Here is a 72,089-nt window from a genome sequence, read left to right as displayed (position 1 = left end):
GTGTCACAAAATGGACAGTATTTCTGGAATAAGAGAGCACTGCTGAATGATTAAATATTAACAATTTATTCACCTCTATGCAACTATGGTAGAGGCTCACTGAACTTTCAAAACTACGAGCATGAAAAACTTTGTCTTTGGTAAAAATCTATGTAACTTAGTGTCTTGACTGTGCAGTGACATTGAGACAGTTCTCTTCCGTGATGAAGCACAGTTAGTGTGAGCAGATCACTCTGCTTTATAGTTTAATAGCTGGAGGCAGGGACAAGACAGAGGACGCATGGCTGCCACCCTCTAACACACAGATGGCAAGACTAATAGTTAGAGCACAGGCCTGAAGCACAAAAGCATGCACAAAAAACACTTTTGTGTTGTGTATGCTACAGAGTTACACTATACAGACACACCTAAACCATCTTGAACTGCCTTCCTGAAAATGTTTTTCAAATGCACATTAATGTAATCACCAAGAAATATATTTAGCTTTATAATAGTATAATTAGAAAACAGGTTTTTAAGAAGGGTTTGTCTAATGTGTGGATGATTTTTTAAATACTTTATTACAAATTTCAAAAACAACTATAATATTTCAGGTCGAGAAGGTTGAGAAAACAATCACCTCCCCTATTCAGAAGTGGTTCAGATTTCTGAATTGCCTCAGCAGTATCAGCTTGTAAAAGAATGGTGTACTTTATTGTGTACTACATTACTGAACACATAACTATATTCATTACTAACCTCTTTAACCAAATACCGCATGAATATGCTTAGTAGAATATTATGTCATTTAGCAACATTTGGAGACTTTGAGTGGCATTTAGCTACATTCCATTAAAATTAGTTTGGAACTACGTCCTCAACTTCACGCATTGACCAAACATGATTCAGATATACATTTAAGGTCCAGACTACTTTGGATGTTTTTTTCACCATTGACATTAAGAGAATGTCTTTATAATGTTCAAAATTATACTTTACATGATGTTAAATTAGTGCAGACTTGCCTGGTGCAAACATCTGAAGATGCCACAACTTTGGAATTTACAATAGTAGAAAATAATAAGAATATAGTAAAGAAAAACAATTAGAATCATGATGTTATCTGCCCTAAGAAGAGCATTTATTCAAGATTCATCTGTCAGTTGTCTGTGCATGACAAAGACAAAGTGAAATCCCCAGTCCTGATAACATGGAAACTCCCAGTGCATTTCTCTCTCCTTTTCTCTTACACCCACACATACACATACACAGACACACACACAGTGTATGAAATTGCCACCTTTTGATTACTCATTAACGACAAACACATACACAAACATGAAATTAATGGAGTGTAGGGTACAAATTTCCCTTATATACAAATGACAGTAGAGACATTTGATAGCACACACACGTGCCTTTTCCTTTGCCTCTGGTATGGAAAAGTAAATTCTGACCCGTGGCTTGCTAATAGCTCTCTTTATGACATCAACAGAGGAACAAACGTTCTCGGCAGGAAGTTAATTACTCGTTACAGTCAGGGTCTAATAAAACGACAGACCGATATGGCGTGACACCTGAAGCCATTATCCCCCACCCACACACACCACTAGCTACACATACACACACACACTAGGTAAATGAGCACACACATATGCGCTGCATGACCACGCAAATGAAAACGGTGTGTGTTTAGTCACTGTCCAGGAGGTCTCTGTCACCTCTGTAATAACAATATCGCTGAGGTGTCAACTGACTTAATTAAAAATATACACACACTTACATGTTCATGTGCACAGATACACTCACCCGTTGCCAGCAAAGTTAATTAGATTCAGCTACATCAAGACAGAAACATATTTTGGACTGGTGGACGTAATTCTCTTATCTCTCTCTAATTTGGCTGTCTCTTTGCTATGCCCCAAACAATTGAGGCATCTTAGCCTTTGCTCTTTTTTTCTTAGCAAATATAGGATAGTTAAGTAAAACTTTTTTCTTTTCTTTTTTAGATCAAACAAGCAACCGCATTGGGATGATTTAGGTGCCAAACATAAGGTCATGTGTTTGGCTACGAGTCGATGGTGTTGGATCATGTCTGCGTGTCGCTCCGCTCACTTTAACACTCCTGACTGTGAGCGTCATGTCTCGTGTTGTACTGAGCACAAAATGTTGACGAGTCATTTTCATGATGCTTAAAAGCAGCCTCATTAACACTGGAGCGAATCAGACAAACACTAAGTTACTTCATGTACTGATCAGGTCCTGATATCTAGTGATGAGTGTTTATTAGTTCCAGTGAGAGCAGAGTGGAGGACAGAGAAACTCCACGAACCAACTGCAGCTTTGGCTCTGATCATGACACAGCGTATCATTGATCAGCTGTAATCAGAAAAACTCTGTATTTCACTATTCTTCTACAAAGTCCCTGAACGGCTGCTAAACGTGAACAACTCTGATCTCACTGCGTGTGTTGCTCTGAGCAAGTGAGTGGGGGCGAACATGGGAACTCTTAGCTCAGCTATGGCCTGTTTTTCATTTTTATTGATACCTAAAACTAACCTATGTTTATGATTTTGAAACATGGACCTTAGCTAGTTGTTTGAACAATGACTTGTTTGTGTCAGGATTGTGTTGTTGTTTGGTTGTGTCTCCTCCCCCCTTTCTGTATGCGCCCTGGGTAGGGTGTTGTGGTAGGGGGCGTAGCTGGCTCCGGCTGATGCGGACGAGGCACACCTGCACTCAATCTAACCCAATCATCGCCTCCATATATACCTGGTCTTCTCAACACTTCGGCGCCAGATTATTCCGTCTTCGATGGTATTTAGTATTTAGCTTAGTCTCGCCATGTTCTTGCCTCCCTGATTTCCGCTAACCTTTGTGTCCTCTTCAACCCAGAACTCTGTTGTGCTTCACCACCTGGATCTGCGACTCGCCGTGTACTCTGTCTGCTACGTGCTTGCTGCCTGCTACCTGCTACCTGCTGGAAACCTGCACGCTACCTACTTGCTACCTGCCTGCAACCTGCCTGCTACCTGCCAGCTGCCTGCCGCTCCTGTCTGCCAATAAACACCGTTACCTCCATACTATCCAATCTCCGTGTCTGCTTTGGGGTCCAACCTCAACAGAATTATCTGGCCAAAACATGGACCCCGCAGACGCGGAGAAACTCAGACAGGCTTCCCCTCTCAGGAGAATCGAGTGGGACAGCACGAGAAAGCGTTGCTGGAAGTAATGGAGGCCCTCACTGCACTTACCTCCAAGGTGTCGCTGATCGGGACTCAGATGGAACGGATGTCGACACATCTCACCTCGCTGCCGGCTCCCTCACCTGCTCCGGTTCCGGATCCGGCTCCAGCATCTCCATCAGTGGTTTCATCGGGCTCGGTTTCCACTCAGCTCCGGGAGCCCGTCCTCCCCACCCCCGCTAGGTTCACCGGTCAGTCGGGTTCCGGTAGGGAGTTTATTTTTCAGTGTAGTCTGGTCTTTGATCAACAGCCTTCCACTTATTCTACTGACAAGTCGCGGATAGCATTCGTCATGAGCCTCCTCTCTGAGAAAGCCGCGGCTTGGGCTGTGGCTCTCTCACTTAACAACTCTCCGGTTTGCTTTTCGTTTTCCTCATTTTCGGAGGAATTCTTAAAAGTGTTTGATCATCCGTTGCGCAGCAAGGAGGCCAGTAGCCGGCTCCTGTCGCTTCGTCAGGGGGAAAACTCCGTGGCCAAACACTCAATTGATTTCCGCATCCTGGCTATCGAGTGCGGGTGGGACGAGAGAGCGCTTCAGGGGGTGTTTCTCCGGAGTTTGAGGGACGAGCTGAGGGACGAGTTAGCAGCTAGGGATGAAACCTCCTCCTTAGATGAGTTAATCTCGTTATCCATTCGATTGGATTGTCGGCTGCGCGAGCACCTCCATACTATCCACTCTCCGTGTCTGCTTTGGGGTCCAACCTGTACTAAACCTTAACAGTTTGTTAGGAACAACGGTTAATATTTCGAAAATACATTGTCTATCTTAAACATGAATACACCTCTACATCAATCAATACACTGTCTTTTTTCATGAATGTTGTTAATATTGTAATTTTTTGATGTTTTCTGATACACATTAAATATATTGCACTTCTGCCTTTCCTGGAAGAGGGATCCCTCACCAGCAGCTCTCTCTTTTTTTTCTCTTTAAAAAGGGTTTTCTGTTTCCTATGAAGGCCCATTTCCACCACTGTGATGAAGAAAATACAAATCCTGTATCTCATTATTATGACTAACTATCTCATAATTAGGGCCCGAGCACCGAATGCTGAGAGGCCCTATTGAAATTGTAAGGAATCTTCTTATTATTATTCTAAGCGTAGTGAATGGGCTTTTTGAGGGCTTCAACATGCTCAAAAATCTTTTAAAGTTTGCAGTAAATTAGAAAGTGGTGAAAATTTACGTATTCTGGAGTATTTGGAAATGGGCGTGGCAAAATGTCTCAACAGCGCCACCTGGAACGCAGCCCCCCTCGTTTCCCCACGACCGTTCTTCATAAAATCGGAACACAGGTGTACCCTGACTATTCATACAAAAAAGCCTCAAGGAGCATTATAAAAAACGCAACAGGAAGCCCGCCATTTTTGATTTAGTGGCCATTTTGGCCATATTCCACATTTTTACTTTGACGCACTTGTCGTGGGGCTTTCATCAGATCAACTTAAAATTTACATGATCGTCATCAAAACAAGATGGAGATCTAAAGTTACTCGAATTTTAACTTTTCGTCATACTGTGTGACCGTGGCGTGGCGTCAAAGTTTGATTAAACGCAATCAGAACACAAGGTTCTGTATCTCAGACATAATTGGTCCAATCAAGTCCAAACTAGACATGTAAGACAAGAGTTGCGAGCTGATGACATCTACACAGAAATCTAGACTTAAAATCACAGCCCCCCCTGGTGGCAATAGGAAATGTCTTGTTTTTGGAATGTCGTACACTTGGAAGTATTCCTCCTCATCCACTTTGCGCAACCATGTCAAACTGTGTCAAATGGGTTTCAAGACATTGATGATGTAGGCATAAGATTAGTGGGACCTTTCGTCAAATGCCATATTAAAGGCGTGGCATCCATGACACACGAAATCACTGTAACTTCCGTGTTCTATCTATCTCCCTCAAACTACATTTGTGTAGCAACAGCCCCCCCCCCTGCAGACATTCAGATGGTTTTAAGGAATGGGCGTGGCAAAATAACTGACTAGCGTCCCTTAAAGGGCAGCCCTGGCACTACGATTGGCCGACATCTACAAAAATCGATAGGCACATGTGTCTTTCATAACAAACAAAAAAGTCTATGAATAAATATGCTAGAACAAACAAGAAGCCTGTCATTTTGGCTTTGGTGGCCGTTTTGACCATTTTCTACAACTAAATCTAAAGAAGATGGAGATATAAACTGACTTGGGATATTTGATTTCATTACATAGTGACCGTGGCCTGGCGTCAAAGTCTGATTACACGCCATCAAAACACAAGCTTCTGTATCTCAGGCATATTTGGTCCAATCAAGCCCAAACTAGAAATATAAGACTAGAGTCGCGACCTGATTAAATCTGCAAAGAAATCACTTAAAATCACAGCCTCACCTGCTGGCTGCAGGAAGTCAAGCGTTTATCCTTGCCGCAGTGCGCAAAATGCATGCAATGCGGAGACGTGCGCTTGGTCATCAACCGCGACAGGCTTGAAATTGCCTGTGCTTGGGCCCGTTAGTGCTACAACATAGCCCTAGTTATGACTTAGTATCAAATTATTTTTTTTTTTATTATTATTTCTCATTATTATGACTTAGTTTCTCATAATTATGACTAAGTATCTCTGACAGCAACAGAGCAGGGATGCCATTGTTGAGAGACTGCGGTCAAGCCAGCCGCCTCCTGTGTTTGTATTGTCAAAACAGCTGTTTCACACATGCGCATTTACAGTAATCGTTATGAAATGGTTCTGAAGTTTAGAGGAGTCGTTGCTCTTTAACCGAAATCCAGTTGCGAGACCATGAGCCGGAGGGAGGGCGAGTTAAAAGCGGCTGCCTCTTTAAAAAGGGCGCGATACAGCACCCCGCAGCGGCAGGGAGGGCGCTTGCATCTGGCTACATTTATCCCGCCCTTTTGCATCGTCGGCCCGACGATGGACAGAAAGTTCTGATTAACTCCAAGGCCTAAAAATGGCCAACTGGGAATTAGATATCGGGCCTAGAGGTCTATTGTTTTCGCATGGTCCTGGTGATCAGCAGGGCAAGGAAGACGATGAACATTCAAATGGTGACCTGCCATGGACGAGCAGATCTGCGCAGGGCCAGCTGACTGTGATTTAGCTGTTCGATTGGAGACCATGACGGAGCTGGCGGTGAGGAACCTCCACAAGCAAGAGGTGTTGCCAGAATGGGCCTGGTCTCCAGTGGGATCATGACCGATAGGGCTTTCAAGATGCCTGGTACCTGGAACCACCGCAGACTGTAGAAAAAGGGTTTCAGGAACAAACACCCATAAGTCTCTGGCACTAGAGGAATCATCATCTTGTACCGCCAAAGACGGCGGAGAGGGCATCTTAGGTGGGGGGTTAACAGCCTCTTGCTGGACCACACCCTTTACCATGTCCCGATGTCCAGACACGGGGGCTGATGATCGCCGACGAGGGGTAGGGCCTCACCCTATCAGATAAACAATTTTAGTGATTGCATATAACAAATCGGAAATTGAGGAACTGATGGGACAATACGCACCACGGTATCAGGCCAAGGCAGCATCTCCGCAACCCGGAGGGAGGGATCTCCCCAGCTGCAGCCGAGTCTGTAGCCTAGCTGTAGAGTCACATAATGTGTCAGCTGGGGTAAGGAAACCACGAGGACGGCAGACAACATTACTTACCACGCTGGCGCGCTACTGCACCCGACGGTCCCCGGTGGAGCGATTCCGTGCCGGCAGTCAATCTCACTGCGAGGGATATTTGTTTCGAGCTGTTTTGCCACCCGCCGAGCTATGTTGCTCTTTTACCAAAATCCAGTTGCGAGATGATGAGCCGGAGGGAGGGCTGGTCAAAGGCGGCTGCCTCCTTAAATAGAGTGCGGTAGAGCGCCCCGCAGCGGCAGGGAGGGCGCACGCATCTGGCTACACTATCAAAAGATAACACTCAGGTTCCTGACGTTAGCGAATGCAAGGGTCTGTCTGCGGTAGTGTGTGATTCTGTGTGTGTGTTTGTGTGATCGTCTCTGTCCCTCTTCACACAAACTGATAATCACATGTATTTAGTTATTAATCGATGATGAATGATCAGGACTCTGGATTGTTCCATTGCTTTAACCCTGATGTCCTGACTGTGCGCGCGTCACGTTATGTCTCGTGTTGTGTGAAGCAGGGGAATGCGTGCACACGGCATGTGTCTCATGAACTCAAACAAACACAAAGTAAAAGTCAGCCCTGTACGTGTCCTAATAACTTGTGATCAGCGCTGGTGTTTATTGTTAAAGTGTAAAGTTAGAGCAGGTCAGAGGGGAAGGGAGGCGGAAAGAGACTCCGACACATACAGGACGACCAGACCTTTAATGAGTGTCTTTCTGATCCGGGAGCAGCGCTGGTTATAATGATGCAGTGGCAGCACATCGCTAAGACAATTAACGTAGCAGAAAACATGAATCGATTGTTATGTCTCTGCATCGATGCATAGTCGCCCATGTCTGCGAGACAGTCTGCTGTCCTGACCACAGCATCTGAACCACGGCTTCCCCGCTCTGCTGCGCCCCGCCCACAGTCAGAATCTCATAATTATGAGAGAGTATCTCATAATCATAATGAGATATTAAGTCATAATAATGAGATAGTATCTCATAATTGAGTAAATCTAGCTTGTGAATAATTAATTGCTCTACAGTAAACAGCATAGATAGCTGCTGCAATGCTAGGTTAGCAAGTACAACTGTACCAGTTGTGATTAGTAAGAACAGTTTAGACTATTCAGACTAACCGGGTCTGGTGAATCTGTTTTACTGCTGCAGATCAGAGATACACAGACACTTGTCTCCATGGTAACTGTTCACAAAGATGGCGATTACTGTACCTTCAAAATGCACTGAGGACAAAAATTTAGAAGGTAGAGCTGCCACCCCGATGACACAAGGCCTCAACCCGCAGAGGCCCGGGTTTGATTCCAACTCGCATCCATGTATGCATTTCCACCCCCACTCTCTCTCTATCCCCCTTTAACAAGCTAACTCTGTCCTATCCAAAACAAAAAGGCAACAGAAAGCCCCACAAAAATACCACAAAAAAAGAAAGATTCAACAATTATTCCGATTATTGAAGGGAGAGACAGAGAGAAACATCTGAAAGCAGTTGCAGAGGATCAAAGAATGCACCAATCAGATGGACTGAAACAAATCCGCAATACTGTAAGTTGCTTGGTAACCTGAATAATTCACGTGTGAGAGTGAGAGAGAAAGATGAACTTGCTAATTAACCACTTACGCTTCAATGATATGTTTTTGTTTATATCTCCAAATCGAGAATATATTTTCCCAAGGCACTCAGGCTGAGATCTGACATGGTAGAGAACAGACTCTCTATTACTCTTCTTTGAACAGGAAGAAACCTCCAACCAGAACCAGACTTGTCTTGACCGGTCAGTTTGAGAAGAGATAAATTAAGGGGAGAGGAGAAAGCGGGGAAGAGAGAATGAGCTACCGGATGTGATCTTAACCTTTTAAAGTGTGTTTGTCTGATAAAGTCACTTTTTTAATCCTTCATCACTTTCATCTCTAAAACAAACACAGATGGTATCCACTGGGAAGGATGTGGACAGGATCAATAGTAAAGTCAAATCAGACAGGTGGCCCCTTTCTTTCTGCTTGTTGATTTCCAGGAGTATGGGGAGTCTGCGGATGAAAAAAGCCAAACTGAACAATCAGGCCTTTCGACTGCAGAGATCGAGATGAGTAGAAGGGGCGGGATGAAATTTGCATCAGGACAAAGTTGAGGTGGATGACAAAGATAGGACTTTCATACAAAAGCAGGGTTGACTCCTGAGTGAAACTAATGTTCAATGTTGTTTCTTTCATGAATGACCCACAAGTTTAAGCAAATGTAGGTTTGACTAGACTTTGACTAAACCCTTATTTCTTATTATTTCCTATATCCTGGAGCAGGTTGAAACATTAAATAAACCTATTTGAGATCTTGGACCTTTCGCTTCCGGCCATATCCAGTTTTCAAGGCAAAGGCAATCATTTACAGTAAAAGTCAATTGTTATCTGGTTCATAGGCTGTGAAATAAAGGTTTTAGTAAAGGCTCTGCATCAGGTCAATCTTATCCTCTGGCTAGCAGTGATATTGGCTTCAACTGAAATCTCTTCTTTGGTGGGGTGGCTTGAGGCTCACAAGGAAATACATGATTTGTGTTTGACTCTTGTTTTTATCCAAGTAACTGCTTTGCTCTGCTGTTATTGCCTTTCTCACTCAGGTAGTCAGCCGCTGACTGACTTTTCTTTTGAGGGGGGGCAAAAGGAGGCAAAATACCTTTTAAGTAATGCATTTCTGCCAAATTGGAATCTGCAAATCACAATGTATTAAAAATAATGACGTCATATAAAACACACATCTTATCCAATCCAAATGTTGCAAAAGAACAAAAAGGGAGATATACGTACTGTATATGTTGGTTTTGAATATGTTTAGGCAACACTTTTTAGAACCTGATCTAAATCTACTCCTAAACCTGACACAATTAGCTTTTTTGCCTAAACCTCACCAAGGCATTGACCCTTCTATAAGCTTAATCGTGGTATATTATTGTATCCACTAAGGTCCCATACACCTGCCATTATGCATGCAGTGTCTGAAATGGTCTGTACCTCGGCCGGCCCTCCCTTCTCTTTGTACATTAAACAGACAATGTCTCCAATAGTAAACTGCTTTGGGTTGTGTGCCAGGTGCTGCTCATTAACTAGAGGAATTCTCTGCAGAACAGGACTCAATATAGGCCTCCATTTTACCAACTTCAGCTTGGATGAGCCCAAAAGTATTGGGAAAAGAAGCTGGAGATTATCCTCTTCTACCACAAAAGGCCCTTATTGTCATGCATTTGGTTAATTAAGACCATGGCCTTTGATTTGCTCTCCTCCAGACTTTGAACGCTTTCCTTCAGCTTTGCCAGGAAAAGACTAAAGGCTTCAATCAATCAAATTTTATTTGTATAGCCCATATTTACAAATCACAATTTGTCTCATAGGGCTTCAGTGCAGATCCTTCATCATTCAAAATTTTCCCATATTTGTTGAAATGGTTTCCAGCTGCTCAGGGTTTGTTGTTGGATGTGAGAATGTCATCAACGTTGCTATGTTGATGGATTCTGTCACTCGTCATTGAGGTGGGTGGGTTCTTATTTAGTTCCTGCTCTTGATCTTTGTCTTTGCCCTTGTCAGTAAAGCTCGCTTTCTCTGTCAGTGGCTGCTAGTTCAAGTTCTCTAGTTTGGTCCATTCTGCCACTCTGAGGTTTCATGCACTTTCTGAGGGCTGGTGATAGCATCTGCAACATTTAACGGACCAGGAATCCAAGCGTACTGCACCCATGTGATACTTTGAATCTCTCCCATCCTATTGCTCCAAGTGATAGCTGTTCAATGCATACTGCTGGTCTGTCGCCAATATTAAGCCTTTTCATGTGCATATTACTGTTACGGCCACAAACAGAAGATGTCAATTCTGGCTCAACTTTGTAGCCCCAACATAAAATGAGGATGCCAACCAAGTTCTGAGTTCAAACACAATATAACGTTTATTTACAAAATGGAAAAAATAAACTATTGTGTTTTACCAAACTATGGGAGTCTGGAGGTCTGGCCAAAATTATAAAAAGGATGGTGAAGTCTGGGCCAGCCCACAGGGACCGTAGGACCTAGAACTTCCTCCCCTAAAGTAATAAACATTAAGATAAAACTAAACTAGAAATAAAGCCCGAAAACTAGACTATCAGACCACCAGCCTCAAACAGAAAGAAACAAAAGAAACAGAAACCACATAATCGAACAAGATGCTGCTTGGAGAGAGTGAGGCTCCCCTGCACCCTCCCTTAAATACAGGGGCAGGGCCACAATGATCAGATTCACAACACCTGTGAGGAGAGGAGAGATAAAGGAGAGCAGAGCAAATAGTAAAGGGGAGAAAAGAGCAGGAAGGATCTGAACTTTTGGCTGCTGTATCACACAAGTCTTACTGGTGTAGTTAGAGAGTGTAGATTAGGGGCCATACGATGACTCACATACCACAACCTCCAATCCAGTTCAGGATGGTGTCATAGTAAGAGTTAAGTGGAATAGGCAGCTTTCTATTAATGTTCTTTGGCTAGCTGTTTCTCTATTCAAGAACTTTTAAGATGAATTATGATAAATAATTTACAGTATATCCTCAGCATTAATAATAATAATTTTTACTGTTTCTTTTATGTGATCATCAATTACTTTGTTGAATGTCACCTTTGTCTGACGCTATCCGCAGGTTGAAAGACCTGAATGATGGCAGACAATAGGGCTGAAAAATGGAGGAGTAATGATGAAAGAAAGCACAGTTGCCTAAATGGAATTCACCCAGTTTCTGCAACACCTTACAATTTAAAATAACAATCCACGACAGAAGTAATTCAGACATTAGACAGACAGACAGGCAGGCATGCTTGCCAGTCCTTTCAAAACACATTTTATTTCTTTAAATCCCATGGTGCTGCCTAAGGTGGAGGACAATCAAATCTAATTTTTGAAGATTTGTCCTCTCCTACAACTGTGCTGTAATAAGACTCAAGATTTATTCCAACTCTGGAAAAAAAACATTACTGACTAAGAGACAAGGTATTTGTTTAATTGTAGTGCAGAGAGGGACTATCGTGATTTCAAATCTTAATGAGATCTTATATCTGGTCTCAGAAAGATTACTTCACTGTTAAAGTTCAACTATACCTTCAAATCATTGTGAAACTATGTTTGTGTGTGTTAGCTGTAATGCACCTGCTTGTAATGAATTCAGAAAGCTACAAATAGTTATTTGTCCAAAAAAAACAAAGTAGAAACCTCAGATAGAGCCACATGTGAGGGATCCGTCTCCCAGGACGAACAGAAGTGCAATAGATACCACGTGTAATGGAGAACATCAGAAAGATAAGGGTGTTTGCAGCATTGATTAGAATAAACAGTTTGTAGCAAAATGGAAGGTAAATTTATTGATGTATTATTTTCAGTAATGGTCGAGTATCTAGACATATTGTATATCAAGCAGTCTTGTTGTTATCATAGTCTACTATGTAATCATAGTTGATGTTTTGTTTGTCTTGTCTTCCCAAATGCATACTCCTGTTGTGTCATGGTTTCATTTAGCACCAGATGCCTGCTCATATAACTGTATTTGTAGTCAAAACATCCATCTCATATTAGTTTTTGAGTACGATAAGGTATGGTAAGACATTAATGTCTTCTTCATAATAAGGGGTTTCCTACAAGAGTTGGAAACGCAGAGCAAGTAGGTATCTGAGATTCAACAATCGAAATGTATAGATCTGATCAAGGGGTTGATCGCTTTAATGTAGAGAACAGCACTTAAGGGACAGCCCTGCTTCACCCGTCTTTCCACTTCAAAACTTTTTGTAAGTACCTCGTTAACATTTATACATATTAATTGGTTGATTGATTTGGTATACAGATATCTTATCATATCGCTGAAACTGTCAGGAAAACCACACGCTTAATAATCTCTCGAAATATAGTCAAATGCTCTTTATTTGATCCAATCTAATAAAAGCCTTTTTCTCCTTTAGGTTTGTGTATTATTTCTCTTAAGATGTAAATGTTGTCCCACAAAGTATGAACTTTAATAGCGCATGTTTGTTCTTTATCTATCATTTCATCCAATGTATAATTTTATATATTCATAATTATCGTAGCAAAAATGTTATAATCAGTATTCATTATAGTCAGATGTCTGTAATTATCAATATCAGACATTTCTCCTATTTTAACCAATAAACACTTTGTAGACCATTGTTATACATGGACGTTAGCAGGTTTATGACATCAACTAGATAAAAATTATAAAACTCAGTTGGCAGGTGAGCTGTATGAGGGGACGTTCTCTTAGAAGGAGTTCACAGTTACTTGCTTCATAAATCCCTAATAGCTTCTCTTTTCATATAGTCTCACAATACACAACAATGTTTCCAGCTTTGTTTATAATAGATTTAATAAAGTTGCTTTGAAGTTGTGTACATCCAGTTTTTATAGGGTATATGAGTTTCCTCTTTTATCCATTTTTGATTGTTTGAAAATATTATTAAATAAGTTGTGATTAAAGTTATCTATTTCATTCTTAACATTTTCTTTTATCATTTCTTCAGTGTCCGTAGATCTATCTATCATTTGTCTTAGATTAAAAAGTAAGAACAAAATTGAATCATGGCATTTTGTTTAATTTAAAGGAATTGTCTTTAATTCTGTCTGCAATTTCAGTCTTTACTCCAACCGGCAACATAATTAGCATGAGAGATTTTTACTTTCTGTGAAAATGGGCCGTAGAAATTAAAGTTGTAGAGATCAACTGAAATATTTATGTCAGCTGAAACCTGAATATAATGAATAAAAAAAGTAAAGAAGAAGATTCATAAGTAGATAGAACATCCTTCATGCTTTGTTTGCTGACAACATATTTGGTAATTTAAGGACCTACTTGAGCATTATAAATGTTGGACCGAGCAAGGCTATCAGACAAGATAATATCTTGCCATGAGAAGAGTCTCCATGGTAATAGGAGGTGTATAGTGACCAGCTTCTTTGCTTATTTACCATAAATGTTTGACCGAGCAATGCTAGTTTTTACCCTAGTAGCATTTATGGTTAATAAGCAAAGAGGCTAGTCACTAAATGGGCCTACTATTACCAGATGATAGTTTCTCATGAAAAATTACATATATTAACTTTTACGTGAGGATCCCAAACCATCCCAAAATTAGATCTAAGAAGACCATAGTGAACCAAGTAGGAAAGAGTCAAAATCACAAGTGTCTGGTTGGAAGATGGAACTACATAAGAAACAGTGATCAGAATATAGACTTCTCACAAATAAAAACTCAAGACAGGCAACTGATGAACAAGAGGCAATTACCGTAAACTGAACAAGTCTCAACAAGACTCAAAACATCACACATTTCAATTTCAATAATTGCACCAGGGGCAACGAGCCCGAAGATAATGAGCCACATGGGTAATTTTGCCTGAACATGTGACATCCTGTTGTCTTTTGATTCAGGCTTAATTTAAATGAAAATTTTGGAACAAAACCACGGTAGCATGCTATTAAAAAATGTTTCTTTCTATGATATTTTTCATAGCTTGTGCCTGGAACGAGCACCATGGTCTTTGTGTATTGTACATTTGTTTCAATTATGAATGTCGAGGATTGCAGACATACATGTACAAACAATACGGAGGCATGTTGTGGATTTTTGTTGTTGTTTTATTACATCTGAAGAAGAGGTCGCCTTGGCTGAAACACTGTTTACCCCTGAAAATGTTTTGTGGACTCAAACACTTCACCCACCCCTCCAACAGCATAGTGGTGAGTAGATAATGACAGAATTTTCATTTTTCGGTGAACTATCACTTTAAACCTCATGAGGATATATGGTTTAAAGGTTTTCAGTTTGTTCACTGTTTACGAACTACAACCTAATCACCAGTCATATTTGTGTGTGGTATAGCAAACAGGAACTGTTAATAGCAACTTTGACAAGTAATTTTCCGGAATGAAAACAAATAGCTTAAAAGGGATTCATGTTTTGCCCAGTGAAGCATGTGTGAAAGGCAAACTGTCAGGACCCAATTCTGTGGAGTTCCTCTACAGGTCATGTCTGAAAATGGCTTTATTGAGCTTTCAGGTGCTGGTAACTGGATTGTGTTACTGTCGAACTGAGTCAGGCCAATTGAACCACTGCTTTCAGTCCTTATACTTATAAGTTTATCAGCTGCTGGCTGTAGCTTCATATTTACCAAACAGACATAAAGGTCATCATCTGACTTGAACAGAAAGTAGCATCTTTTTGAAATACAGAGAGTATGAAAAACTCAACAATGCCTTAAACTTAATCTGCCTGTAGCCACCTCCATCTCCACAAGCCTCCTCCAGTTCCTCCACTAACTGAGCCCTCAACAATCCCTCTGAGGCTGACTGAAAGCTTTCACATGTAGAACGCAATATATTTCCATTCAAGTGTCTATAAGTGCTGTAAATAGAGCAGTCAACCTGCTGTCCCTGCACGTCACAGGTAATTTTAAGACTCTCTCCCTCACTTGATGGCAATTGAAGGTGCATTCACAGCACAGAGGGAAGACAAACAGTGTTGCCCTATTTTTATGAGGAAGTTCGGCTGATAATAGTCATGCTTTGCTGCAAATTATTTTTTTCACCTTTTCACCTTAATATCAAGAGTTACTGCTGAATGGTCAATTCAGAGTCTCCTAGTTTTTCTTTTGCAAGCCCGTTTTCAGGCTTACAACTTGTTTTTTCTTCTCATCTCTTTGTATTAATTTTGTCATTATACTGTTGGATGGCTTGCTGCTGCCATCTAGTGTTACAAATATACTACTACACTAGTACAACTTCAAGGCAGGTTGCTCTAGTCTAGGTCAACACATTTGATTTGATCCATAAATCAACACACAACAAACTTTTTCAAAATATTAGGTTGAGCACAAACAAACTGTAATGTATGATATGTTAGCATACCTATCGTAAACAGTAAAAGTTCATATTTTTTTTCTGGCCTGTCCAAAAACAAGACAACATCAAAGACTGCTGTGTTACAGACATACATGTTAGTCATAACATGCATTATTATTATAGATAGAAATGAATGAATACATAATACATTATGTTTTGGGAATTAAAGCCGAGAAAACAATAGACACACTTGAAAATTCAAAAACAAGGAATCATGGAATTTCTTTCTTTACTTTTGAATGAGTTTTAAACAATACACTGCTCAACGCACAGACCCCCAAACCCAGCCATACAGCTTATCTAACCACAGAAAGAATAAATAAGTTACTCAAACATAAACAGACGTTTTAGTAAAATTAATACAAAACAAAAACTATGTTTCCGGTCCGCTTCATGCATGTGGGTTACCAGTCATCAGAACCCATATCACCATCAATGCCACCTATGCTACATAGGGCTAAACCAGGGGTGGGCAAACTTTTTGACGCGCGGGCCACAATGGGTTCTAAAATTTTACAGAGGGGCCGGGCCAGGAACAGAGTGTTTTTGTGAACTAATATAAATAACATGGAAAAATCATTACATGAAAGGATTTGGCCTTTACCAAGTAGCAAAGCACTTATTTGCAAGGCCATTTAACAAAAACTCGCCTTCAGAGAAAGGCTTGCTAGCCTTTGCTATTTCGAATGCCCCCCAAAAAACATGCCTTGGTAGATGACGCTTTAATCGCAGTTTGTCTGTGAAAAAAAATGTTGCTGAGTCTGTAGATTAGTCGCCAACCTCTGAGCTGCAGCCACCCGTTCTTGCGTTGACTGCTCGCTAGCGTAGTTAGCATGCTTCGTAGCAAAGTGACGGCTGATGTTGTACTCCATGAAAACTGTGATAGTTTCTCGGCATATCAGGCATACAGCCTTGGACATCATTGAAAAAGTATTTTGTTGTCGACTCCGTGTTAAACACTCGGCACTCATTGTCCACATTTTTCGTTTCCTTGATCCTCTCATTTTACAGAAGGGCTCACAAGGTAAAGGGAAAAAGTGAAGGGAGATCATGTGCCCTTTCGAGCCCTATACACCACACTCCCGGGCATATTTAATTTAGCTGACGCTTTTATCCAAAGCGACTTACAATAAGTGTAGTCAACCCCGAGGGTTCAAACCCAGAACAACAAGAATCAAGAAAGTATGATTTCTTCAAAAATAAAGCAAAACTACAAAGTGCTATAAGTACGTGCCATTTAAGTGCTACTAAATTGTTAGTTTTTTTTTTTTTAATTATTATTTGGACAAGTTCTGCGGGCCACGTTAAAAAGCCCAACGGGCCGTACTTTGCCCATGTCTGGGCTAAACTAAGAGTGGAGCTGAGGTGGGCTTAGGGACGACTGACAACTGAGCCACGCCCACAGAGCTCAACGTTACGTGGTTAGCTCATGCTAAGGAGCTAGGCTACATGCTATCCGCTGCTGCTAACTGGCAGGCGCTGCGGTCTATATGTTTCGGGATGGTCGCGGTCTTCACAACGAACTTAACAAGAGGTAAGTTACCCTGAAACTTTACAACAACAAAACCTTTTGATCTATCTATTATCATAATCATACTACCAATGCTTACATGCCTCAAGTGGTTTTTAATATGTAATTGTTTTAATTTACTGCTTACTTCATTTAATGAACAGATTGAAGCAAGTTAACTACCTAAGTCTGAGTTTTCACATCACTTTAGTAGAGTCGTGTGTTAAGTGTTCACTTGATTGTAATTAAGGCCTGAGCACCGACGGTTATTATTATTCTCTGCCAAATGAATGGCTTTTTGAGGGCTTTAACATGCTCAACTCATCACCAAAGTTTGCAGGAAATTCAAAAGTCGGAGAAATTTACGTATTCTGGAGTAATTTGAAATGAGCATGGCGAAATGGCTCAACAGTGCCACCTATACACAGCACCTGAGTTCGCTTTGACCAATCTTCACAAAAAAGAAATACACAAGTGTATGTTCATGTTCATCATGTTCAGACACACAAAAAAGTCTCAAGGAGCATTATGAAAAACGCAACAGGAATTTTGCATTAAGTGGCCATTTTGGCCATAGTCCACATTTTTACTTTGGCGTACTTGTCCCAGGGCTTTCATCTGATCAACTTCAAATTGATGACTGTCATCACAACAAGATGGAGATCAAAACTGACTCAAAGATCGATTTTTTGTCATACCATGTGACTGTGGCATGGCGTAAAATTTTGATTACACGCCATCAAAACACGAGGTTGGACATACATGGTCCAATCGAGTCAAAACTAGACATTGCGTGATGACATCTACACAGAAATCATTACTTAAAATCACAGTGCCTTACACTTGGAAGTATACCTCCTCATTCACTGACCACAGCCATGTCAACCTGTGTAAAAAGGGTCTCAAGACATTGATAATGTAGGCATAAGATAACTGTGACTTTTCGTCAAAGGCCATAATAGTGGCGTGGCGTTCATCAACTCGCCGTGACACACAAAATTGCCTTAACTTCAGTGTTCATGGTTAAATCTCACTCAAACTACATTTGTGTGCCAGCCCCGCGAAATACCGGGGATCCGCTATGGTCTGCTCTACCCGGCGTGCCTCCGGATCACTCACAACGGTGCGGCGAGGAGGTTTGATTCAGCAGAAGAGGCCAGCGCATTCATCAGGTCGCTCAACATGTAAGAGAATCGAGAAGTGATACACACCGTTAAGGAAGCAGTGACAGTTAATATTGACATTTATTACTTTTTTCAGTTAATCTGTTATTTTCATAAACACACAGTATGTGGTTTTCAGTTTAACTTGGTCTTGATCGGTTGTACCTTTCTGTCAAATGTTGCTAGGCTTGCAGGAGCTCAACCCGAAGCTTGTTAGTTATGCAAAAAGCCGTAAGTGTTTGTTTTAGGGATCTGACTCCTTGTGGAGTTAGCACTGAGTTCTCCATCGTTTGGGGATGGGGTCGTTGTAAGTGCAATTGGGGGGTGGGGGGTTGGTTCAGTGTGTTGTTGTTTTTTTGTTTTTGTTTTCTTCTTCTTCCTTCCTTGGGGATCCGCATTCAGTCTATTCAATCTATTTCTATCTCTAGGGATTTGACATATGGCCACCAATACTAATACTTCTGTTGTCCCACTTACTGGGTCCTCTGTGAGATTCTTGAGCTGGAATATTAAAGGCATGGGGAGTCCAATTAAGAGATCAAGGATACTTGCTCATTTGAAACGTCTAAAGGCGGACTTAAGGCCGATTTATAGTTGTTTTTTACGCACGCACGCACGCAGCTTCTACGGACTCGTTTTGGTTTATAGTTCCCCTACAGTGGCGCGTGTTGCAACGCAATTCACCGCCAGACCACTAGGCGGAGTAATGTTTGTTGTTGAAGTCGGCTCTTCTTCGTGTGTGGCACACGTTTATTGACATCGCCACAGCGGCTCCTCAGAGCCTTTTTCTGGCGGACAAATCCGCCGGTTAGTGACGGGTTATACTAGTGGACATGGTTTCGGATCTTTTCTGCCAAGTGCTCTTCTATTTGGTCCATATTCGTTCTTCTAAATCTTCCGTGGCTTCCGCAGTTTCCGGGATTGAAACCGGAAATGGGACTCCGGACGGGATGTAGTAAGCAGACCAATCACAAGCCTTGCGGGCTGCGTGAGGCTCGCGTCGCTTTGTCGTATAGTCAGAAAAATTGCAAGCCGCAACACGCCCCCGCAAGTACGCGAGGGGCGTGTCGCGTCGCTCGCGTGCGTGTGTCCGTAAAAACCCTAGTATAAATCGGCCTTTAGTGTTTCTGCAGGAAACCCACATGCGCACTAAAGATCAGGTCAGACTTAAATGTCCCTGGGTTTCTGAGGTGTTTCACTCTAATTTCAACTCTAAAGGCCGGCGCATGCTTCTGCGTCGTCAGGGGCCCGCAGGCACGCAGCTGTAACGCAGGACTCGTTCTCATTCATGGTTCTCCAACCGTTGCGCGTGTTGCCATGCAATTCCCCGCCAGAACACTAGGCGCAGTAATGTTTTTTGTCGAAGTCGGCTCTTCTTTGTGTGTTGCATGAAGAAGAGCAATTTATTTACATCGCCACGGCGGCTCCGCAGAGCCTTTTTCTGGTGGAAAAATCCTCCGGTTAGTGACGGGTTATACTAGTGGACATAGTGTCGGATCTCTTCTGCCAAGTGCTCTTCTATCTGGTCCATATTCGTTCTTCTAAATCTTCCGTGGTTTCCGGGCATGAACCGGAAATGCGACTCCGGAAATGATGTAGTCAGCAGACCAATCACAGCCCTCGCGGCCGGGTGACGCTTGCGGGGCTTTGCCGTCTAGTTAGAAAAATTGGCCGACGCACGTAAGGACGTAGGAAGGGCCGTGAGGGGCCCGGAAGGGCTCTTGCGTCTCCGTTCCCGTGAAAACGCAGAAGCATGCGCCGGCCTTAAGGCCAGGGAGGTTGCTATTTTAATTAGTAAGTCAATTCAGTTTTCAGCTTCTAAGGTTATATCAGACAAAAACGGCAGATACTTAATTGTTACAGGTACGCTATTCCATATTCCCATTTTATTAGTTATCATATATGCCCCCAATTTCGATGATCCACACTTTATGAATAAGCTATTTGAACGTCTTCCCTCATTGAACAACAGCCTCCTTATAATTGGCGGGGACATGAACTGTGTAATTGATCCCAAACTAGACCGCTCCAACCCACGAACTCTGACCCCTTCTTTAATGTCGAGGTCACTTTCAGATTTTGTGTCCAAGAACGGTTGCACTGATCCTTGGAGATTTTATAACACTCGTACCAAGGAATATTCCTTCTTTTCTCAGATGCATCAATCTTTCTCTCGGATTGATTATTATTTTATTGATGCTAAACTAATTCCCAAAGGACTGTCTGTTAATTATCATCCTATTGTCATTTCTGACCACGCCCCTCTTTCTTTAGATATTCAGTTCTCTTCACAACCCCGGTACTCAAAACCTTGGAGGTTCAATACATTACTTCTCTCAGATGATAAGTTCACCAAATTTATTACAACAATAATTGATGATTATATCTCTCAAAATCAAAATGATATGGAACCAGTTTCATGTTCACTGCTGTGGGAATCATTAAAAGCATACTTGCGGGGACAAATTAATTCCTACTCTGCCCACTTGAATAAATCCCGTAAAGCTAAATTGCAAGAACTCTCTATCAATATCACCAAATTGGACCAACAACTCGCTACTTGCCCCTCTCCCAGTTTAATTAAACAGTGTGTTGATTTACAGACTGAATTTGATCTCATCACCACTAGTGATGCAGAGCGACTTCTTTTACAATCACGCTCCACATATTATGAACATGGTGACAAGGCAAGTCGGCTCCTGGCTCATCAACTACGTGGCCAGGCAGCCTCACGTATGATCCCTCAAATAAAAGATTCATCTGGCTCATTGCATAAGGATCCCGCCACCATTAATTCTGTCTTTCACTCATTCTATCCCTCTTTATATAAGTCTGAATCTCCACCTGACACCACTGAATTGAATTAATTCCTAGATAGCCTCAACTTTCCTGTGATAAGCTCAGATGCTGCTAAAAAACTTGACTCACCATTAACAGTAGGGGAAATCACTCTCGCTGTGAGAAATATGCAGAATAACAAAGCTCCTGGCCCTGATGGATTTCCAGTAGAATTTTTTAAGAGATTTCAGGATAAATAAATCTCTGCGGCTCGTACAGACATCTTTCAATAATAAATGTAGATGCTAAGATCCTTGCTAAAGCTTTGGCCTATTGCCTGGAGAACATTGTACCAATTATTGTCTCACATGAACAAACTGGATTTGTTAAGGGGCGGCAGTTATTCTTTAACGTCCGAACACTCCTAAATATTATTTACTCTAAAACTGCCACAACAACACCTGAGGTAGTGATCTCGGTCGATTCTGAAAAAGCATTCAATAGGGTTGAATGGGACTATTTATTTACTGTACTAAAGAAGTTTGGACTGGGTAATGGGTTCATTTCGTGGATACGACTCCTTTACACATCTCCACAAGCAAACATTTCCACTAATGGCATTCAGTCCAATTTTTTTACTCTAACCCATGGCACCAGACAGGGGTGTCCCCTATCTCCTCTATTGTTCGTGCTAGCTATAGAGCCCCTGTCAGTCTTTCTGAGGTCCTCCTCCACTTTTACTGGGATCTCACGATTGGGCACAGAATTTAAGTTGTCACTTTATGCGGATGACTTATTGTTGTATGTCTCAGATCCTGTCCTTTCCATTCCCACAATTTTATCTGCTTTCCAGAGATTTGGATCATTCTCAGGCTATAAAGTGAATACTTCTAAAAATGAATGCTATCCTGTCAATGCTTCAGCATCACAGCTCACACAGTCAGATGTCCTTTTTAAAATGAGCCTTTCTGGCTTTAAGTACCTCGAGATCAGCGTAACCAGAATGATAAACTCTCTTTTTTCTGGATGGAAGAGCTTACCTCTCTCGTTAAATGGAAGAATTAACGCGGTTAAAATGAACATTTTGCCCAAATTTAATTTTTGTTCCATTGTCTCCCACTTTTTTAAAACAATTGATCAAACTATTTCTGACTTCTTATGGTGTGGAAAGGCTCCTAGGATCCGCAAATCCACAGTTCAGAGATGTCACTTGGAGGCACAGTCATGTTTTTCATGATCCTTACCTGCTCTACTTACCTCTTCTATTCCATCCAACCTCTCTGGCTTTACAAATAATCAAGTGGTTCACTCCCATTTAAAATTTGGTATCAGTTAAGGAAACACTTAAAATTTAAGTCAACATCTACTTTAGCTCCTTTACTGAACAATCATTTATTTCTACCTCCGCTTACAGATTCAACCTTTCTTGCATGGCATAATAAAGGCCTGAAATGTTTTGAAGATCTTTACAAGGATGGTATTTTCACTACTACACCACATACTCATCTCTAAAGTTTATAATGAACTTCTGTCTTTTGATTGCTCTCCAGTTACTAAAGTTAGGGCTGCCTGGGAAGATGAACTGGATCTAAACTTGGAGGATGACTGGTGGGACACTGCTCTTAAGAAAAATCTACACAAGTTCATCCTGCGCTCGTCTCACACTAATGTGGGGGGGGGGAGGCTGCTAACTTTAGGGGGGTTCAGCGACCATTTTGAAGGAGGCTGAGGAAGGTGTGAAGTTTGGTCAGCCATTTTGGGAAGCACTCCGATTTACATACATACAGGCACACATATTCACATACACATCTTGGTTAAGTTTTGTACGTTTGTAAGTAATTTGTGTTTTTATACTTTATCATATCCATAATAAATGTTTTTCTGTCACAAATGTTCTTTCATTAATGTTGCATAAGTGAATTTTGCCAATCTCTACACTGTCAAGAACTCCATAACCTTAACTGTTCATTATATAATATTTAGTAGTAAATATTGAGATTTCTAATTGATCTAGATTCCCTTCTTTTGAAGGGTGGTGCCGCGAGGTGGCTTTAACCAACTAAAGTTATGATTTAATTTTAATATTTTAAATATTAATGTTTTATATTTTCTTTTGATAACCACATTTATTGAATGCCTAAAGGCACACCATTCTATGGTATCACTTTTAACGCATTATTGCACAACATATGTAACCAAATATCACAAATCACAATTTTTACTAAAGGGGTTTAACAATCCACACTGCATACACAACTACCTGTCCTTTGATACTTCAAAATCCAAGAAGAAAACATTCCCAAAAAACACCTTTGAAATAATTAAATACAGACTCTAGTACTGTATAAATACAGACTATTTACCATTGACAGAACAGGTTTACTGAATACACAATCAGGATCGACACACATCCCTGAGAAGGAAATAAATACAGAGGGGGACAGACTGAAGGAAGGGGGCTGGAACTCCTGGAGGATGAAGATCAATATCTAAAAACATCTGGGATTAGTCAGCAGCAACCATGAGAGAAATAAGGTTATTTAATTGAGAAGACAGGACAGGGAAATAAACAAGAGATGGTGACAGGGAGATAGTCACCCTGCAGGAGAAGCAGGAGCAGGTTGAGCCAGATAAATGGCCTTCACACAAATGATTTATAAATAACCTTTTCTGTGTAGTTTTAATCTTGAAATTAGCTAGAAATGTGTGTGCGTCACATTGTTGGTCTCACACCTGTCTTGATAAAAGGTCTGATAAGAGCCGCTGCCTGTTTTGGAGACTGTGAATTTGTGACATTCAATATACTGTACTTTTACTTATTCTCATTTTTAACGTTTACATTATAACATAGCTCCCTTGGATTAATTTGACTTCACACAGAGTTCAAGCAGCTGTCCCAGGTTCTGGGGAAAAGACAGATTGACATTGCTTTGCTTCGTTGTTTTGGTTTTGAGGATCCTAATGTTTACACTAACAGAACATACAGCTGATAAAGCAGGAACATAATATTCTTTACTCCAATGGACAACACCAGTGGCCTACAATATGTCAGCTGTGTCAAGACTGGTCAAAAAATGAGCATTTCGCTTAGCAACTATCAGAGGAGGAATGAGACTGGGAGACTTTGCTCGTCATATCCTTTTTCCAATGCCAAGAGGGTGGACTACGCCTGCGCACCATCGAGGAAGAACCAAGGAAGACTTCCCCTCATTATTTTAACCTATCATATAATACCTACTGTTATAAATATTACAAACGCCTTCTGTTCGGTGCGACTTATGAATACCCGTGCTTTTTTAACCGAGGCTGTGCATAAGTGCCCATAGCTATGTTGTTCAACTTTTCATTGCTTCTCAATTAATAGTTTAATTAGACCAGACCGTCTCTTCTGATATTTGGGATAAACAAACACGCCGACAGACGCTGAGTGAATAAACAAACAGGTTAAGCAAGATGCAATGGTTTTTGTAAAGGTGACAGGAATCATGTCAGCTTGACAACATGGACCATACAGTATTTACTAGGTTTAATTTATATATTGAGACTGACACTGACAAGAAAATGATAAAAAAAAGTCCAGGCTGAAGTAAGACTGCTTCAAATAGAACTACAGTCACCTTGATGATATTGATGACATACTGCTACAAGAGCGAAACCCCCACATTGACCATATTGGTCACACTCATAGAAGGATACTTTTTACCCATTTAGCATATCCACAGCAACAAAAAATTTTCAGTAGTCAGTCTAAAGTTATTTCTTGGCTTTGAAGGAGATGTGAAGTATACATGGAAGATATCCTCATCATTGGCAGGGATGAGAGGGAGGAAATGGAGGGACTCCGAGGCTCTTGGAAAGAAAGTGCTGTCTGTGCCAAAAACATCTGAAGTACCTGGTGCTCTGCATTGATGGTAACAGCATCTGGCCTACCCCTCTAAAGTAAGCATATGAGCAACAGCCGGCTATGGCAGTCTGACAGCCAAACATAGTCAGACTGCCCATCGGAACCAATAGGCTATTTGAGCAGCCCACAGAAGTGCTGTCTGCCTACTTCGATTGGTTACCAGTAAACAGTCTGCACAGTTACAAAAAGTGGAAGGGCAGAGCGGAAAAATGCAAGAGAGAAAAATAAATATTTCACTGTCGTGGCAATTCTGCAATCCCACTCTGACAACGAGGAAGAGACACAAATATCTTAAAGTATTTTCATGCTCTGAGCATTATAGTGGGACAATTCTGTAAGAGATTTGTTTCTTGTTCCTTGTTGTCAGTGGGATTGCAGAATTGCCACGACATCAACAAGGTTGGTTTGTAATATGCACACCGATTGGGAAGCAGTTCTTCCTCTTTATACATTTGGCTCCTTCACCCCCTTCTGGTTGAGGGTTAGGTTTTCTAAGCCAAAGGTCAGGATCTTCTTATAACCTCAAGGCAACAATACCTTAGTTTAGGCAATCAAGCCTAGATTCATTCAGTTGTACAGGATACCGCATGATCAAGGTTACATTGTATAAGATTTAATCATGAAATTTACATGATTACATTCTGCATGATCAAAATGTTATATTTCCCTCACAACACCCCCTTTTGATCATGTCTGATCAACCATAAAAGTAAACACTTAGAGGGTGGGGGAACCTCAACCTGTCAGGGGCTGTCACTTCAGCTGTGTGCCAAGATCATCATCATCATCATCATCATCATCATCATCATCATCATCATCATCATCATCATCATCATCATCATCATCATCATCATCATCATCATCATCATCATCATCATCATCATCATCATCATCATCATCATCATCATCATCATCATCATCATCATCATCATCATCATATAGGGGCGGTGTGGCCTAGGGGGTACAGTGGCCGTTCTCCAACAAGAAGGTTGCCGGTTCAATCCCCACTCTTCCCAATCTGCATGCCGAAGTGTCCTTGGCAAGATACTGAACCCCTAAATGGCCCCTCATAAATGTTGAGTGTACTAAAAATGTAAGCAGCTTTGGACAAAAGCGTCAGCTGAATAACATGTAATGTAATATAGTGGCAGTTCTGCAATCCCACTCTGACAACGTTGAGACACAAATCTGTCACACTTTAATGCTCAGTGCATGGTGCTTATTACAAAACAACATTTGTTGTTGAAACTGTATTCTATGGATGAGTAACTGTTCTGTCGAGATTTTTAATGTATTTTTTTTTAGGTTGTAGGCTCCATGGGAAGCTTTAGTGGCGTGTGTCCGGCTTTAACAATAACAAGCTACAAGCTGACGGCTTGAAACAATATCGTAAAGAGCCTGTAACCAATGTACCCGCAAACCTCTGAAATCATTGTTTCTATAATAACACAGTGATGCAGCTCCCCCTTACCTTTTGGTGAGAAGCACTTAAATCCTTATTCAATAATAATAAACTGTTTTATTTGTGTTTCACTAAACAAACGATATGAACAACAATACCATACCTCTAATTCACATAGAGATTAATTGGTCAGTGGTTTTAAAAGCAGTAACATATGCATCATATAATCTCAGCAGGTAAATCCCTGTAGAGACTGGCTGCTGAATGGATGGATAGATAGATAGATTAGACAGATAGATCCTGTCATTAGGTACTAGCATTACATATGCCGATTATTTGAAGTCATTTTGTTCTTCAATTCGAACAAAAACAGATTGATTTCAATGGTTGTCAATTTAAGTGATTGTTCACAGAGTTTAGAAAAGAATAGATAAAAAAAGCAGCAGTCTGAGCCATGAGTACTAGATTTCTCACAAGAGGGCAGTGTTTGACAGTGGATGAGATGATAGTCCTCTGGGATGTCCTTGTACCTGTAGATCAGCTGGCATATGAGCTGAGTTTACAATTTATAAATATACTTACTCACAGGCTTTTCTTCTTAAAAAACCTGTAACGACATCTGGTATTTGTTCTTTTTAAAACCAGGTGGCACTTGTTCTTCAGTGGAATATTAAGTCACACAATGTATAAACTATCTGATACACAATTTAATGAAGAGTTTTAAGAAGGGTATTTAAAGCTAAAGACTTAGTCTGTCTAAGTATAGAAAGAGGGGTTAATAAGTTTAACAGGGTGCCAGCGCTATGTTTTTTCGTCCCATTGACAGAGCTAACGCAGTGCAAGATAAATAGGTCGTTATGAATATGACCACAAAGACTCTTAGTCACATCATACAAGGACAATTGGAAAGTGTTATATATATTTGTTGATGTACACTACTCATCCAAGAGCCTTCTTGACTGTATTGTTCATTGTTAATGCACAATTAGAAACAATCATTATCTATAGACGTGTCTGGATCCATAAACCCTATCCTTGACATGTGGAAGCTGAATGATCAGCCTTTTGTCTGCATGTGAGACAGGCAGAGACTAAGAGGCGAAGGTTCAACATGAATGATATGTCTTCATTCAAAATCAAATCACATTTCTTAATGCTTTTAGGAAAAAGTAATGTTGTATGTGCAGTAACTACAGATAATTTAGTAATTCAGATAACAACAACCTTATAAAAAGTAATTACTCTCTTGAATACATTGATTATTTCAAACACAGTTTTATGGTGCCCATATTAAACATTACAGTCTGAGCAAAATTGATAACAACAGATATCATTTCTAATTTTATCCATAACAGCTTTTAATAGAGTTTATTTTTATTGTCTCCACAGGGAATAAAGCACATTTCATTTCTACTGTCCAAAACTTCGCAGACAGCATTTGCATTGTGTTACTGCTTAAAAAGTATACATATATACTTAATATATTTCATGTTATGTCTGTTAATTTCTCTCCAAAGCTAAGATAAAGTTCTCAGTCACCAGCATTGTTCATGGTATTCTTTGTGTAAAAACACGGTAACGTCTGTAGGTCTCCTGCATTTACTTTGAAAGTCAAACAGGAAGCCTTGTTTAGTTTGACTACGGATAACTTGGCACACACTACGGTGTGGGGAGAGTGGTCTGACGCTCAGCCGCGGAGCGACCGGCCGCCTCTCACCCTCCTTCACCCCGCTCAGAGGAACCGCACCGCTCTGCCGATGCGCCCAGCAGCCGCCGTCACTCCCCGCTGTCTCACACCTGTACCCAGAGCTCGTCTCCTCACCGGGGCTTTGCTCTCAAAAACGCCCCCCAGCATACTCTGGACTTCACTGTAAGACCTCAGGTAGCACTCTCAACTCCCTTCTGAATGACGGGCGGTCGGTTCGACTTTGACGATGGCGGCACATACTGCGGAGGCTGGGAGGACGGCAAAGCCCACGGCCACGGTGTGTGCACGGGACCCAAGGGCCAGGGCGAGTACTCTGGCTCCTGGTCCAACGGTTTTGAAGTGGTCGGCGTGTACACCTGGCCCAGCGGGAACGTGTTCCAGGGCTACTGGGCGCAGGGCAGGCGCCATGGACTCGGTGTAGAGACCAAAGGGAGGTGGATTTACCGGGGAGAGTGGACTCACGGGTTCAAGGGCCGGTACGGGGTCCGGCAGAGCCAGAACACACCGGCCAGGTATGAGGGCACGTGGAGTAACGGACTGCAGGATGGCTACGGCGTGGAGACGTACGGCGATGGAGGTGAGAGGGGGACGGGGTCGCTGTTTGGACATAAAATAATAATATAATCCAACCACTTTGGAAAGTCGTCCTAAATTAATTTGATCCACCTCACGCCGCTGCCTCATTATTGTGATGGAAGCAAATATGTAATGTGTTGCTCGATGGAAACACAGGAAACAGCTGTTGTGGAACTTTGACTAAAATTTAATTTGGATCACATTCTGACCTAATGAAACACACACCAACATACGTGACCTGGCTGTGACACACATCTCAGTAGGAAGTTCGAAATTACTATATGGATGTTGTGTTAGTATATTTGGTAAAACTGAAAAACTCTTTGAGACACTCATTCCTTATACCCACCGTGCATAGACCAGGGGATGAAGCAGTCTGTGCCGCTAATGGATCAAGATCAGATAACACACACACACAGAACCTCTTCTAAACACGCTTGGAACCATTCAGATGAAAATGGTTCAGCACACCGAATAGTGGAAAAAGGAGTCATGATTCTCTTCTCTGCCATATTTGTTTATTTATTGATGATTTATTATTTTATCATTAAGTGGACAAAATGTTTTAAATCATTATGTATAGAAGAGTATTGTGGAGATACCTTTAGGACACTGAATGATTTCAGACCACAACATTGGTTTATTATCTGATCTGAATATGTGCTAATCGGAGATGCACAAACATGAGCTAGATCTTTATTGGTTTGTCATCGGTTCACAATGCATTATGGGACATTTTGATTATACTATTGAGGTGGTGGAAATTGCGATTAGGTATTCAGGCAGTACTACAAAATAGCAAATACTCATGAGATACACAGTGCACTATGAATAGTGAAGGACAGATTATTATTTAGGCTATGGTTAGTTTCCCCTTGATCTAATGTCTGTGCACTAGGTTAGTGTGATGTTTTGTAAATGGTTGCAGTGGAAGCCCTGCCATTCAGTGCCATGCATTTTATTCAGCAGACCTAATTGATCATTGTTCAACAGTTGGTTACTTATATGTGACATAGTTATGAGTCTCAGCTTCTAAGCAGGATGGTGAAATGTTAGGTTGTATCAGTAGCAGAGCTTGACACCTGCATTATGAATGACTAACCACACTATATCAACATGTATTGCAATTGTATTTATAATACAAATAAAATGAATGATGTGAATCCCTTATAATATACAGTGAATAGCCAGCAAACAATGACACATTGAAGGTGAACCATGCTGATTCAAAGTGGATGTAGTTCCAGTTATTGTAATGTTTTATGATAGTTAGTTTCATGTGATGGTTTAACTGGACAAAGTGACTGACACCAACAGGTGGTCGGCCATGTTCAGGAGGTGGAGGGGCTCAGTTTACCCTGTGAGCTGTGCAGCTATGTCATCATATTCACTCATGATTTATTAGATTTGTAGTAATATCACACACTCGTGCTTCCTTTACACAGCACACCTTAATTTCAAGAAAGAGTTTTTATTCTGAGTAACTCTTGTATGATTTGTTAAGGAATCACGACATGACGAAAAATATAATGTCAGCGCATAAACAGCAGAATCTCTTTTTTGCTTGTTCTTTCTATTATCTTGCTGACTGATGTTTTTTTTTGATGCCCTCAGTTTTCCACTTAAATACATAGTAATAGAATAAAAGTAACAATAGTCCCTTTCTGCAGCAACTTAAGCAGTAGCACATAGCTGCAGTGATACAGGTGTAATTTTGACTATAATAATAGCTACATGGAAATCTCAGTTTTAAAGTTATAGATAAATTAAAATGAATAATTACTTCCCACTGAAATATCAGCTGAAGTAAAATCAGTGGTATTCCCTGCCCAGTGAGTTTTCATTAGAAGGCCTTAAATCTATACATTTTTAAATGTCATAGTCTGATCCATTGTTCAGTGTCTTCAGCATCACTGGTTAGCTGGGTTTTTGTAGAGTAGACAGAATAATACTGACCACTATGTCTTCATCACAGAGTATAGCAAACTGTTCACATGGTTAGATTATTTGTGTTTAATTACTTGTTCTTTATTTAATCAGACCCAACAGATTGTCTGTTGTTAGGACATTATTTGTATGCTGATGCTGTTGAGCACTGAGCAGTCTAGCTCATTTAGTCAAAAGAATAAATGTGTGATGAGAGTCAGGTCAAGTTCTGTCAGTTTGTCTTGTTAATGATATCCACAGTGCAGAGTGTTGAACAGGGCTCTGAGTTGTGCTCACACATAGTGGTGCGTATCTCTCCCTTATACAACGATACAATCAGAAAGATGTGTTTCAATAGGGTTCAATATGGTGCTATACAGTGAATCTCGTACAATTCTTTGTCTAGATATATTATAATTTATATTATAAATGAGAATAGGACCATTCTATTAAATAATTAACTACTTTAAGTAGCTATTTTATACAAGACCGGAGAATCCCATGTATTTCTTTGTTGCTTCATGACAGTTTAAAGAAATGGAAGCTGGGATAAATGCATTCAGAACTACATGTTAATAAGACGAATAGACAAAAACACTGTAGGTCTACTGTATGAACAAACATTTTTGACAAAATTAACATAAAATATAGTTTGTCTGGCAGACCCATGATCAGCTGCATAACTTTGGTAGTGAGGGTAAAATATGAAAAAAAGAAAGAAAGAAAGAAGCCCAAGCACATTTGAGCTCTCTTCATTGTGCTAATTGTGTTAGCATCTACAAATGTCATCTTTGCGCCTTACATGTTTCACGTGAGGTTTGTCATTGTAACACTGTTCATAAGAACAGACCATACATGAAGCTGAAATTCCATCAGTCTCATAAATCTTAAGCGCTTCCATACCTTTGATTTTAGTCTTGATGGTCTACTGTAAACCAAGGTCCACTGGACCCTTTACTTACAGTCTTCATTAGTGGCATATCAATTCATGACTTGTTTATAACATACACAAGGCAGGTAGGACCCAATGTAATCCAGTTGTATCATTGGAAATGTAGGATTCAACATTTCTGCATCTTGAGCTTTACACCATGCAGAACAGGGTGGCATATCTTATACCTCAGTCTTTTTTTTACATTTGTCTGACATGAATTCCCTATCTTTGTGGAAGTTCCCGTTGAATTTGGTGCCAGACTGAAAGCTAACCAGACTAATGTGTTACAGGAAGCACCAAAATACTAGTATTTCACCAATAGAATTACAATTAGGGCTGCCACTAACAACTATTTTTCTATCGATTAATCGGTCGACTATTTTATTGATTAGTCGATTAATCGAAACGATTAATTTTCCTCCAAAAAAATCAAATTGACCATTTCAGTTAATTTTATTTTGTCAACAAACTGTATGTCATCGTATAATGCAGCACAAAACAAAATGTAAACAAAGGCTCAAATATTAAAGTGCAAAACTGTAGGTTTAAACTAGCAACTCCAACGTGATAAAAATAAATCAAAAAGAGGGCTTATAAGTTGAGTCAGCAGTGCAACTCAAAAAGATATCAAAGTTTCTATTTAACCCGTTATCAAAATAAAAAAGTTAGGTGTGCATATTAAACAAAGTGCAACATGTTTAAAGTATAAGAAACAATGGTGTCCAGCTCAAGATTCGACTCAAACGTTAGTTAGACATGTGTGTTGTAATGTAAGAATGTCAGGATGTCCACATGTTCTGGACTCAGTCTAGCGCCCCCCCCCCCCCCCCCGCGCGAACGGAGGTTTCCCCCCGCGGGCGCCGTAGATGAGGTGACGCGAGTAGGACCCGACACGCGTCCAGGGCCCGTCGCTTTCCGCACCTGCGACGGACACCGGCCCGCGGTCCGAGAGAAAGGAAGCCCCCGCACCAGCGACGCCGTGAGGCGCCGTGGACGAGGACCCCCCCCCCCCAAAACAAACTTGAGGCGGGCCGCACACCGAGCCTCCGGCTGCCTGGAGGGGAGGGCGCTGGGGCGACTGCTCCACCAGCCGCGGCATGTGCCCAGTGGTTTAAAAAAAAAAATGACGTCGACGAATCGCGGCAGCCCTAATTACAATAGAAGTTTACTTCTACATTCCATTTTGTTTTTCATTACACGTTTTTGTTCAGTCGTTTTACTTTAGTAAAACATGTACTGTCACCTTCATATATCATATTAGTGTTCTTCCTTCTCTAACAAGAAAAGGGTATGCGGAGCTACTTTTACCCACTGCTGGTTATATGAAACCATTAGGGGCCTCTCTCTCTCCCACTCGCTCTATCTTTAGTTCTGCCCTGCACCTTGTTGTGGCAAGAATTGATCCATCTCACTGTCAAATTGTTCTTAGCAAGTGCATCATGATTTTGTATTACTGTTTATCATTGCTTCCACTGGTCATTTGAAAAGCAGTGCAGTTGTAGTTTGCCAGGTAATTAGTTAAGTACAGCAAAGTAACATCAGGTCCAGTGTATGTTTTCAGTTCATTAGCAAGAGTTAATAGGGGTGACACACAGCAACTAAGTCAACTAATATATACACTCATGGAATTTTCATTAAAAAGAATGTAGTAAACTCATGAATAACACCCTATCTGGCTGTAGTCACTTTTCTGTAAGAAAGTATAGGAGCCTGGTTTCACATAAAGGCAGAAGAACAAAACCAAATGACCTTGACTACACAAGCTGATGCAGTCAATTAATCATCATTTATATTAAAATTTTATTTGTATAGCCCATATTTATAATTTGCACTTTGCCTCATGGGGCTTATTGAGGTGTGACATCCTCTGCCTGTAACCCTCTACAAAAGTAAAGAAAAGCCACCAAAAAAGTTTGAACCTCAGTCAGTCACATGTGAGGGATCCCTCTCCCAGGAAGGACAGACGTGCAATAGATGCTACTTGGAGCAGAATAACAATATTTACAACATTTATGAGAAAACACAGTCTCCAACTGGAAAGGTTTATACATTTAGTATCTATGCACAAGAAAATGTCAGACAGAGTAGCAATGGCAATTGTCATGATAGTGGTATTGCCAATAGTGGTAGTATATGCGAGTAGGAATTTTGTATATATAAGCAATCAAGTTGTAATAATAATCCACGATCAGCTGCAGGTAAACATGCCATTAAGCAGCAGTATGTTTCTATATTTATGGACTACACTAAGTAAATAAATTTGATCCATATTACTGTAATTTCCACAATTTATTATTTATTTTTTCGGGAGGCTATTCAGATGTCTTCAAAGGATTATTTCACAAGGCAAGATAGCTGCTCCAGTTATGTTTAGCCAATGGCACCCAACTGACTTCCCAGTGTCTCAAGTTACTTCCATCTTTTAAAATAGCACATTCTCACATTCTCCAGCTGTATGCTTCGGGGCAAGAGGCTGAACTCTCCTACCAGACCACGGAGCTGTTTCTCAAAATACATTTTTTAGACTCAGACACACTTTTGTTCAGGTTTGTGGCTCCAGCTGTACTCTTACTTATTTACTCACTGTAGTAGGTTAACTTTAGTATGATTACAAAGCATTAACTCAAGTACATGATCAACCAATTAAAGTCTTTACAGCTTTTCTTATTAATTCAAATATTGACTACATGGCCACAAATATCACTTTAAGATGATATACATTACAGGCTTATGCTCCTTTGGTCATGTGACAGGAATACAGTAAAGTATGGCATTTAAGGGAGAGTATTAGCGCTGACATCTGTATAATTTTTTTCATTCATTAACAGGTGAAACCTGACACACTGCACATTGACCTATTTATTGGAAAGTACCTACTCTGAACTTTCATGAAATGTCCTTTTTTTTAAATTATCTTGTTATCATAGCTAGCATTATCTGAGCATAGTTTATTGTGGTGAACACCACTCACAGCTCTGAGGCAGTGATTATTATCTCCCTTTAAAGCATCAAGATGCAACTCTGACACCTGTAAATGGCAACTTCAAAATTAGTTTGATGGTTTACTGACTTGAAAAGGGAGAATGTTAACTCTTTCATTCCCACTCCTCTCCCTAATCACTTATTCTTGCAGCATGTAATTTTGGTGAGCTTTAATTGCCAGAATCAGGTACAGCATGTTCAAGAGTAATGCTGAACAATACATCAAAACTGAAGTGTTTATCTCAAATATTCAGCCAGGAAATTTTTTAAATATGAATAATTGGTCACAGTGGCAGCTCTTCGGGTGCAGGAAGTTGGGAATCCTAGGTAATATGCTGTGAGAGCTCCAGTCAAATAATGGATAGGGAGAACCACTTTATCACTTAGACATTGAGCCCAACAGAATTAATCACAGCGTTATGTGAGTTATAAAGTGTTAGGGCTGTAATGGTACACAAATCACGGTTTAATATGTACCTCAGTTTTGAGGTCACGGTTCGGTAGGTTTTCAGTACAGTAGAAACAAGGAACAGAAAATGTTTACCTTTTTTTATTTATTTTCATTCAACCCGGTTTAACTATGGCTTTGTCTGTCTTACCTAAGTAATTTTTGCAAAAGTTAATAAAATACAAACTAAACTCTCATAACTAAATAAATAAAAATAGTAAAATAAATATTGATTAAGGTGCAGGTAATTGTATTGTGTCATTGATGGCGGCTGTGGCTAAGGGGTAGTGGGAGTGGTCATCCTCCAACCAGAAGGTCGGCAGTTCTATCCCAGTCTCCCCCATCTGCATGCCGAAGTTGGGCAAGATGCTGAGCCCCAAATTGCCCCTCGGAGAAAAGAAAAGTGCTGCTAAAAGATGCACTGTATGTATGTGTGTGTGAAAGGTAAATAGCAAACCGTACTGTGAAACGCTCTGTGTGGTCATCAAGACTCGAAAAGCGCTATATAAATACAAAAATCTAACCATTTGCCATTATTCAATATATGCATTTAGATACGAGGGGCTCGATTGCTTTCAACATGTGTTTGAAACCTGCTTTCTCAACAACAGAGAATGGTCGCATTTCCGCTGCTATAAACACACATGTAGCTCATTATCGCCATGAGATGGACTGAATTATTTGCAATCGGCAGCTTTAATGCGGCGGGGGAACTGGGTTTGCACAGAACTTGTTTTATCCTTGTCCTACTAATGTTATTTCCAATGTTAGCGGACATCTCTCTCGTGATGCCGTTCCAAACGAGTTGGCATGTTGGATGTGCTAAGAGCTACTCTGATTGCAGTTGGGCAATGTCGGCTTTTGCATGATCCACTTGTCATTGTTCACTGTCATAGTTGACTGTAAAACTGAAGTCTTCCCACACAGCAAACTTAAATGATGAGGTCTTCACAGGTCGTCACACTTCTGTGTGTCTGCTGTTGCTATGACAATGAGCCGACAGCACATCCGGTCCTTCTATAAAGTTGACCCTCGCAATTTGAGACCTCTATGCATGACAAATAAAGTTCCGTACATAGAGTCGCTGCATTTGTTCAGTACACATGCGTACCGAAACCGAAAGGCCCGTACCGAAAATGTTTAGATGGATACGAGTTCCGTTTCACCCTTATAAAGTTTAACAAGTAGACCAGTAACTGTAAGCGAAAAAGTTATATAAAACTTAACCCTAGTGCTGCTGATTAGTCTGTGCATTGTTTGAGATGGCTAATATTGTATAGACAGCCAGGTGCTGACTGTACTGACTAACATCATCAGTATGTCAGAATCCTTTATCGTGCTGCTCCCTGATTGTGGATAGTGGTGGTGAGCCATGATCGAGGTTGCAGGCAATGGTGGACCCTAATGGCGTCATAGGATCACGACGATGGATTGTGGATTATGGTTGCATCTGATTGTGGTAGTGGATCCTGATAGTGCAGCTGATTGAGGACTATAATTACAACAAGACTGCTTGATATACAATATGCCTACTAGGATACTCTACCCTTACTGAAAATATCTTCTCAATTAATTTACTTTACATTATGCTTCAAAATGTTTATTCTAATCAATGTTGTAAATACTCTGCAATCAGATTTATCATCTGATTGCAGCCAGAGGGAATGTCACAATTCAAAGTATGATGGTTAGTATTACATTTCAGTTCATGTAGCTTATTTTACACCAATGAACTCTAGATTTATTAATGGTTTATAAATATTTGATGCACAAGGCTGTGAGTTAACTTTTTGCCACATTACACTTTTGTTACAGGCCATAAAGTTTGGCCATCTCTACAAGCAATCACAGGTAGTGCAGTTTATCACTTAAACAGGTATTCCTTTATTGTATTCAAGGCACACAAACTCAAAACCTTAACAACAAACAATGTAGTTATCTATTTATATGTAATTGTTTATATTGATATAAGAAATTGTGTTAATCACCAATAAAGGCTGCTGTACACTAGAGGATAATCAGGACCATTTTGGACCCAATTTGCGCCTTCTGACAATCGCCATTGGAGGTCAGTCACTGCTAATTATCTGCTCAAATAATCCTGAAGTGTGAGGGGTTGAGAAAATAAACGTCATGCTACCTATTGAGTCAGAGCCTCCCGAATGTCATCAAACATGTTTGATATTTACGATAATCGGCTCCAACAGAAATAGACAATGAGCGCGAGCTGACCGGTCACCAACCGGATGTTGCGTACTTGTACAGATGCAACTAAAAACAGCAATACATTTCCAACTCACCTCCAGCTCGCTCTGAATAATGGCAAAGCCACTTCGACCTTCTCAGCCATGACAAAATCCATTGTTTTTTTCTTTTGTGGTTTTTCGCTGCAAAAAGAGCACACAATTGTCAGTCCTCCTCCATGTCTGTTTTTGGTCTGAAGTCACTCTCAGTGACGCGAGAGAAGCTGTGTGTGTGTGTTTGTGTGTGTCTGTGCGCATGTCCATCACACGTATGGCATGTATGTTGGAGTTGTTTTCCTGCCAAAATTCCCGTCATTATAATAAATTTAGCAAGTTAAACTATCTATTTCTGAGCGATTCGAAACACTATGGAAACATGGAATGTTGATTAGGTTGGTATAGATGGGCAGAGTAGGGTAACAACTCTTACCGATCCTGCTTATCGATTCGATACTTCTACTTCTTCCACTAAAAATCACAAATTATCATTTTGTTAAATCAAAGCTAAAAGGTGCTAAATTATATTTGTTCGGAAATATTAGATAAGAAATAGATATTCTTAATTTTTCAGTTCTGATGACATCGGAGCTTATAAACAGTACAGCCTTTAAAGGTGACATATTATGAAAATTCCACTTCTGTAGTAGTTCTAGTCGTTAATTTGGGTATCTGGCATGTCTACCGTCCCAAAAACTCTGGAAAAAAACAACTCCCGCGATTTGTCGTGGTTCCTCTATGTCAGAAACGATAGAAACGAAACTAGAGGGCGTCGAATGGGATTACGACTAGGGATGAGCGAGTACAGCATTATCTGTATCTGTATCTGTTAACCATATGAATTATCCGTATCCGTACTCTGAGTGGGCGGGGCCTAACCCGGAAGTGGGTGTGATTTAACCCGGAAGTGGGCTGGTTCAACATAACTTTCTTTATTAACTTTGACATTTTTTTATGATTTTTTTTATTTTTTTTAAATTTATTTCCACACCAGGTGTGTGTGTGTGTGTGTGTGTGTGTGTGTGTGTGTGTGAGTGAGATGCGAGGGACGTTCACTGTCTCCCGGAGAAACGAACACTCCGTGCCCCCAGCACAGAAAGACGCGAACCACATTCGTTCACAAGTCACACAGACTGGTCCCGTCATTTTCACCTCACATTAACACTTAAAGTTTAGTGCAGTGTAATTGTTTGCCGTGATAATTAAATGCCAGTGTGATAATAGATGACAATTTCAAACCATACAAACTGTCATGTTGTACTGTATTTAATAGAGGTTTACTTTACTGTAAAGTAAGTGTAAATGTAAAGTGAAAACAACAAAACCAGTCACCATGACCCGTGAACAAATCCAATTCACGTCCCTCCACACCAAAAACACAGAGTGTTCATTTCTCCGGGAGACAGCGAACGTCCCTCGCATCTCCAGCGCTCTTCTACTGAGCCATTGCAGGTCTCGTGAAAATTTTTCCAAAGACTCGTACCCGAAGACCCAGTCGGGAAATGAACGAATCATTTCTGCTTCCTTGACTGAGCCTATGGAACAGTCCCGATGCGCAGTGAACCTGAGTGACTGAGAGACAGAGAGCTGTTCTGTGAGTGAGTGAGCAGAGCCGTGTGTGACGGGAGGAGCGCTGTGACGCTGTGTGAGGATTTTCATTCAGTCCGAGCACAGATAATGACTCCGATTACTCGTATTATTCTCGTAATCGGCAAAAGTGCTTTATCCGTACCGGATACTCGTTTCAGCCGAGTATCCGGCTCATCTCTAATTACGACCCACGCCAACGTCATAGTCACACCATACCCATGTAGGGAGTCTCGCTACATGGCCTTGGACTACTATCGCCATCATCACAGTCATCGCCAGCGTTAGCTCGAGAGCACTCAAAACATCCAGATACAGAAGGTATAATTTGTGCTTTAGTCACTGAGTCTGACATTGGGATGTGAGTTAGAGATGTGCTGACTGGCCTCTGCTCAGAGACCATAGTTTCCTCTTCTTTAGGGCCACCTTCTGGCCAATGTTCACATTTCTTGTCCCAGTCAGTATGCATCAACAATTTAGTTTTCTACTGTAGGCCAATATAAATAATACCTCACAGTGGTCTTGGTTTGCTGTCTTGTTAACATCCTTTTGTGAAAAAAAGGATCCTGTTGATCCTGAAAATATCAGTTTCTTCCAGATCTCTGTCTCCAGTCCAGTTATCTTTTATTACGAAAGCCAGGCTTCGGCCAACCTGACTGGTTCAAAACGATATGGTTGCAAGATTGTATCTTCGTCTCCATTAGCCATATTTCTACAGAGGTAATGGATAGCTAAAAATCTGTTAAATGATCCTTGTGGTATTTTGACCAAAATATGTTTCAGACATTTCATTAAGACCCCAATGAACAATATCAACTGCGATAAAATGGGCATAATATGGCACCTTTAATAATTTAGCTGTCCGGTGTCTGGACCCATGTCTAATTGTTGGACTAGGTGTTTGATATATGGATTATTGACAAAAGGAGATATTTTACACACTAATACACTACAACTACTAAGCCACCTAGCTAGCTCAAACAGAGATACAGGTTCAGACAAGAACACAGTTGTGACTGCTCACTCTACTATAGTTAAAAAATGATTAAAAACTTAAAGAGTACGCTGAAAACTAGAGCTATGACAATCTGGCAGAGGGTGAGGGGAAACAGAGGGTATAAACAGGGAATGCTTAATGACAAACAAGGTACAGGTATGGTGGGAAACCAACAGGAAGTAGAGCTAGACACAAGACACAAGAACCCAGACAACAAAATAAAACAGGAAGTGAATACAAACAGAAACAGACTGAACAGATTGTTACAGTACCTCCCCCTCAAGGGCCGGCTCCAGACGTCCCCGGTTGGTCTGGGTGACGCCGGTGGAAATCCCTTATCAAAGTCTTAACAAAAATGTTCCTAGAAGGGACCGAGGACCTCTCCTCGGGCCCGTAACCCTCCCAGTCCACGAGGTACTGAAGTCCACGGCCCCTGCGGCTGACCGCCAGAAGATGCCTCACTGCGTATGTTGGCCCCCCATCAATGACCTGGGGGCGTGGAGGGGGTCTGGTGGAGGGAGCCAGTGGACTGATCCTGACGGGTTTGACCTTGGACACATGGGAGGTCGGATGGACCCTCAATGTTCTGGGGAGCTTGAGCTGCACCGCCACAGGGTTAACCACCTTCGTGCTGGGGAACGGACCAACGAATCTGGGTGCTAACTTGCGGGACTCCAGGCAGAGAGGAAGGTCCTGGGTGGATAACAAGACTCTTTGGTCAACCTTGTAGTGTGGAGCTGGAGAACGGCCTTTGTCAGCCACACTCTTGTATTGGCTGGAGGTGTGGAGGAGAGCCGCCCGGGCTCTTGTCCAAAAGAGATGGCAGCGGCGCACCAAGGCCTGAGCAGATGGCACAGTAATCCCCTCCTTTAGCTCAGGAAACAGGGGTGGCTGACATCCATATACACACTGGAAAGGAGAAAGTCCTGTGGATGAGAAAGGGAGAGAATTCTGAGCATACTCAATCCAGACTAAATTTTTGCTCCAAAGGGAAGGATTTTGTGACATCACACAGCGGAGTCCTGTCTCCAGCTCCTGGTTGTAATGTTCAGTCTGTCCGTTCGACTGGGGGTGAAACAGGAGGAGAGGCTGGCTGTGGCATCAATGAGCCTACAGAATTCCTTCCAAAACCTGGAGGCTTCTGAAGGAGGTAGTCCGGTCACAAAGTCAATAGATATGTGCGACCAGGGTTGCCGGGGAATAGGCAAAGGGAGGAGCAAACCGTAGGGCCGCTGGTGCAGACGGGGTATGCAGCGACGAACTCCTGTACATCCTCCTTCAGTGTGGGCCTCCAGAAACGTTGTTGGAGGAGACCAATGGAGCGGGAAACCCCTGGATGACAGCTGAAATTGGACGAGTGTCCCCACTGCAGGACCTGTGGACGGAGAATGGACAAAAAAAAAAAGTTTCTCCGGACAGCCTGCCAGGATTTCTGCCTCAAGTCACAGCTCCAATGACGCACGCTGACGGCAGGATGGTGGCATGGGTTCCGGGGGTGTCCTCCCGCTCAAATTGGCGGGACAAGGCATCAGCTTTGACGTTTCTAGAGCCAGGGCGATAGGACAGTGTGAAATCAAATCGGTTAAAAAGCAGTGCCCACCTGGCTTGACGAGAGTTTAGTCTTTTAGCGCTCCTTATATACTCCAAGTTTTTGTGGTCAGTCCACATCAAAAACGGCTGCTCAACCCCCTCCAGCCAGTGCCTGCACTCCTCTAGAGCCAGCTTCACAGCCAGCAGCTCCCTGTTGCCCACATCATAGTTCCTCTCAACAGGAGAAAGCTTCCTGGAAAACAAAGCACAGGGGTGAACCTTGTTATCCTTGGAACAGCACTGGGAGAGGACTGCCCCCGCCCCCACCCCAGAAGCTTCGACCTCGACGATAAACTGCAGCTTCGGGTCTGGCAAGGTGAGGATTGGTGCAGAAGAGAAACTCTGCTCAAGAGGCCGGAAAGCCTCTTCTGCCGGAGGACTCCATGAAAACCTGGTTCCTGGGGACGTGAGGGCATGAAGAGGGGCTGCAACAGAGCTGTAGTTCCTGATGAAACCAGGAGCCCAGGGACCTCTGCAGCTGCTTTCTGTCTGTGGGAACAGGCCAATCCATGACCCCACTGACCTTAGCAGGATCCATCTGGATGCTGCCGGGTGCCACAATGAACCCCAGGAAGCTAACAGTTTGTTGATGAAATTCACACTTTTCAGCCTTCACAAAAAGCTGATTCTCCAGCAGCCGCTGAAGAACCCGTCGGACATGCTGCAAATGCTCCTCCTCTGACTTGGAAAAAATCAAGATGTCATCCAGGTAAATAAAAACAAACTTGTTTAACATGTCTAGGGCTGCCGCGATTCGTCGACGTCATCGATTACGTTTAAACCGCTGGGCACATGCCGCCATAGACTATGCATGCCGCGGCTGGGGCAGCAGTCGCCCCGGCGCCCTCCCCTCCCCGCAGCCGGAGGCTCGGTTTGCGGCCCGCCTCAAGTTGTTTGTTTTTTTTGGGGGCGGGGGGCGCCTCACGGCGTCGCTGGTGCGGGGGCTTCCTCTCTCTTGGACCGCGGGCCGGTGTCCGTCGCAGGTGCGGACGGCGGCCCGGCGCGGGTCGGGTCCTACTCGTGTCACCTCAGCTACGGCGCCCGCGGGGGGAAGCCTCCGTTCGCGCGGGGGGGGGCCGCTACACTGAGTCCAGAACATGTGGACATGCTGACATTGTTACATTACAACACACATGTCTAACTGACGTTTGAGTTTGATTTTGAGCTGGACACCATTGTTTCTTATACTTTAAAAATGTTGCACTTTGTTTAATATGCAGACCTAACTTTTTAATTTTGATAAGGGGTTAAATAGAAACTTTGATATCTTTTTGAGTTGCACTGCTGACTTAACTTATTAGCCCTCTTTTTTATTTATTTTTATCACGTTGGAGTTGCTAGTTTAAACCTACAGTTTTGCACTTTAATATTTGAGCCTTTCTTTACATTTTGTTTTGTGCTGCATTATACGATGACATACAGTTTGTTGTTGTCAAAATAAAATTAACTGAAATGAATGGTCAATTAGATTTTTTTGGAGGAAAATTAGTCGTTTAGATTAATCGACTAATCGATAAAATAGTCGTCCGATTAGTCGATAGAAAAATAGTCGTTAGTGGCAGCCCTAAACATGTCCCTCATAACATCAATGACCAAAGCCTGAAAAACTGCCTGGGCGTTGGTTAAACCAAATGGCATGACGAGATACTCATAGTGGCCGCTAAGGGTGTTAAAGACCGTTTTCCATTTGTCCCCCTCCAGCATGCACACTAAATGGTAAGCATTTCTTAAGTGGGACAAGAAGAGGGACAGATAATACCAGTAGCCATGGAGCCTTGAATGTATTTGTTCATGGCCTCTGTCTCAGGGGCAGACAAGGAGTCAAGACGACCCTTGGGAAGAGAGGCCCCATGGATGAGGTCGATGGTGCAGTCATAGGGCCGATGGGGGGGTAAGGAGGTAGCGCGGGACTTGTTGAAAACCTCCTTCAAATCCAGGTAGACGGGTGGGACATTAGAGAGTTCAGGAAAATCTGAGGAAGAGTCAGATTTCTGGGGACAACAACTAGGAGAGGCAGAGACACAAGGCAGGATGAGAGGCAAAATTCACTCCATCCCAAAATCAATGTGTGGGTTGTGTCTCTTGAACCAAGGCAGAGCAAAAGTGAGCAAAAAGGATAGCATGTCAGCGTGGTTACCTGAGATTGTGAGGCTCAAACCTGGAGTACGGTGGGTAACATGACACAACAGGCGGCCATCCAGGGCGTTTGCCTCCCGGGGAACAGGGAGTGGTTCTGGGATCAGCTGGAGCAGCTTAGGTAACTCCCGGTCCAGGAAGTTCTTATCAGCTCCAGAATCCACAAACACAGCCAGCTCCAGGGAAACCTCAGGAGAGCTCAGACAGGCGTGGGTCTGAAGGGACTAGAGGAAGTTGAGGTTTGGCTCACCAATAAACCTCTCCTTATTGATGAGACCGGTCGTTTTAACGGACATGACGACAAGAAATGGCCCAGCTTTCCGCAGTAGAGGCATCTTCCCTCCCTACGGCGGTGCTGACGTTACTCAGACGAATGGGGGTTGCGCCCGAGTTGCATGGGTTCCTCCTGACCACTAGGAGACACTGTGGCGCTGTCCGCTGCCTTCACTGGAACAGAAGAAGGAGCAGGAATACAGAATGGTGCAGGCTGCCCCCATCGGGCTGGTGATCTATCGTTGAATCAAGCCTTCTCCATCCTCCTTTCATGGAGTCGATTATCAATCTTTATAGCCAGAGTGACCAGAGAATCGAAATCGAATGGCAGATCGAGTGGGGCCAGGTGATCTTTAATGTCCTCGGATAGACTGCAGGAAAGTGTCACATAAAGAATTCTCGCCCCATTCGCTCTCCGACGCCTGGGTGCGGAAGCTTATGGCATGAACGGCCTATCGACTGCCTCCCTGTCGCAGGTCCAACAGTCCTCGAGCCGCCTCTCTGCCCGGTGTGTGGTGATCGAAAACCTTGCGGAGGGCTTCCACGAAACTCCTCGCTGAGACACAGGTAAAAGACTCTTTGTCCCACTCTGCGGTAGCCCACTCTCAGGCTCCTCCTGAAAGGCGAGTAATCATGAAAGCCACACGGGAGCTCTCGGAGGGGTAAGAGTGAGGCTGCAGTTCAAAAGTCATTGAGCAGAGTGACAGGAAGGAGCAGCAAGTAGATGAATCACCATCATACCTCTAGATACTGGGGAGACGGGATCCGGGTGAAAACAGGTTGAGCCTCCCTGGGCTGATGGGCAGGTGGAGCTGAAGCAGTGGTTCTCAGGCTAGCGAGCAGATGTTGCATCTGGTTGGAAAGGTCTTGGAACTGGTCTGACAGGGAAGTTTGAACAGCGTCCTGCCTGGCTTGCAATTGCTGCACGCCACCCACAAGAGAGGACAGCTGCTGCTCATGATCGTGAAGCAAACTCCCTTGGGCACGGAGAGCTGAGTGAAAAACTTCTTCCTCTGCTCAGTCTGTCATGGCCAGATTGTACTGTGACAGTCCTGTACTAGGCTGGGACTCACGGGAGACAAATAAAGTATAAAAGAAAACTTTACTTTAACAGTCCAGAGATTAACAAGTCCATTCAGGGAAAAGGCACAAAATCCAATGTCGTTAATCCAGGAGAGTCCAAAACCAGGTAGGCAAACACATGGAAGTAATCACTGGAGAGCATGCACACAGGAAGGAGACAATGACCATCTGGCAGAGGGTGAGGGGAAACACAGGGTATAAGTACAAGTGTATCAAAGAAAAAATGTGGAATATGGCCAAAATGGCCACTAAATACAAAATAGCAGGCTTCCTGTTTTGTTTTTACAATTGCACCTAGAGACTTTTTTGTTTGTCTGGTCAAGATACACCTGTGTATTGATTTTTGTGAAGACCGGTCAATGTGAACACGTTCCAGGGGTCTCGGGGGCACCGTTGAGCCATTTTGCGACGCCCATTGAAAATTCCTTCAGAATACGTAAATTTTCACCACTTTCTAACTTTCTGCAAATTTTGGTAAGAAGTTGAGCATGTTAAAGCCCTCAAAAAGCCAATTCATTTGCCTGAATAATAATAATGAAAATTCCTTCAGAATACGTAAATTTTCACCACTTTCCAACTTTCTGCAAATTTTGGTAAGAAGTTGAGCATGTTAAAGCCCTCAAAAAGCCAATTCATTTGCCTGAATAATAATAATAATAATAATTGAAAATTCCTTCAGAATACGTAAATTTTCACCACTTTCTAACTTTCTGCAAATTTTGGTAAGAAGTTGAGCATGTTAAAGCCCTCAAAAAGCCAATTCATTTGCCTGAATAATAATAATAAGAAGAATAAATAATCCTTACAATAACAATAGGGACCTCCCTGACCTTTGATCAGTGCTCGGGCCCTAATAAGAAGTTGAGTAGGTTAAAGCCCTCAAAAAGCCAATTCATTTGCCTGAATAATAATAATAAAAAGTCGGGTTGACAACTGCTCAGACAACCTATTTGAGAAAATAGGTTTAAATAAAATAATGTAACATTTTTAAGGCTGCAAAGCAGCGCTGGGTGGGCCCGAGCACATCCATTTTGAAGCGTTGCATGCTTTTTGTCTGAAAAAACTAAAATAACCAGTTCTGAGAGAGAAAGACACGTGACTTTTGCAAGACATAAAGTTTCCTTTGATCTAGGAAGACTGAAATCAAGGGATTCATGGTCCATGTATGTCCGCGTTACAGAACATCGTGTTTTAATGGCGTGTAATCAAACTCTGACGCCACGCCAGGGTCACACCGTGTGATTAAAAAAAAATCCGTCAGTCATTTTTTATCTCCATCTTGTTGTGATGACACTCATCTCAATTTGAAGTTGAACCGATGAAAACCCTGGTACAAGTGTATCAAAGAAAAAATGTGGAATATGGCCAAAATGGCCACTAAATACAAAATAGCAGGCTTCCTGTTTTGTTTTTCCAATTGCACCTAGAGACTTTTTTGTTTGTCTGGTCATGATACACCTGTGTATTGATTTTTGTGAAGATTGGTCAATGGGAACACCTTCCGGGGGTCTCGGGCTGTCTCGGGGGGCACCGTTGAGCCATTTTGCGACGCCCATTGAAAATTCCTTCAGAATACGTAAATTTTCACCACTTTCTAACTTTCTGCAAATTTTGGTAAGAAGTTGAGCATGTTAAAGCCCTCAAAAAGCCAATTCATTTGCCTGAATAATAATAATAAATAAAGTTTCCTTTGATCTAGGAATACTGATATCAAAGGATTCATGGTCCATGTATCTCCGCGTTACAGAACATCATGTTTTAATGGCGTGTAATCAAACTTTGACGCCACGCCACGGTCACACCGTGTGATTAAAAAAAAATCCGTCAGTCAGTTTTTATCTCCATCTTGTCGTGATGACACTCATCTCAATTTGAAGTTGATCCGATGAAAACCCTGGTACAAGTGTATCAAAGAAAAAATGTGGAATATGGCCAAAATGGCCACTAAATACAAAATAGCAGGCTTCCTGTTTTGTTTTTACAATTGCACCCAGAGACTTTTTTGTTTGTCTGGTCATGATACACCTGTGTATTGATTTTTGTGAAGATCGGTCAATGGGAACACCTTCCGGGGGTCTCGGGCTGTCTCGGGGGGCACCGTTGAGCCATTTTGCAACGCCCATTGAAAATTCCTTCAGAATATGTAAATTTCACCACTTTCTGCAAATTTTGGTAAGAAGTTGAGCATGTTAAAGCCCCCCCCTTCACAAGATACAAGTAGAAATATGGCTACAGAGGTATACACTATTATCCTTGTGTCAGGGGTGGGGAAACTTAAGCGTGTCCTTTGTCGAGCATGTTTTCCATGAATTCTAGGAAATGGGCTTTCATCTGCGGCCGTTTTTTCCAGTGTGTGCCATAATGAGACAAGACGGTCATGTGCCTGTTTCTTATTGTTAGGCAGTCTCTGCGACCTGAAAAGCAGTTGTCCCATCCAGCTGTACGAGCTGTCTTGATGGTACTCAGCTTCCATGATCTGGAGAAACTTCATGTCCTCCACCGATGGGGCCATTTTATGGTCATTGGCCGTTCGAGTGAAGATGGTTTGACCCAAGCTGTCACCATTATGTGTCGTTGAGCAGGATGATGTGAACTTGTACGTGTTAGATCTCTTTTAATTTGGCTGTTGCATGGCTTCAGATGGCTGGCATGACCATTCTCTAAAATGGATGTCTTGTAGCTGCTCACTTCAGGTGGTCTGTAGGCTCTTCCAAAGAATCAGAATCAGAATTCTTTTTATTGCCAATTATATTTGCATATATTAGAAATTGCCATGGTGGGGTTGGTGCACGTACACAAAACAAAACAACAATATATACAGTAAGACAATATATACAGTAAGAGACAATAAGTTGTGGAGATAAATTATGTGCAACACGGGGTGCAGAGTCAGTGTGAGGCAGGGGGCTTGTTTGAGAGCCCCACTGCCATGGGGAAAAAACTGTTCAGGTGGCGAGAGGTTTTAGTCCTGACAGCCCAGAACCTTTTTCCGGATGGGAGTCTTGGAAAAAGGTGGTGAACGGGATGGGAAGGATCAGCAATGATCTTGCCTGCTACCTTACTGGTCCTGGAGTGTTCAGGTCTAGGAGAGCCGGCAGGTCCTTCTCAGCTGACCAAATGATCCGCTGCAGTCTGCCCTGGTCCTTGGCAGTTGAGGCAGCAAACCAGACGGTAATTGATGCGGTGAGGATGGACTCAATGATGGCTGTTTAAACTCAACCATCACTTTCCGTGGCATGTTGAATTTATTCAGCTGCTGCAGGAAGAACATCCTCTGCTGGGCCTTCTTTTTCTCCCACCCGAAACTAACAGTGAGCACTGCAATATATATATCCTTACACATATATAATATACATACACATATACATCCATGTATAGACAAGCATACATACATACACAATCAGCAGGATGACAGGAGACAGGCAAGGGAATAGCGTGTATAACACATCCACCATCATCCCCGTTCCCAAGAAGCAGAGGATCACAGGCCTTAATGACTACAGACCTGTTGCCTGTAGTAATGAAGACCTTTGAGCGCTTCGTGCTGACCCACCTCAAGACAATAACCAACCACCTCCTCAACCCACTGCAGTTTGCCTACAGAGCCAACAGGTCCGTAGACGACGCAGTCAACATGGGACTTCACTTCATCCTCCAGCACCTCGACTCCCCCAGCACCTACGCCAGGATCCTGTTTGTGGATTTCAGCTCCGCATTCAATACCATCGCACCAGCTCTTCTCCGGGACAAGCTGACACAGCTGAGCGTGCCTGAGCCCACCTGCAGGTGGATCACTAACTTCCTGACTGACAGGAAGCAGCGCGTGAGGCTGGGCAAGCTTGTCTCTGAGTCCCGGTCCATCAGCACTGGAGCCCCACAAGGTTGTGTGCTCTCCCCTCTTCTCTTCTCCCTCTACACCAACAACTGCACCTCCAGCCATCCCTCTGTCAAACTCCTGAAGTTTGCAGACGACACGACCCTTATCGGATGAATCACCAATGGGGACGAAGCCGCCTACAGAGAGGAAGTTAACAGCCTGGCTTCCTGGTGCAGCCAGAACCACCTGGAGCTGAACGCTTTAAAAACTGTAGAGATGGTAGCAGACTTCAGGAGGAGCCCAGCCCAAACCGCCCCCCTCAGCCTGTGCGGCTCCCCAGTTAAAACAGTGGAGTCTTTCAGATTCCTGGGGACCATCATTGCACAGGACTTGAGGTGGGCGGAGAACATCACTTCCATCATCAAGAAGGCCCAGCAGAGGATGTTCTTCCTGCGGCAACTGAGGAAATTCAACATGCCGCGGAAAGTGATGGTTGAGTTTTACACCGCCATCATTGAGTCCATTCTCACCTCATCAATCACCGTCTGGTTCGCTGCCTCCACTGCCAAGGACAAGGGCAGACTGCAGCGGGTCATAAGGTCAGGTGAGAAGGTCATCGGCTGCGACCTGACGACTCTCCTAGACCTGTTCCACTCCAGGACCAGTAAGAGGGCAGGCAAGATCATTGCTGATCCTTCCCATCCCGGTCACCACCTATTCCAGAGACTTCCCTCCGGAAAAAGGTTGCGGGCCATCAGGACTAAAACCTCTCGCCATCTGAACATTTTTTTCCCCGTGGCGGTGGGGCTCACAAACAAGCCCCCTGCATCACACTGACTCTACCCCACCAGCCCCCCCCCCCTGCACATCATTTATAATTTATAACTTATATATTACTGGCACTATCACCAATCTCTGCACCTTCGCACAGCACGTGCTCATAACTCTGTTACTCTGTTACTGTATATATGTATATACTTTATTCTACTTTATTCTACTTTACTCTATTTTATTTTATTTTATTCTATTTCTTATATATTGTTGTTTTTTATATTGTTGTTTTATGTTGAGTGCACCAATGACACCAAGGCAATTTCCTGTATGTGCAAACATACCTGGCAAATAAAAGAATTCTGATTCTGATAAAATAAATAGAATGAAACAATAAAATAAAAAGGCAGTCAGGCCTCCCCTTCCAGAAAAAGATTATGAGTTATGTGCTGGGCCTTCTTGATGGTGGAGGTGATGTTCTCAGCCCATCTCAGGCCCTGTGCAATTATTATCCCCAGGAATCTGAAAGACTCCACTGTTTTAACTGGGGAGTCGCACATGGTGAGGGGGGGGGGGCGGTTTGGGCTGGGCTCCTCCTGAAGTCTGCTACCATTTCTACAGTCTTCAAAGAGTTCACCTCTAGGTAGTTCTGGCTGCACCAGGAAGCCAGGCTGTTAACTTCCCCTCTGTAGGCGGCCTCGTCCCCATTGGAGATTAATCCAATTAGGGTTGTGTCGTTGGCAAACTTCAGGAGTTTGACAGAGGGGTGGCTGGAGGTGCAGTTGTTGGTGTAGAGGGAGAAGAGTAGAGGGGAGAGCACACAACCTTGTGGGGCTCCAGTGCTGATGGTCCGGGGCTCAGAGACAAGCTTGCCCCGGACCTCACGTGCTGCTTCCTGTCAGTCAGGAAGTCAGTGATCCACCTACAGGTGGGCTCAGGCACGCTCAGCTGTGTCAACTTGTCGCGGAAAAGAGCTGGGGCGATGGTGTTGAACGCGCAGCAGAAGTCCACAAACAGGATCCTGGCGTAGGTGCCGGGGGAGTCGAGGTGCTGGAGGATAAAGTGGAGTCCCATGTTGAATGCGTCGTCTACGGACCTGTTGGCTCTGTTGAGGTCTTCCACGGAGTGGGGGGATTTGGTTTTGCAGCCGGTGATCACCCGAAGGCCTTTCCAGACTGACGAGGAGTCGTTGGCTGCAAATTGTTGTTCCAGCTTCTTTGAATACTGTCGTTTGGCCTCCTTAATCTCCTTGCCAATTGAGTATTTAGCCAGTCTTAAACTATCCATATCCCTACTCTTGAAGGCCACCTCTTTCTCCAAACGAAGCTGTTTGAGTTTTGCTCTGAACCAGGGCTTGTCATCATTGTAACTTACCCTGGTGCGTGTTGGAATACATCTGTCTTCACAGAAGCTGATGTAGGGCGTCACAGCATCTGTAGGGCGTCACAGCATCTGTGTATTCGTCCATGCTGTTGGAAGCAGTTCTAAAAATGTCCCTGGCAGTATTGTCCAGGCAGTCACACAGCTCCTCCACAGCTTCTCTGTTGCACAAGTTTTTGGATCTCAGCACAGCAGGTTTAGAAAGTTTGAGTTTCTGTCTGTAAGCCGGGATCAGGTGAATGAGAGCGTGATCGAATAGACCCAGAGCAGCGCGGGAAACTGCATGATAAGCCTGGCTGATGGTACTGTAGCAGTGGTCCAGAGTATTCTCCCCCCTAGTTGGGCATTTGACTAACTGTTTGTATTTGGGGAGTTTGTGAGATAAGTTCCCCTTATAAAAGTCCCAAAGGACAATAACAGGGGAATACGTGTTCTCTCTCCTTCTCTCCACTCCCAGTACCTGCTCGGCGAGTTGACGTTGAGCCTCGCGCACGTCAGCTTGCGGTGGTATGTAAACTCCGGCCAGGATAAAAGAGGTGAATTCACGGGGAGAGTAAAACGGTCTGCAGGTGATGAAAAAAGTTTCCAGGTCAGGAGAACTGGTCTGTGAAATCACTTTCACGTCGCTGCACCAGCCATGGTTCATCTAGAAACAAATCCCTCCGCCTTTTGCCTTGCGAAAGGGATCCGGTCGCCGTCCGCACATAGCAGCTGAAAGCCGGTCAGCTGTGCGGCGGAGTCCGGTGTAGCTTCGGTCAGCCACGAATCCGTAAACACAAAACAGAGGAAAGGGAAAAGTCTCTATTTGTCCGGATGAGAAGGCGCAGTTCGTCCATCTTATTGCACAGTGAGCTGACATTGGAGAGAAGTATACTCAGTAGAGGCGAGCGTAATCCTATCTCCCTGAAGCGCACCAGGGCCCCAGCGCGCCTTCCTCTCCGTCTTCGCCTCAGTCTCGCTGCGTGACCGAGGACCACGCCACCTTTGATGATTAAGTCCACTAAATCCACGGAAGAGGCGAGAAAGTTGGGACATAAATCAGATGGTGTTGTGTCCCTGATGTTAAGAATCTCGTCCATCATGAAAGTAATCCGGGTTGGGTCGCAAAACATAATTAAATACTAAAAACACAGAAGTGCGCACCAACACACCGAGGCAGCCGTTCGTGACGCCATCTTAGTAGTAACAACAACCCATCCTAGGTCTAGCCTTTGAGCAAACGGACCACATATCTGTTCACGGCCCTTGTTGACCCTGACAATGTCTCTGCCCAGTGGAAGGAGTACGTCGGCGTCTGGATCGAGGGGTGGGTATTACATTAGCGATGTGCTTCAGGCTGCGGTTGGGGTAGGTATCTCTGAGCAGTTATTGGGAGGTGGTTGCACTCTAGAAGTGTAGGTAGATGAAACTACACTGTTGGTTCCCCGTGTAGTCTGACTAACTAAGAAGAAGCACAATGCACAACTCCTCACATAGACAGCGCATATACAAACTTTATGGCTTTTAGACAGCCCTCATGATGACATAAGAGGGTTTTAAAACAAGTTCAGATGCTGTTATTTCAATTAGATCATTTAGTAACAGAACCGGCCTACATGTAGCCGTGGCTCTGTAGATACCATTCTTACTTTGTCTCACATATCATAACTCTGAGATTAGGGTTTCTACTTCAGATTGTGATTTTTATAGATATCTCGCCTGGCTGATAGTGGCAGCATTAATTCAGCATAATTACCTTGACTCAGGCGGCCCACCATAGTCTCATTTGTCCATCCACAATTTTCTTCACTTCTCATAGTAACATAAAAAAAATCTGAAGCTTAGTGTTTTGTGCTGTTTCTTCTTTTTAGAGCTGTGTGCAGTGCTATTCCCTCCAACTCTCACAAATACACATGACCCCGTATATCATAGTGATACTGACCAAAATTTAACATTTTCTTCAGACAGAACTTGACATACCACCTATCTGTCATCTGTCACTACATGTATGACTACATTAGCTTAAGTAAATGGGTCTTTGTTGAGGACAACTTGAAGTTTTGAATTATCTGGTGGTGATTAGATTGATTGAGACAAATGGAAAATATGCTACACTGTCTGAGCATAGTGTTGCATTTATTTTGTCCCCATTACACCGAGCCAATGCAAAGAACATATACTCCGAAGCTGGATTTCTATTTGACACGAGTTGTTAATAAATTCTGTAGATGTTCTATAATCTGGGTTTTCAAAATTTCCTGTGTGGATGTTACTAGCTTAATACGCAACTGACACATAATCTGGCCGTATCAAGGTTTGAAAGCAACCCCACAGCAACTGGAATTTACATTCATATTCACTTGGTGGTACTGAGTGATGATGGACTGCACACATACTGTTCTTATAGAACTGGCGTTACACCAGGTAACCTCCATCTCACTTTATTGTATCCTGATTGGTGATAGAGAGAAGTGATCACACCTCTTTGTCCTGAATCTGTCTTTCACTCTTAACCCTCATCCTATATTGACCACTCACTTTTTGTTAATAGCCAGTTCACTACTCTGTTGTTTTATTTGGACACTAGTAGAATACTAGCAGCATACTAGCTCAAGCAGAGTGAATATGAACTTGAAATAATATTTTTCTCTCTCCCTCTCTTTCTAAATACTTATGTAAATGTACAATAACATTTCAGTTATATAAATATATGTGTGTGTAGTTTTTGTTTCATGTGTATTGACAAACCAATTAAATGTTGCAGCTGTAGCTGTCAGTCGGTTAAAATTTTTTGTGGTAGTATTTCTATTCAATTCAATAACTGTATTTGCATAGCACTAAATGCATAACATAACATACATTATCTCAGGCACTTTACATATTTAGGCCAAGACCTTACAATTTTATGGAGAAACTGTAAAACTGACAGTGATTATTCAACCATCAGCAAAAACCATGCGTTCATGTATTCCATGTTTGCTTATATTCAATGACCTCTGTCAATAACAATAATTTGTATCTACTGCTTTATCTGTATTTCTGTATTTCACTGTTCACTCATGGTCTATCTTTTTCTCTCCCACATTCTGTTCTTGTAGGTACTTATCAGGGTCAGTGGACTGGTGGAATGCGTCATGGCTATGGTGTACGTCAAAGTGTCCCATATGGTATGGCCTCTGTCATCCGCTCTCCACTCAGAACCTCGCTGGCTTCTCTCCGCAGTGAGCAGAGTAATGGAACAGTATTGCGCGACAGCCTGTCTGACAGCCCAGCTGGCACACGTGGTGGCTTCGTACTCAACTTTCACTCAGATGGCGAAGGTTCAGAGAAGAAGAAGAGTCTTTTCCGACGTGGCTCTCTCTTCGGCAGCCTTCAGCGACTGCGAAAATCAGACTCGCGCTCGTCGATTTCCAGTAAACGTAGCTCAGCACACAGTGACACCACCATGAGCCGCATCAGTTCAAGTGATGCCAACTCCACTATTAGCTTTGGAGACGGAGAGCCGGGCGATGATTACCTGACTCAGGAGGACAATGTGGATGCCCTCACCACTGAGTCCTACATGGGCGAGTGGAAGAATGACAAGCGCAGCGGCTTTGGTGTCTCTGAGCGCTCTAACGGCATGAAGTATGAAGGTGAGTGGTTGAGCAATAAGCGCCATGGCTATGGCTGCACCATCTTCCCTAATGGCACCAAGGAAGAAGGGAAGTATAAGAACAACGTGCTGGCCAGGGGCATCAAGAAGCAGCTGATTCCACTGAAGAACGCCAAGACCAAACAGAAAGTGGATCGAGCCGTCGAAGGAGCAGTGAGAGCAGCAGCCATCGCCAAGACCAAAGTGGAGATTGCCATCTCCAGGTAAAATTCCCTTTGTAAAATAATATCAGAAAATCGCAACTAAATCCCATTTTACCCGTTTTTTCTTTTGCATTGAATACAAAATTTAATTCAAAATGGACTCTTGAAACAGCAGCATTGACACAATATCATTGTAAACACAGTTCTCCTGTGCAATGAGTGAGTATTACTATGGACGTTTAGTTTGACCTCTTAATAAAGTGGTTTAGATAATCAGGTTTCTTTTCCTGTTGGAGACTTTGTTGTTGTGATGTCTTGAGTGCAATTCGATAATAACTGTGAAAAGTTGTTGTTGTAATATACCAGAATTCCCCCCGTAAGGGGAAGAGTTACTTGAAGAGGCTCATATAAAAACAACTTACTTAGTGAGCTAACATGAGTAAATGTTCTAGGGGTTTTTCCCCTGGTTTTTTTTTTTTTGCCCAGTTTCAAATAATAGTTTATATCATGATACGTTTGTGAAGCAGTTCCTCATCAACAGCAGTGGATCTCTGAGGAGTCTGTATGTATGTATACACAGTATATATCATGGTAAAAACTAAAATATGTTATTGGTTTGTGGAAGGAAAGTTTTTGTTTTCATGTGGACATGTAACAGAGCTCATTCTACTGTAGCTGCCAGCAGAGTCTATTTTTTCTCTTTGTAAGAGGATGTTTTCATACTTTCAACGCAGTTAAATCAGATCCAGATTCATTCATTTTACCCCTTTATTCAATTTGTTTGGGAAGGTGTGAACACAGTTATCACAGTGTGGACTGAATAACCACCTTAAGACCCATTAGAGTAGGTGGTCTTGGTCTGGTCTCATACTAACTGTGGTTCGCTTGTGGAAGGAACTCGATCCAGTCTTGATCTGACCCGACTACCACATTTTCTCTGCAGTTTTGAGCTTAGAGGCTCCTGTTGGAATGATATATCTTTACTAGGGTTGCGAAATTCCGGGAATATACGGGAATTAACTGGAAATGTTGTGGGTAATTTATACTAACTGTATTTACCTTGTCATATACAGACATAAATATAAACATTTGTTTTGTCATAGGCTGATTTGAGCCCTGAGGAAACTTTGGGCAGTTGACTATATGCTTCTGAATCTTTGTGTCATTCCTAACATAGGTCTTTGCACAGTATTTGCAAATGTACATAGCGTTTCCTTCTTCATTGGCTGGGGTGAAATATCTCCACACATGACATTGCACGTGGCATTGTTCTGTAGAATAAGATGAGAAAAAAGCTTGTAAAAAAACACTAATGCAATGCCAGAGATATAAATAGTTAGCCAAACAATTGGAATCGTCTGTAAAAAATACTTTACAATTGATGGATAAATGAATAGAAATAGGCTAGATGAACAGATGAACAATCCTCAATCAGCATGTTAATACATTTTCCCCAGTAATATCATCGAAACTTACCTGACTAGTCCTGCACACTACGGCAGGCCTCAATAACCCTGCTGTAGTGTGCAGGATACTGGGAATTATCTGTGCATGTGATGTAGGGCTGCTCGATTAGGGAAAAAATCATAATCACGATTATTTTTGGACATATCGAAATCACGATTATTCAAACGATTATTAATATGTGACCTTATTCTGAAATCTATGTTTTATTCTTTAAATGAATGGAGCATGCGCAATAAAGTCAATCACTTCCGATTCAGGTAAACACCGATGACGGCTGCGTGTCTTATTCCTCCGTGGGATATCGGTGCCCGGTTATTCAAACCCTTAATGATGGCAACCCTAACAATCTCCAAAAAACACTTTGTAACTGAGAACTTTGAAATTCCTCTCATCATTAAATGTCCCCATCTGCCCCCCCACCACAAGCACACAAGCAGACAGAGAGAGAAAGAGAGGGGTGGGGGATGGCTATGAGGACCATCGTCATTTACCCCCGAACCCCTTCATTGAATGGGTTACAGACAACAACAAGCGGAGAATCGCGGGCTGACCGGCGCGGGTCTGGTGTGAATAGCCGGGCGGGAGCGCGCTTGAGAATGGACGCTGCACATTGTGTGGTGCCTCTCCTCGTCGGATTCTTTGAATCCGAAGTGTTCCCATTAGGGCTGGGCAACGATTAAAAGTTTATTTTCAATGTTCTGCCATTTGAACGAAAGTGCCATAACATTTGTTGTGCAAACACTTTTAACATCAGCATTTAATACAGTAGCAGTTCAGTGAAATATTCAGTGTAAATCTCAACTTAACAATGTTATCAAAGCAAATAAAAAATTAAAGCTCAATGCCACTGCCAGGGCATTAATGTTATCCTCTTCGTTATGAAAAATGTATACTCCTCCCTGCGTCTAACGTAGTCTGCCGAAGCCTCGCTCCACTCGCTGTTTCGTTGAATGATTTGCTGATATCAACTGTGTGTTTTGCATTTAGGTGATATTTTAGACTGGAAGTACTCCGGTGATAAGAAAATTCACCTTGGCAGTGATTACAAATAACTTTGGTTCTGTTGACTCCGCCGTCTGGAAGAACTTTAAAATGAAAATGGCCATGTAAAAGCTCCGTAACCCTTATCCATGGTTGTTTATCCGCTAATTATTTTCTTTTTTCCGGTTCCGCAACAGACTTTCACAAAATAAAAGCCTGACTTTCCCAATAAAACAATAAATAATCAAACCTGAGTTAATGCGAGATACAATAATTGTCTGAGTTAAATAAGTGATGAGTTAACTCGATTAAAACGAGTTAACTTGCCCAGCCCTAGTTCCCATACAAGATTTCAATTAATTGCACAGCCCTATGATGGAAGAATGCACTGCGCATGTGATGGAGAAATGCACAGTGGAGGGTTGAAATTCAACGTGCAGCGTGTGCTGCATTCCATACATCTTTAAAATAGAGTTTTGAATGATGTTTTTATTGCTCAGCGTTTAGTTTGCGTAATTTTTTTTTTTTGAATTCCCATCCCTGGACACATCTCATGGTCTCACATGGTTTGTCCTGATGCATTATGGTTTGCTTGTATTTTTTCTATTTCAAAAGAAACCTAACCAAGAAAAAACTAATCACATACAGAGAAAACTGTGAGTGGGAAATACAGACTGAAAAATATTTGATGAATGCCTTATTCACTTGTATTGTTCCATTTGTAACACAGGTTATGTTTTCATTGTCATTTTTCTGACTGTTAGCAGGATTACGGAAAAAATATGCAGCATATTATTTTGAGACTGAGGAAGGCGGGTGTATAGGCCTAGAAGAACCCATTTGATTTTGGCGCAGGTCCTCTCAAAAGGGTCGAGCCAGAAATTTCTTTCCACTTTCTATAACATTGGGAAAGGGGGAGTTTTTTTGATAATTTCAATGATATCCAAATGAATAAATCCTCTCTTTGAGAAATATAATCTGCCATATTTAGAGGAAATATTTTGGCCTCAGTGATGGTATGCCATTCTAGTTCATCATGTGTGACTGATATTTAAACATGACATTTCCTCACAGCCAGAAGAAGTCAACGTGAGCCTCCTGGTCAATGCTTAGTTATAAAATCCTAGCTTCTCTCCTGACCGCACAGTCAGCTCAACACTCAGCTGCACTGGAGACACCTAAGGATGTTGTACAATCGTCTGTTTCAGAAGCTTATAGCCTAGCATTAAAAACTATAAAATAAGAAAGTAAACTACCCTCTGTCTTAGTGGTTATGTGTTTGTTTGTTTTATTTTTAAAGTGACAGTATTTTATTGTGTTGGTAAAAATTAATAGAAGTTCTGGTTGCAGCATTCACTTGTAATGGTCAGCTATTACTGGGCTCTATAGTAAACACTGCAGCAATATAGTGAGATTAATAATCTCTGTCAATTTTAATGAATCCTACATCAGTGGTGTTATAGTGTAACTGTGTTACTTGTTGAGTTTGTATATTTCTGTATTTCTGCAGGACGTCCCATGCTCGTGCCAAAGCAGAGACTGCAGATCAGGCTGCACATTCAGCCAGTCAGGATTCAGATATTGCCAGAGCTGTGGCCAGAGAGCTCTCCCCAAGCTTCCATCAGCCAGGTACAGTTGAAGCAGTGATAGCATGGAGAAAAACTTTACAATCCAAACATGTGTGAAGACCCAAAATAAACACTGTAAGCAGACTACTTGATCACTATTACCGAATTATACCACCCCTGCCTAATTTTCGTCCAGGAAAGAGTCTGCATATATGCTCTCCTGTAACTTTCACCTGAAAAAAAGCGATGGTTACAGGAATGAGCTCAATCCCACGGTAGGCTTCACATGAGTGCAGTCCCTAGTGCCGTCCACATAAAACCTGAAGGCTGTCACATGACACATGCTGTCTGTTCATACTATGACCTGCCTCCCCAGTATAGATGAGAGGAAGTGCCTCAGTCACATGGGTACAGGTTCACTGAAATGAAGTAAGACTGAAGATTTCCGTTGATAGACACTTTCCTTCCAATCCAGAACTGCAAATCTTTAATAGAATTGCCCTTTGACTGGAAACTGTACCTGCTGCCATAGGGGCTTCTACAAAGTATTGAATAATACTTCTTAACACTTTTGTAAATAAGTGATTTTAGTCTTAAATTTTTTAGAAATTTGTGAAAAAACTCCTTTTAACAGTAAGGATAGATTGGGTGTAGATCAATGATTATAAAAAGCTTATTATATCATCATCAGCAATCAACAAAAATACTGTAATAAAAGCAATATTATATTGTGATGAAGAATATAATATTGTATCTCTTATTTTTTTACTTCTGAAATAGACAGGGGCGTATGCGTAAAACCTCCAAGTCATCTGAATTTATTCATAGTAACCTGTGACATTATGAATTATTACTGACATGTCTGGTGTGTTAACCCTCAGAATGGTTTAGATTATCAGTAATCTGTACATTTACTTTGTTTACAATCTGTCTGATCGTCTGACTGCACATGTTTCTGGACAGTCGGACTTTGTTGAAACAATGATGCCTTGTTCCCAAATCTACATTGATGAGCACATTGTTTTCGATCAGGTAGACTTGATACATAGAACCACAAAAAGAAAATGTGTAATAAACCAGAATCAGCCTTAAATGCTGAGCTCTTTGGCTGTCAGAAATAACCTGCTTTAGTAATTCTTCTCTCATTTGTTCCAGGCCCTGACTACGTACGACAGAAGTACAATGAGCCAGTAGAGGTAAAAGAGGTTCCTGTGGAAGACAAGAAAGAAAAATCTCCATCAGGGAGCCCCCATTTCTACCGGAAAGGAACAACACCCAACCAGTCTCCATCTCCGAGCCCAGGCCCCAGCCCCACTCCTTCACCGGCTGTTGTCAAGAAGACCTTTTTTAGCAGTAAAACCAACACCCCTGCAAAGCCTGCTGGGAAAGAGAACAAAACCCCTGCAGCTGAGTCTTTGACAGCAGGTGAGGAACTTGGGTTATTGTAAAGTAAAGGATTTATATTTGGTGTCTAGGCCTCGAAGACCTCTTGCACACTGTGTTGTGTGGGATCATACTGGAGGTGTGGCTAAATTGTTTGGCAGCAGCGATAGTTGTAGCAGCAGAAATGATTTAGGTGGCAACCTCGTGAGTGATACTGTAACACAGGGGTTTACAAACTTTTTATCCCGAGGGCCACATACAGAAAACAATACGAAGGTCTGGGCCACTCACTCCGCCACGCCCCCTTGCCCTGGAGTGCGCCTCAATCGCGTCGCTAGTTGGGCGCCTCCTGTTGTCTTAACTGAGAAGTGCAATACAGTGGGCCATAGTCCATTACATTACTTTACATTAATTCAGCTGACGCTTTTATCCAATGCGACTTACAATAAGTGCATTCAACCCGAGGGTACAAACCCAGAACAACAAGAATCAAGAAAGTAAAATTTCTTCAAAAATAAAGCAAAACTACAAAGTGCTACTAAATTGTTAGTTTAAATTTTTTTAAATTTTTTTTTACTATTATTATTATTATTTTTAAAATTTTTTGATGCTGGCCAATTAAAAATAGATGGCGGGCCACAGTTGGCCCGCGGGCCGGAGTTTGGACACCCCTGCTGTAACACATGTCTCTGGGCTCTGAGGACAACTGACAGCACTACAGTACTGTAGCTGAAGCACTCCTGTGTAGAGACTAATGAGATGCTTTCAGCACACTGCCTTTATAGATATAGGCAACTTCCACACTGATATTTTGTTTGGTTTGCATCTGATGTCCACACTTCACCAGAGACTATTGGAATAATGACAGATGCCTACGCTCTCTTCCTGATTGGGTCTTGTCAGTCACTTACTCACTGTCAGGTTCATAGTCCTTATCATCAAAAAAAAGAAATCCAATCCCAAAAATCTGATTAACTACAGACAATCAACTTCCTCCTCACACCAGCTCACACATAACCACCGATGTGATAAGACAAGTCAAGACAGTCTATGATTAGTGCCTTTATGGGGAAATTCACCATGTAACAGCTGCAAAAATGGAATAGTAGAATAGACACTTAATAAAGGTCATGAATAAGTAAAAAATATAATATATTCAAAAGGAACTATAGAAAATTGAAATACATACAATGTAAACAACATATAAACAGCGTAGCAGTATTGCACATATATGATATTGGAATTGCACGGATAGAAAAATGATCATTGCACAATTTAATTAGTTATAATAATTATATTTAGGGTATGTGTAGTCTGTTGGGAGCAGGGTTGGTTCAACAGTCTTAACAGCGGCAGGAAGGAAAGACCTGCAATACCTCTCCTTCAGACAGTTTGGGTTGTACTGCAAGGGGTGGGACTGTTTCTCAGAAAGAGCTTAGGTTCTATCCATACTACTACATTTGGATTTGAAAATGTGGCTTTCAAAATATATTAAACTAAACTAGATTCCTGTCCACACTAGCAATTTGGTTCCGCATCAGCTTTAATCCCTGTTCATATGAACATTCCATATTGCAAATGCATATCACGTGATCACTCACGTACACTTGGCATACGTGTGTCGGTGCAAACAGCAACACTATAGGCAATGGAAGAGTCTGACAATCAGGAGAATCTTGGGGTTCAACCTCTTAACCCAGAGTCAGACAAACGTAGCTGTAGGTGGAACCAAAGGTCCCTTGATTAATGGATAACACAACAAATACATGTACTGCTTCTTTGTTTAACTAGCTCTCTTCTCTTTTCCTTCCCTCTACTCGGCAGGCTTAACAAAAGCTGCATCAAAACTTTCTCTCAGACAGGAAGGGAGGCAACAGGAGGCTCCTACAGTAGTCAAACCAGCTGTTACCACAGCAGCCACCAGCATTTACCCCAGCAATGGGCAGATTCACTCCCAGTACCATGGTTACTATGTCAAGGCAGATGTCAAGAGTCCACCACCCGATGATCCAATTGGTGTAGAGGATGACCTTCACCCATCAAGCCTTGCTCAGTTGCCACCAACTGCCAAACAGATTCAGACACCAGCACTAAAATCCCTGCCAGCCCAGAGTCCTTCACCAGCTCCCCCAAAAGAGAGCACCAAGGCACCAGAACTTCTAAAGCCAAAAAGACTGGAATCAACCAAACCAAGGAGCCTTGCAGAAACCAAGAAAGCCAGCATGGAAATTGCTCCTGAAATTGTAGAGGAGGAGTCGGTGAGTTAGATAACCGTAATGTTTGATTTAGATTCTAACATTTTTTTCCCATCAATCCCAAGCTGCTCCCTCATGGCACATGGACTGGCAAGCTTGTACAACATAGTCACTCAGGAAGTAGGCTACCTAACCTCTCAGTGTTGGGACATTGTGATATCAATTGAGACTGAGATTAGTTTCTACAAACTGGCAGTTTATAAAAAAAAACAAGCAACCTATACAGTGCTGTGAAAAAAGTATTTCCCCCCTAATGTCTATTATGTTTGTATAATTGTCACACTTATCTATTTCAGATTTCAGATTCTGTTATCATTACATGTAATATAAGCCAAGGAAAAACTAAATTTAGCTTTTAAGTGATTATTTCATTTATTGAAGGAAAAAATCTACTTGGCCCAACATGAAGGTAATAACCCCATCAGTCTCTAAATCAAGCAGTTAACCAAATTTAATTGTTAATTGGGTTCACTGTAACTAGTCACACCCAGGCCTGATTACTGCCAGATTTGTTCAATGTAAATGTTACTTAAATAAAAACTGTGATTTTGGCTTATATGAGGCAGGGAACTAAGGAAATTCAAGAACAGATGCAAAACAAAGTCTTTGAAATCTGTCAGTCTGGTAAGGGTCACAAAGCCTTTGCCAAACCTCTGGTAATCCGGGTGAGAGCTATGATGTACAGATGGAAAAAACATGGAATAGTGGTGAACCTACCCAGTGACTGGCCTATTCCTCCAAGAGCATCCAGAAGGTCACCAGGAGGTCACCGGTCATGATTCCACAATAATAAAGACACTGGGCGGTTGCAAAGTACAAACCACTGTTGACCGAAGAGAATACTAAGGTTTTTTTCTCACATTTGCATTAAAACATCTTGATGACCCCAAGACATTTAAGATAACATACCTTGGACCGATTAATCAAACGTAAAAAGCACTTTTTCGGATTGCACAGCATTCCACAAAAAATACATCATACCAACGGTCAGGTGTGAGGGGATGCTGCTGCTTTGTTGCTTCAGGACCTGGATGACATGCCATCATTGATGGAACCAATCCTGCTCTCCAACAGAAAATCCTGAAATCCTTAAGCTCATGTGCAGTTGTGTTCTGTAGCACTCAATTATTTGAAGCACAAAATCAAGTCAGCCTATGAATTCAGTATTTAGTAACCCCATCGTATTATTGATTTTGGAATTTTCACTCCTGCAGATCACTTTAAGTTCATAATGTTTTCTTCACTTTGGTCTGTGGGTTTGTGGTCAGAAAGCTCAGTTTTAGCTTCATCTGTCCACAGCACCTGTTTCTTAAACCACACTGGTGTATCCAGATGTCGCTCTGCAGACTTCGGACATTGACTTTTGCGATGAGGTGACTGCAGTCGTGTTGGGTTTGTCTTTCCGTCCAGCAGACCTGCAGATTTATCTTGTTGGTCTTCCAGATCTTGTCTTGTCCTCCACAGTTTCCCTTAACTATAATTTCTAAATAATAATTCGCACAGTGAAGCACTTGACAAATGCGAATAACAGCTCTTGACCTGCCTCTCAAGTCCTAATGAGTCAGAATCTAACAAGTTAATGAAGTTCTGATACTTTTTGCCCCTTTTGGACATGCCACAAATGTTCTTAAATGTTTTCTTATTTTCTAAGTTTGTAAAATAAAATATATAAATGTTATCAGTACATTACCATTTGAATAAAGGCTTATTTGTAATATCAGTTTGCTGCAGGGGTTCGATGGACTTTTATGCAAATGTATTCAGACAACATAATGTCAACTTTTCTTGTGTTTTCCACAGGGCCCTAACTCCATCTTGGTGGCTCTTGTGATGCTGTTGAATGTAGGTCTAGCAATAATTTTTGTCCATTTCCTCACCTGACCAAATCTTAACTCAGGTAAGAACTGATATCAACTATTTTCAAAAAGTATCTGAAACTATTGGTCTTCCGTTTATAATACATATATTAGACTGTTGATAAATTAAGGTTACATTCATTTTTCTAATCTAACTCATTCAAAGACATATTTACTAGACCTTAATTTATATTTTCACTAACACACCAGTAAATCTCTGGATACATGACAAACCTGCATCATCATCCATTCTAAAGGGGTGATGCACATGAACTAAAGTGGCTTTATGACTCTCCTGTGGAACTGGATGGTGCGTGAGCCAGGCACTGATTGATATGTGGTTGAATAGGATCTGTTTGTCCTGTCCCGAGTTATGCAACACAAAGGAGAGGCAAGTTTCAAATACAGAATCCATTTAAATCAGTTATTATTTTCACTCATGCCCATGTTACAGTTTTTGATGGCTACAGGAAGTGCCTAAGTACAGATCTGTCTGTACATTTTTGAATACGAGACAGAAAATTGGGTGAGAGTGGGTGTGAGATGCATATTAAATGGTCTAGATACCCAGGCATCATACCAGGGACCGCTTGAGGGATATGCACCATAACCATTCTGTGTTTCCCTAAACAGTTTTTGATTTAAGTTAAACAACAATTTCTTAAGAATTTAACCTTAATGCTTGAGCTTTCATCCCATGTTCAACTGGTTGATTTGTGCATTTTCTTGTCCAACCAAATTCTTATTGGTCAGACAATTGTCATATTAACACAGAGAAAAGCTTTAGATCGTTAATCTCCCAGTATTCAAGATGGAGGTTCACTACTTTGGACTGGCCCAACCTAATAACTAGGTTTAATTTATTAAACATTTACTGAACATTACCTCAGACTTTTCTAAGCGATGGATAACAGAAGTGAAACGTGTGGTTGCATTTTGTAATGAAACAAATTGTGAGTGTAAAACTTTTCATATCACAGCTCAACAACCAACATGACACATCATCTAAAAACAGTGGGATAACCTTTCTGTGTTAAGATGTTCTATCATCTCTGAGTTTCAGCTTTGATGGTTTAAGCACAAGAGTATCAGAACTGCCATTTTAATATATTTGGTGAAATTATTTGAATATGCAGCCAATACTTACACAATTATAAATGTGTAATCATAATTTATTTTGATTAACAAGGCGACTAAGTGGAGTGCACCTAATGCACTTTGGCTGATATAGTTATTTTAGACAATAAGCAGATCAGTGATTGTTGAAGAGTAGGTCATGTTTCAGTGGACTAAGATTATTTTTGGTTGACTTCAACCCTACTTAATGCAATGCATGCTGGCAAGTACGCAAATAAGTTTAATAATGTTACATAACTTACATTATTGGGTTACATAAACAATCTATCAGGCACTTCGTCAACTGAAATGATTTGAAATTTTAAAGATTTAAAAGAAAAAAAGGTTAATTAATCGTTTTTTAAATGTATTTAATCCTTCTCACTAGGTAACAATATGTAACACGTAAGACAAAGAATGTGCATTGTTATTGTATTGCAGCATAGAGCTAATTAGTGTAACACAAGTATGGGAAACATGTAAGATCTAAATATTATTTAATTTTAACATAAGCCTGTTTTGATGTGTTTACATTACATAGATTTCGATTTTCAAACACTTCGTCTTAAAAGAAAAAAGGACTAAGATCAGCACTTGCTTAACTTAAATGCTTGTGGTATCCAGAGGCAACTGCCATACAGTGGAGAGATCCTACACAGTGGATGTTTTATTCAGGGCCCACAAACATACTTAAGGGTGTTTTAACTCCAAACCTTTGATGTAATGCTTGGATACTACTGTAGATAATACGATATTTACCAGAAATGCTGATGTTTTCAGGTCAACACACTAATTAATTTGTCAGCCTAATTCCTTCCAATAGTTTGTTGTGGTTGTTGGAGAAAATAGTACATCTGCTTTTACTGTTGTAACATGCATGCAGAGAAATCCAGAGCTTGACAGGACAAGACACAGCTTTTAAGCTATGATTGGAAAGTTGCTATTCTGAGGAGATATTCAGCAGTTAACTGACTCTGTGAGTTGAAAGTGAAGGTCTGTTTTTAATATAAGCCCCATTCTACTGAATTTATTATTTTGGCCACAATGTGCCTATAATGTGTTTTGTAAAAAATTACATAGTGTTTTTTGTTTCACTATAATTTCTGAGGTGTTACTTCACTGATCTATTACCTTCACCTACCCACAACTAAACAACTAAATAAGTTGTTGTTCTCCTTTTAAGATTCAAGGTTTTTTTATCTGAAGAATTATGATTCTCTTTCACAGCAGGTTATTTTAATATACTTGCCTAGTCTCAGTATGGCTGCAAACCTAGTATGTGAATAACATTCACCATATTACCAGGTTTGCCTAACCCTCAACTTTTCTGACCCTGCAGTGGACTCAGCCAAACTAGTCGCCGAGCTGCTAACCCTCCAACAGCCACAGGGGCCTTTCAAATAAACAACAACGTTCAGAACAGCAAACACGGGCAGAACGGAGGTCTGAAAATAGACTAGTGAAGAAGACGGAGGAAGAGAAGAAGTGGAGCAGAAAAACACATGGAGAAGAAAGCAAGAGAGGGGGGGGGGGGTGAAACCTCCTTCACCACCACCCTACACCCCACCCAGCCCTCTCTCTCTGGATGGACTGAATGACTGTGTTTAGTGCCCGAGTCCAACCTGATTGGACTGGCGAGGATTTGGGACTCCACTCCAGAGTGTAGTGAAAGTTGAAGCAAGCAGTTGCTGGTTGGAAATGGGCCCTTTAGCCCCAACTATGGATTATCTAACAGGCTTAGAAATAACAGGAGACCTGGAGGGTAGAGCGGATTAGAGCGAGTATAATGCCTGGCATCTATACTGCCTATAAATGTGTGCTTCACTTTCTCTAGCTCCATTTCCATCCAGCTGTTCAGCAAATATGGAAGTATTGAAATGCTGCAATAAAACATTTGTGCCTAGTCCAGCTGCATTGAACACATTTGTTTCCTAAATGATCCTCCAGAAGAACTGAGAGCATCTTCACTGTGTTGATTAGGTTGATTATTGGTAACTGTTGTTCTCATGTTGGTCATATGTTATGTTTCTATTTTATTTATCTACCATCATGCAGGACACCTACACTTGAGAGAGAAAACAGGCTGTCAGATACATCACAATAAAAATTAATGAACTGTAGTACACTTTAATTCAACTATTGACCAGGTCAGTTACGCCAAGCCTTTATCATTGCATCAATCAATGCTACATGGTGTGTTGTTGAAGAAAAGCATGTTCTGCTTGTAGTGAGCATGAAGCATTTTGTGTAGATTTTTTTCTACCTTTTTTGCTCAGAATCAACTCTCCTGTTATGTAGATATCTACACATAACTGCTGGATGGAAACCAGGCTTCTGTGTTTCTCAGTGTACTTTACATGTTTTCCTATCTGCTTCTGCTGGCTGTGTGTGTGTTTGTGCGCGTGTCTGTTTGTGAACGTGGGTGTGCACGCTGGCCGATGGTGGACTGGAAATGTTCGGAGATGCACTTTGAGCTGATGGAATCCGACAGCTGTCTTACCGTTTTACAGAGTGACGTGCTGGTGGGTGAGAAGGGTCCGGGCAGAAATGTGAAGCGCTTGGCTGAATCTAGCTCTGCCTAGTCCTGGGAGAGTGACTCCATTTCTATAAGTCTGTGTATCGATCTGTTCATATCTGTTTTTATCTTTCTGTGGGTCTCTCAGTGCCTGCCTGCCATATTCTATACCACATCAGGTGCACATAAGATGATCAGAGGACTTTTATTCCGAAATGAACAGACGAAAACATGACTACAACATCATAGTTTTTAAAGGGATAATTGCAGTTCCGAAAATTGAATATTATTCGCTGTCTTTCATTTTTGGAATGGATGAATGAAAGATTGCTTTTGATACAATTACTGTTTGTGTCTGTCTTCACTTGTAATTATTGCTCAACCAGGACTTCATGTTTCTGTGTTTTAATATCTTTTGGCACAGTCTTCATCCCTCCTGAGCTTAATTTAACCCTGGCTGGTGTATCCTGTTTATAACAGTGTGGCGTTTGACAGCTGTATGTGCCCCTCTGTTTTCTAAGGAATTTTATAATAAATGAATGAGGGTTAGTACAGTTTAATACATTTATATTTCAATTTAAGACTCTTAATACCTTAATGAGTGAAATTCATCTAGTTCTAATTTCAGGCGTGAGTAATATAAATAAATGTTCAACTATGAACTGAATTCCTGGTAGGAATGCAGTGTGGATTTGTGTTAGTGACTGCAGTGAAGCTGTTTCACTTAGTATAGTACATGAGGAAATGTGAATCAACAGTTATTCCGAAGCTGTTGTCATTTCTTCTGTACATCTTCTAAGAATTAGACAGTGGAAAATGAACAAAACTTAGATTGTAAGGTGATTGAAGCACCTCACGATGAGAATCTGTGGATTTGGTTGTATACTTGTGTTCTACCTAAACTCAAAAGTGTTTCAGATCTGCTTTGGTCTGAATTTTCTGTCAAGGGTAAAAATCGACTCAGTCTTGTGAGAGGTCTGTCCCATTCTTGCTGCTGGACACAGACACCAGGCAGTAACATACATAAGTCTTGTTTGGAGTTGTAAAATGAAGTGAGATGAAGACTGCGTGTGACCATATTTGCACTGTTATGAATGTGCAAAGAGACACAGCAGAGCTTTACTCCTACTACTGAGGAATGACCAGACTGGAGTCAGTTAGATGTTTTTTTCTCCGCTGAGGTTTGCTGATAGGCTACATTTCGTTTATCATCCTAGTTTTATCAACCTTGTTGATTCTCTGAACTTTCAGAGTTTTTTGTACCAAGTGTTTTGCCATTCATTTGTGCAAAACTAAACAACTAGCACAGAGACCTGTGGTTTTAATAACAGAGACCATCAAAAGAATCCTTAGCTTAGAGGCATCACTCAGAATCTATACATTATTTATTTATTTATACATATTTATTTTAATGTGAAAACATGTGATTGCAGCTTTAATCAAGTTAGTTTGCTGATTAAGCTGAATAGTAATTGTCATTTGTCTACAACCTCTATTTGATGCAGGTGAAGAATTGATTTTTAATATTTACTCAACATGAAAGCGTGGTACTAATCTGTTTAACTGTGGACTTGTGATAAACGTTTCCACTATTGTTCAGTATACTTAAAACAAACATTTTATCTTGTGGGTTTTTGTTAGTTACAATTATTTGCCATAAAGTTATTTAATAATAACTGGAAAAAATGAAGAAATGGAAAATAATGTGGAAAATAAAGCATGATAGGAGGCGTTTCCTTGCCCCCAAGACTTTCAATATCATACGGTGTACAGCTGGTATATTACAAACCTTTGACTAATGCATTTAGGATTTTGTTCTGTAGAGTAATTGGGTGGTTTATCATTCATATTTAGATAACGATGACATTTGAACATTGGTTGGATGATGTAGAGCTCTCTGCTCTGTTGTATGTGGTATCCTGTTTGAATTTGAACTGGCAGGATGAAGATTCTGAGTTACTTCAGGGTATGCATTGGTTTCAGATAACTGTGCTGCTGTTGTTCGCCATTATCGGCTGGAGTACCAGTGACTGTTGAAATAGTACAGCAGCTGTTTGTTCCAGTTTTATTTAAATGATGAATGCCCTACGGTATGATTTTACACTGTAGAAGCAGACTGTGACATTAGGTTTCAGTTTTTGTCTGCTAACTTTTAAACAGTCTGGGCTTTGATGCCAACAGTGTCTCTAAGATCGGTGATATACTTCATATGTTCTGAATGTATTCATAACTGCTGGTGTGTGAATGCTTGTTTTAAAATGAACTATTAACCCCTCTTAATGTGCATGATGTCATTTAAAATATGTATCTGTATTTTTTGATGAAAGTTTTAGATAGAAACATTTGAAATTTTAATGAAGTTTACAGTTGGGAAAGAAAAACATTGTCTTAAATATGTTTCCACCCTGATGGCTGGATTAAGCATAACGTTTTTTTTATAATATGGAAACTTAGTTCAGTAGTTTTGTTGTCCAAACCAAAGCAGGGAAAGAGTGAAAATAAGAAGTTTGATGCAATCAAACCCAAATCTCCAAGGTTCATGTGTTTAACCCAATCACCCGCCACATTTTACTGAATGTATATACTTTGTCAGTATTTTGAAATAAACCTAACAAAACCGTTTTGCTGCCTAAACCAAACCAAACAGTGAGAAAAAAAAGTGAAAATAATATTAAGTAGAAAAACTTAAAATATTGAACATAAAAATACACTAGCACCAATGAAGGAGCTCCATTCTTACCATGAAAGCAGTGACTGCGGGAGGCCCAGCTCAATGGCTTCATATTGTTTGACAGAGAACAGGGAATCTGACCTCCACCAAGTGCAGCATAAGTGCAACAAAGAACATTACTGACTTTTTGTGAAAGTCACAGCTATGTCGTAGACCAGCAGTGTCAGTACCAGTGTCGCCACAGTCCTGCTGTTGTGTAGTAGATAACATTACAGTCCTCAATATCTTGATCAGCTCTAAATATAGTCAATTGGCCCTTGAGTTGTGTCACTGCAGAGAATTGAATGCTGTAAATGTACAATGTCATATGCTTATAGGTTTGCTAATGCTATGAGAAGCTATGTGTGAGGGGTAAAGAGACTCCAGTGAGCTATTGTTCTGCATTATACTTGGTGCAGCAGCTGACTGTATTCGTTCCTATTCATTTTCACAACCAAATTTGATGGGGAAAAAGTATGTACTTTCTGCTCGTCAGGGTGAACCCTATAAATGATGGCACAAACACTTTACATCAGGTCTTATCACAATACAGAATACAGTAAATTAAAGTCTTGTGAGTTGCCGAATTGATGAATAGAGACAAAGTTAATGTGCAAAACTTTGGTTGATTATGTGTTGGAATCTTACTTGGAGTTTTACTTGAATTCGTGTACTGTAGTGAAAAAGGAGTAGCCTGAACAGTAAGGGTGTAGCATCGAATGCTTGACTGTTATCAGTGTATGCAGTTGTGTGACAATTGGGAAACACACAGTGTACAGAAGTTGAAATGACAGCTTGAAATGCACTGAGGACAGTCTGTGTTGGCAAATGCAAATTGTACTGTACTCTTGTAACTGATGATGTTTGGCTTATTGGTATGGAAGCAGGTGATTGATTTAACTTTATGATAGTAAAGCTCATAGTTCCAAGGTATGAAAGTCTGAAAAACTGCATCAGAACCACTCTCCAGCAAATTCATTAAAATGTATCACATGATTTCTCACCCATCCACACCAATCAACACCTCTCTTGAAAGCAGATTTATTAAGAGCTGAACATTATCACCTTCATGAGGTGGATTTGATGTTCAAGTGTTGCTATTGACTGCAGCTTAGCCAGGTGTATAACTGAGTGTATATACATACATATGTGACAAAAATCTTTAGTAATGTTCCACTTAAAAAAGGAAAAAGCAAGCAGGAATGCAGGCCCATAGCACAACTGAGTAACCTCCATGTTGTAACTCTTTTCAGTTTGTTTTTCTTCCAATTTTTTGTACATTGATTCTTGAGGTCAGCTTGTATCTCTTTGGAAGTTTTTCCATGGTTTATTTTCCACATCCATTGAAATTTGCTGTGGTCCCAGCCCTTATCCATCCAAGCACTCATTAGCTATACCACTTCTTTCTCTCATCTAGCTGACAATGGGTGAGAGGTGGGGTATGGACCCTGGACCAGTCACCAGTCTATCACAGGGCTGGCCAGCAGGTTCAAACTCAGGACC

At 41.6% G+C, this 72,089-nt stretch overlaps 1 protein-coding gene across 2 annotated transcripts; it reads left to right on the top strand.

Annotated features, from left to right (window-relative positions):
* Window positions 1-28,416: 28,416 nt before the first annotated feature.
* LOC133018517 (junctophilin-1-like) lies at window positions 28,417-64,270 on the top strand. Of its 2 annotated transcripts, none has more exons than XM_061084892.1 (6): window positions 28,417-28,795; window positions 54,036-54,795; window positions 58,694-58,812; window positions 59,907-60,176; window positions 61,971-62,392; window positions 64,190-64,270. In XM_061084892.1, the coding sequence occupies exons 1-6, from the start codon at window positions 28,417-28,419 to the stop codon at window positions 64,268-64,270; spliced, it is 2,031 nt and encodes a 676-aa protein (XP_060940875.1). The 2 variants fall into 2 exon arrangements, with proteins under 2 accessions (XP_060940875.1, XP_060940873.1); XM_061084890.1 differs by having other exon boundaries at window positions 61,959-62,392.
* Window positions 64,271-72,089: the final 7,819 nt, after the last annotated feature.

Source organism: Limanda limanda, chromosome 13 (genome assembly GCF_963576545.1).
Source record: "Limanda limanda chromosome 13, fLimLim1.1, whole genome shotgun sequence".
NCBI lineage: Eukaryota > Metazoa > Chordata > Actinopteri > Pleuronectiformes > Pleuronectidae > Limanda > Limanda limanda.
Note: the sequence above shows the minus strand (reverse complement) of the source record. Positions and strands in the feature narration are given on the sequence as shown.

Bases quoted from the DNA above. Each gene is read 5' to 3' on its own strand.
- LOC133018517 (XM_061084890.1), top strand. From the start codon at position 28,417: ATGACGGGCGGTCGGTTCGACTTTGACGATGGCGGCACATACTGCGGA. The intron at 58,813-59,906 runs GTACAGTTGAAG...CATTTGTTCCAG, and splicing joins CCCAAGCTTCCATCAGCCAG to GCCCTGACTACGTACGACAG. The intron at 60,177-61,958 runs GTGAGGAACTTG...TCTACTCGGCAG, and splicing joins AGCTGAGTCTTTGACAGCAG to GCTTAACAAAAGCTGCATCA.